Source organism: Electrona antarctica, assembly GCF_951216825.1.
Source record: "Electrona antarctica genome assembly, chromosome: 8".
In the NCBI taxonomy this organism is placed as follows: domain Eukaryota; kingdom Metazoa; phylum Chordata; class Actinopteri; order Myctophiformes; family Myctophidae; genus Electrona; species Electrona antarctica.
Genome location: NC_136789.1, coordinates 21,338,261 through 21,410,349, shown reverse-complemented (window position 1 = coordinate 21,410,349; position 72,089 = coordinate 21,338,261). Strand labels below are relative to the sequence as shown.

The 72,089-nt window shown below is 43.1% G+C and overlaps 2 protein-coding genes across 5 annotated transcripts in view; one reads left to right on the top strand and one right to left on the bottom strand.

The window, feature by feature from the left end:
* Positions 1-151, top strand: part of LOC306927522 (actin filament-associated protein 1-like 1) — a 34,403-nt gene extending 34,252 nt beyond the window's left edge. For all 4 annotated transcript variants that reach the window (XM_079507286.1, XM_079507284.1, XM_079507283.1 and 1 more), the window contains one exon: positions 1-151. This exon is cut by the window's left edge and continues 983 nt beyond it. The gene's annotated coding sequence lies outside the window, so the exon portion shown is untranslated.
* Positions 152-21,745: 21,594 nt separating this feature from the next.
* On the bottom strand, positions 21,746-41,658 carry LOC306927886 (fibroblast growth factor 13-like; the record flags this gene model as incomplete). The annotated part of the gene is made up of 5 exons (XM_079507768.1): positions 21,746-21,885; positions 29,473-29,671; positions 34,470-34,573; positions 39,913-40,023; positions 41,451-41,658. The coding sequence occupies 5 exons, from the start codon at positions 41,656-41,658 to the stop codon at positions 21,746-21,748; spliced, it is 762 nt and encodes a 253-aa protein (XP_079363894.1).
* Positions 41,659-72,089: the final 30,431 nt, after the last annotated feature.

Sequence of the window (72,089 nt, the reverse complement as noted above, 5' to 3'; positions counted from 1 at the left end):
AATGTAATGAAGAAACTGTTTATTATTTCAATGTGAAAGTATTTTTGATTTAACCAAACGTGTTTGTGTTGATGCCAACCACTGTTTCTAACTATGAGTACTGCACTTTATTACATTGTTCTGTTTTCATATAAATGTATTTTAAATTAGATTCACTCTGTGCCTCTTTTGTCTTATTTGAGGACACATGCATACATCTCAGATCTGTGACTCAAGTTCTTCTTTGTATCCGTGCACACACGCACGTGCCCACACACACTTGGGCAGGGGCCAACACTGATATTTTCACAAATTGGTACCACCTAAGGTGACCGTAAAAAAATGTATTTTTGTATTTCTACTGTACATGTCTCTAGCTTACATTTTGGTATATATGATCTTCCAAGTTAGTAGCTTAAATGACAGTTATCGGCAGTTATATGTGACCGTACCATGCTTTAAGTAGCATGTGACGTGTCATACTAGGGGGTTTTCATGATTCTGAATCCATTCCAAGAGACATGTAGGAATACAAAAATACAAATCACCTTAGGGGGTACCAAAATCTGGCTCGGCCCCTGGACTATTATTGTACATGTGCGCTCAAACCCAAACACAATGAAATGCTCCATATACTAGAACAGGGGTACTCAAATAAAATCCCTAAAGAAGGTTTTCAATAACAACGGTACCGTGACAAAATGGGGTTGGCACACATTTAAAATTATTTTAAAATCTTATTTTGAAAGCATGCATGAAGTTTGTTACATTGAAAATTATAGACTGCCTGAAAATGGCAAATGCTGTAACCACATAACAGAAATATTGATTATTATATTTTGAAATATAAAATTAAATTAAGTTTTATTAGCATTATATCTACATGATTTTTGGGGGGCATTTTTTTGTTACAGTATATTGCACAGGCTGAGAAAGCTTGTTTTCAAATCTTTGACAAATTATTAATTTAGTTTTTTAAATAAACAATTGAATAGACTGCAATTGAGGATTTACTGTATTTGACAATGATCGGTGTAGTGGTTTCATATTTTAGCCACGCACACACGCACGCACGCACACACACACACACACACACACACACACAGTGTGACTGACATGACATATGACGAGTATACCTGTCCTTAGGATCCAATGTGTTAAAAGGGGTGACCTGGTTTGAGGCCTCATGTTTGGCCAGAAGCCTGATTTGAGTGTTTGTTTGTTGGGAACATGGAGGCATGAGTTGTACAGCCTAGTACTTGGTAAGAAACAAACACATTTGATTGTTCATTTGATTATATATTATATATACATTTTAATTAATAGCATTTTATATTCCATTAGCAGAATTCGGCAGGTGGGATGTTTTGTGGGGAGAAGCTGGGACGCTGCCAGTCAGTAAAGGGTAGGAGAATGGGTTTTAAGAAGGTTTTAGTCATGAGGACAATGTTAATCAACTGGCTGGCTGGCATGGGTGTATGTGGGGCTGGTGTGTGTGGGACTGGTTTGTGTGGGAAGGGGCGGCCTTAAGGATCAGGAGGCCCCGTTCATGACGTCATCATTTTAATAATTCATAATTGGTGGCTGGCGTGCAGGGGGCTGGCTGGCTGGCTGGCGTGCAGGGTGTGTGGGGCTAACTGGCTGGCTGGCGTGCAGGGTGTGTGGGGCTGGCTGGCTGGCTGGCTGGCTGGCGTGCAGGGTGTGTGGGGCTAACTGGCTGGCTGGCGTGCAGGGTGTGTGGGGCTGGCTGGCTGGCTGGCGTGCAGGGTGTGTGAGGCTGGCTGGCTGGCTGGCGTGCAGGGTGTGTGGGGCTGGCTGGCTGGCTGGCTGGCTGGCGTGCAGGGTGTGTGGGGCTGGCTGGCTGGCTGGCGTGCAGGGTGTGTGGGGCTGGCTGGCTGGCTGGCGTGCAGGGTGTGTGGGGCTGGCTGGCTGGCTGGCGTGCAGGGTGTGTGGGGCTGGCTGGCTGGCTGGCTGGCGTGCAGGGTGTGTGGGGCTGGCTGGCTGGCTGGCTGGCTGGCGTGCAGGGTGTGTGGGGCTGGCTGGCTGGCTGGCTGGCGTGCAGGGTGTGTGGGGCTGGCTGGCTGGCTGGCTGGCGTGCAGGGTGTGTGGGGCTGGCTGGCTGGCGTGGGTGTGTGGGGCTGGCTGGCTGGCTGGCTGGCTGGCTGGCTGGCTGGCTGGCTGGCTGGCGTGTGTGGGGCTGGCTGGCGTGGGTGTGTGGGGCTGGCTGGCTGGCTGGCTGGCTGGCTGGCTGGCTGGCGTGCAGGGTGTGTGGGGCTGGCTGGTGTGGGTGTGTGGGGCTGGCTGGCTGGCTGGCTGGCGTGCAGGGTGTGTGGGGCTGGCTGGCTGGCTGGCGTGGGTGTGTGGGGCTGGCTGGCTGGCTGGCGTGCAGGGTGTGTGGGGCTGGCTGGCTGGCTGGCTGGCTGGCGTGGGTGTGTGGGGCTGGCTGGCTGGCTGGCGTGCAGGGTGTGTGGGGCTGGCTGGCTGGCTGGCGTGGGGCTGGTTGTGGCTGCAGGTGTGCTTGGCTGAATGAGTGATCAAATGATTTTGCAGATTGTTGCAAACGATGAAGCCGTCAGTCCTACTGGTCAAAGCTGGAACTGCAGGCGAGCCTGTGCATTTAGCAAATGTTTGGTTGGCAAATGTGGAATTAAAGCGTTCTTCCAGGTGCTTCAAAACGCCACAACTCAACTTCCATTGAAATGAATAGCAGGGGACGGGGCTGTCGCTCCCCGTCCGCCCTCTATCTAATTGTCTCCACCAGGCCGAAGGCATGGGGAGAGAGTATGTTTTGCACTCCGTCCGTCCGTGTGTCCGTGTGTGTGTCCGTCCTTCCGTCTGTGAACAGCTAATCTCCGGCACCGTTAACCCGGTCGAAATTTTGCACACACACTCCCCGGATGCCAACGATGAACCTCTGCCCCAAAATTTCCAGAACGGCCTGTTATAGCGCCACCAGGAGGCCGCTTTGTGCAAAACAAGTTTTTGGACAGTACACCTACAGATTTTGTCCAAACATCACGCAAATTGGTACACAGTCTCTCTAGAGCCATTCAACGAAACTGGTCTTTCAGATTTCTCAGACTCCATCCTGATTGGCTAAGATTGGCTTCCAAAGTTCGCAGGAGTGCTCAGTTTCAAACAAAATGCTGCAAATCATGAACACATCGTGTGATTTCCGTGAAATTGTGCACGCACATCCCCACTAGGCCGAGGAAGAAATGCCACATGAACATTTTCAACTCAGCCTCATAGTGGCGCTATAACTGGCTGAAAAGTGTTTTTACCTCTAACGGCACGGATCTGTGGATAACTTTGTATGCCAACTCCCTAGAGGCCAAGGAAAAACCTTTGCCTGGAATTTTTGCTCTTTTTTTTGCTCTTTATAGCGCCACCAGGAGGCCGACATATGTAAAACACATTTTCTAATATTACTCCTTCAGATTTTATCCAACTTTCACGCAAATCGGTACACATGCTCTCCATAGTCCTGTGACCAAGACGGGTTTGTTTGATTTTTCTCATAATCCACCCTCATCTATTATACAATTGAAAAGGTGTGCCCAAAAAGCTGTTCGCAACCCAGGAACAAAAGGCACCAGCTACTACGTCACTGACACGCTGGGTGCCGAAGCCGAAGCAGGAGCAACACACACTGCAACAACACACTAAGACGTCACAGACTTACCCTCCGCGTCGTCCGGCCGCTATCTCCTCATGTCGCGCCGCACGCCCACACTCAACACCATCCGCCTACACATTGTCATTGCACTGCCACTAAAGCCGCCTCCCGTCCAGACTCGCAAACAATATCAATATCAATAATAAACACAAACACGCCACAAGCACCGACACCCCCGCCTAATTTGTTGCCACGTCTATGAAAACAAGCACGGAAAAAATGCCATTCAACACGCTACTTACACACACTACCACTCGCTTACAATACGCGGACCTGGCAACACTACATTCCCTCTCCCATTTGCTCAAAGCCCCCCACGTGACCCACACACACACATACCAAAACCAAGTAGAAGAAGAAGAACTACACAGCGCACACTCTGATTCTAACTTGGACAGTTACCATCATGCTAACACCACCGCGTCGACACATGGCGTGGTACAAGCGGGACAAACCCAGCCGCATATATGGATACCAACAGCAACACTACACGCACACGCGCGCGCTGCAACAACAAACAGCTACGTACAGTGTGTGTGTGCGTGCGTGCGTGCGTGCGCGGGGGGGGATTTCGGATCGCCTCGCGATGCCGCGACAATGGCACTACACTACACAGGGCTCGACAGCGCGACTACGTACTCGCATTTGACACTTACAATATCACCGTGCGAGTTGTAACATTCACTTTGTAGCACCGCTGCGACTACACAATCCGAACTTCTTTACAGCTACAAGTTGCGCCGTTTACATCCACAAGAATGTGTCACTCTCTCGGTTCTGCACCGCTGCTGGAGAAGTATAGCACTGTCGAAGGCAGCGCAACTAATCCCCCCCCACACACACACACCCCAGAGAGGGAGGAGAGAGAAGAGAGCGAGAGAGAGACAGAGCACACACGTCTTCACGTAGGAAGAGAGATAGACAAAGACAGAGCTTTCCAGTCCTTACCTTTTCTCTCACATTGTTTTCTTAGCTTTGTGACTGACCAATGACAAGCAGATTGTATTGTCTGCAAAGCAACTATGTGTCTGTCACAAATAAAAGTTCTGTCCTGCAAGCCCATGTCATGTCAACACAGACAAGGCAGCTGTGCGCGCGGTGACTCCTGCAAATTATACTGACCCAATATTATTTTGTACAACCTAGCAAAGCATAACATATGATGGTTTGGAGAATAGCCTGGTCTCTCTTTTTACATGACATAAGCCATTGCATACAGGTTCTCAACCTTTTTAATTTCAAGGACCCCCATAACTCTGACAGTAAAACCAAATGGACCCATAACAGTCCCATTTGATTCCATTTGTACAGTATCAGAGTTAAAAGTTATAAAACAGTCCATTTGGTTCCATTTGTACACTCTCACAGTTACAGACCTGTAGGGTCCACTTGGTTCCATTTGTACACTCTCAGAGTTACATACCTATAATGGGTCCATTTGGAACCCCCTCAAGGAACCATGAGGGTCCCTGGATCACACCTTTGAGAGCCACTGCTTTCAATACATACATAACTAATATAGAGCATATTTGATCAATTTAATGTTAGGCTATAGATTATTTTGACAACTGAATTTAACAGAACCGCCCACGCACGACACATGCACATGCACGCCGTGCACGCGCATGTCCACATCCACATGCACGCGCGCATGTGTCCTCTTTTTGCTCATTCAGAATATGGTATGCCTACACACTTAAAATAATGCAAACACGCAAATTGCGTGGAACAAACGGGACGAACCGAGGCGCATATATGGATAAGAACAACAACACTACACGCGCGCGCACGCACGCGCTGCAACACAAAACAGCTGCATAAAACGCGTGTCACTGTGGACTTCTGTATCTGTGGACTTCTGTATCGCAACGCGGGGCAACGCAACTCTGGGATGAGCGGGCCGAAGGCCCGCGAAATTCTAGTTGGCTACAATTGGCTTCTAAACTTTTCAGGAGTAGCCCGCTTTGTACCTATTTTGTACAAATCGCCACAACTACTCAACGCAGCGTCCGATTGTGGTGAAACTGTGCATGCATATTCCCACTAGGCTTTGGAAGAAATGCCACTTGACAGTTTTCAAATCAGCCTCATGGTGGCGCTACAACAGGCCAAGCCGCGTCTCACACACACACACACACACACACACACACACACACACACACACACACACACACACACACACACACACACACACTAAACATTTTGCCAAACATCACACACACACTCCTATCCTCCTGGTGGAGACCTGTGCCCAGAAGGGCACTTTTTCTAGTTGGTTTTCTTTTAAAGCCTGTGTTTAGTAAGGGTGGGTAGTCTTTATGTTTAGGTGTTATAGGTTTAGGTTAGTGATGATTTCTCTTTTGGTTTTTGGTTTTGTTCGAATTCGATAGACCACCAAAAAACTGGTCAGGCTCCTACTTGGCCTCACCCCCCGAACCCACCTCACCCCTGCCCACTTTGACAGGCTGGAATGGCTTAGGGTCGACGACAGAGTAGGCCTACAGCATCTTACAATGGGTCTGGTCCACAAGATTCAATACACCACCAAGATTCGGCACAAACAAGGGACTAAATTCTTAGTAACGCCCTACCAACAGTCATTAAGACATGCGAATCCCTGACTCCTTCAAAACCGCTCTCAAAGGGCACCTACGGACGGCTGCAATTCGAAACTGGCCCTCGTAAATTCGGAATCCCCCCCCCCCACACACCCCTTTTCCCCCTCACTGTATATGTTTCTTGTCCCTTTTTACCTCCTTTATGATGAATTCCTGTTCTGTTCTTTGGCTATATAGAAGTGTCTATTTGTACGTCTCAAATGTTTTGATGAATTGAACAAGGTGGAACCTCTTGTAAACATGTGTAATGCTTTATTGCGTCGTCCACTCACAGTTAACAGTCTTTGTATTGAGTTGTGCTGGAAATGTACTGTAATTCTGCAAACTGTTAATAAATATTTCGATCAATCAATCAAACCCTTAAGGTTTTAAGAAACATCTGTGAAAACTGAAAAGGTGATTGCAGGTGGTTATTTGGAGTTATTTAGCATGTTACGCACCACAGTTTCCCTTATCACTACAGAAGAAGGTAGAGTAGAACAAGGAACCTCCTGGGGTCTCCTGGGATCCATCAGTGCAAAGAGAAGGTAGAGTAGAACAAGGAACCTCCTGGGGTCTCCTGGGATCCATCAGTGCAAAGAGTCAGACTGATTTCAAGATTCAATTATTTATTATTACTTGTTATTTGGTGTGTGCTTGCTTGGCACAGACAAAACAATACAACACACAACATAAACATTATATGAAAAATATAAATAAAACGTAGAGCAATATACAGTAAAGCTGCAATTCGGAACTCATCTTATAATCAAAACATTATGTTCTGTGTTCTATCTAGAAGAATATATTAAAACGTGGGAAAGCATTTTCGGTTTTTGCATTGCCTGCCTATTCAAAAATAGCACACATACAAGCTCACAGCGCAACACTTCGTGCCGCACTGCAAGCTTGTACAATACATCTGCTAATTCTTTTAAAATCTTGGAAGTTTAAGAGACGATTTAGAAGGCTTTTGTAGGATCGGCTTCAGTTCAGGGTCGATTCGATACAATATAAGTAGTAATGGTTGGAGGCCTATAGTCTTCTATTGATACATGTATACATATCTAATTGGTGTCAGGTGGGACACCTACTTGAGTATTTTTGAGGTATTTGTACTTTACTTGAGTATTTCCAATTTCCAATACTTTTACTTCTACTCCACTACATTTCAGGTCCAAAATTTGTACTTTTACTCCACTACATTTATTTGACAACTTTAGTTACTAGTAACTTTGTAGATTTGTATTATTATTATTACAAAACATACATAAACCACTTCAGCCCTTTATAGATTTCCGCCATTAGCCGATATGTATAGATCAGCTATTTTCTAAAGATTTTGTACACATTTTGAACTTGTGAAACGGGGCATTCTGCAATATGACTACTTTTACTTTTAGTACTTTAAGTACATATTGATGCCGATACTTTTGTACATTAACTTGAGTACATTTTGAATATGCGACTTCTACTTGTAAACAGAGTACATCTACAATGCAGTATTGATACTTCTTACTTTTTACTTAAGTACAACATTTGAGTACTTTTTCCACCTACTGGTTGACAAGTAGCCTTCTGCCTGAAGCTCATAACTACAACATCTGCCCTGTACTGGACAAGCAGGCACATAAAGCTTTACAAAGAAAAGGCCACTAGGGGACAAAGTTATTTGTTCTTTTGATATAGACTAAGAACTGGTTCCCAAGCAGTGTGCTGTGAAACAACTCAAGGTGTGCCTTGGGGGGTTTTGCAACAACCACACATTATTATTGCAATAGATATACAACTGTACAAAAGTTTTCATTTACTATAGGCCTAAATGCAAAAACGGGAATATATAACGTATATAATGCAAAAATAGTTTTAATGTGTTCAAACTGATATTTTAAATTATTTTGTTTAGACAAATTAACATATTGTTGGCTCAAAACTAGCGCCAAAGTCCTGACGTCACTCGCTCATCCCCTGGTTCTGCCTGGTTCACGGCTGGCTTTCTTTTCGCAGATAAGTAAGCCTGGGACCGAGGCTAGGTTCACGGAAGTAATTTCTCTATGGAGAATAACATGGGGTCATCCTAAAATTGTTTCGTATAAGCATTGTGGTCCAAAAATAAACAAGCTGTCCCTGCGTTATTGTCAAGGAGGTGTCTCTGTATCGTTTGCGACAGTCAGTCACTTATTATGATACAGTCTGTTTATAGCGAAAATGTAACTAATTCAGTAGCAGTAACAATAGCGTTTTCTCTCAGTCAGTGTAACGGCCGGGATGACATGTTTATTTTTCAAACACAGTTCTTATATGAGGTGATCTAAAATCCCCCTATGGGGATTACAATGCAAATAAAAAGTACATGAACCCGTGGATTTGCGCCCTCTACCGATATTGACGTCAGACTTCGGTGCTCTATTTTTTTGCATTGCATTATTGCCTCCTTGGGAACCCTAGGACTCCACTTTGTTGTGGCATACTATAGAGGGTATGCGCATGCGTTTGGGAGTGGCAAAATGAGTTTAACGTTATTTAATGTCGTTTAATGTATGGGCTATCAAGGCCAGAAAGGTTTTTTTTGCCACTCGGTAAGCATTCCTGCATAACTTCTGGGTATGATGTTATCACGCGCATATACCCACTATATATATCAGCACTTTGTGCACATTCATTTCATACAGGTGTAAATTCTATACCCTAAAATAATAGATTTCAATCTGGGGTCCCTATGTTGGGCATTTCAAGATAAAATATATTTGTTTTCCCTTGTTTCAAAAATAGAATCTACAAGCTTGCTCTGTGTGCAGGTACCTTTACAGTAGTTTAAGTGTATCATATATCTTTGTTTCAGTGTGTTATTTGATATGAATGTATGCTTGTGCTTTTTATTTTGGCAGTTATTTATGCCACATGTGCTTGCACTCTATAGCATGTACACACCGAATTCTAAATATTATACTAATGGCTTTGGGGTTCAACAACAACATTAAATGACATTATAATTTAAGCATAACCACATTTGTATTTTGTATAGACAAATGTTATGCATTAGCATAAGAAGCAACAACTGGCAGAAACCTTAAAGGGATATTTCACTTTAAAAAACAAACTTTTGGTCATTTTATCATCTACTCAGGCTTATATGTGAACACCCCAGACAGTTTTTAAGTTGCTAAATTCAGTATTTAGATATTTGATATTCATTTTAGCTGCCACACTCCCTTCCTATACAAACCCATTGTAACTTCAAACTCCATTTTAACCATGATAGATTCACAGATTATTTTTTCTGGTGACTGATACTGCCCTCCTAATACGTGAGGTGTTTTTCTTATTACTTTTTCATTTCTTTTTAATAATTCAGGGAAAGAATAAGGCCCAATAAAAAAAATACAAATAAATGAAAAAAGCAATAAAAAAAAACACGGCACCTCTCATATTAGGAGGGCAGTATGAGTCACCAGAAAAAAGAACGGGTGTTTTCGATTAATCTAACATGGTTAAAATGGAGTTTGAAGTTACAATGGGATTTAATAGGAAGGGGGAGGAGCAGGTAAAATGAATCTAAATAGCTGAATCAAGCAACTTAAAAACTGTCTGGGGTGTTCACATAAGTAAAGCCTGAGTAGACGATGAAATGAACAAAAGCTTTTTTGAAAGTGAAATATCCCTTTTGTCACAGCTTAATAATATAGTCCCAATTTTGCATAACTGTAAATGTTTGAACGAACAAAAACAATGATTATATAGGCCTACACACTACACAGTACTTTGCAAAGATTTTAGGCACTTTAAAAAATAATGCCAGGAAGTGGTTGTTTATCGATAAACAACAAAGTGCAGTAAAAAGAGAAAATAAAAATGACAAAATATTAGCTGTGGTCAACCATTGCCTTTAAAACCACAATAATTGTCCTACTGTAGTTACAATCGCACACAATCTTTAAGGTACTCGGCAGGGAACTTGACACAGTTTTTCTGTCTCAAATGCTTGTGCTTCTGTTCATGTAATACCACAATGATGTTGAGATCAGGACTCTATGGGGGCCTTGTTCTTCTTTTTGCTGAATAATAGTGAATAGTCTTTCATTACTCTGGCTGTGTGTTTGGCATTGTTCTCATGCTGCAGAATGATTTTTTTTTTTAAATATTGCAAGATGGGCTTTGGCTTTACTCTACCTGACTACCTCTATCTTCTCTCTTCTCACAAAAACTACAAATGATGGAGCGTGCAAAAGCGGAAAAAGAATGTCACCCACTTCTTTAAACCTGTGATGGTGTAACGTGAGTGGCAAATCGAGTGGCAAATGTGAGTTTAACGTAATCAGATGGGACTTTTCTGTTTGGATGTGGTCAAGGCCAGAAAGTAGATTTTTGCCACTCAGTAGGCGTTCCCGCATAACTTCCGGTTATGATGATGATGTCGTACGCATATACCCTCTATGAAGCTGATTCTGATTCTGCCTGTACAGTATTTCTCAACAATGAGAAGACCACTAAATTGTGACCAAATCTCCAAGCAACCTAGCTCCGCCATGCTTGCAGCACTCTCCAGCTCTTCAATAAACTGCCTTCTTTTAGAGCCAAATATTTCACGACATTGACAGTTCGGAGCACCTGCTGATGTTTTCCTCTGCATCCCAGTTGTTGTGTTTTCATGCATGATAGGGTGGTGCTTGTTTCCTCATCAATCATCACTGTCTGCCCAGACCTCTCTGGGCTGTAGATGGGTGTAGCCTACCAGGTTGCCAATTAATGGGCTCTATGCACACACGTCATTTTGGAAAGAACTTGGGCCTTCACAGGTGTTACCAATGATACTAATGAAGACTCTGTTCCAACCCAAGGGGCCAGTGAGGCTTTCCAACGAAGCACTGGGCCCTAGTGGTAAGAGGAGGGACTGCAGGCGGACCCGTGGAAGTATGATTGGGAAACCCTGTGCAGCTGGGCTTTAACGTTGAGCGTTGCACTTCCGCATTTTGGGCACCAAATTGAAAAAAAGGCGGACGTAGAAGGCTCTTCCGGGTGCTTCAAAACGCCACTGAGCAACTTCCACTGACATGAATAGCGGAGGGGGCGGAGCTTCGCGCCAGATCAGTCTCTATCCTTCTTTATACTCTATGGTTCCAACCTTCGAACAGAGTCAGGGTGTTGATACAGTATTGTGCATGTTGGCTCACTGGAAACATTCTGCTATAGTGGGTCTTAAAGTGTCCTTGAGGTGTGTAACTCTGAGAGTGTAAAAATGGAACCAAATGGACCCTTACGTGTCCATCTGGTTCCATTTGCACGCTCTCAGAGTTATGGGGGTCCTTGAAAATGAAAGGTTTGAGAACCACACACTAAATGGAACAGAGCCTTATAACACTTGTGAAGGAACTTAACCCATTCTGGACGGGAACCCCTTTTGGTGTTTTAAAAAATAGCAGATCTTGTAGGTCTGCTATTTTTGAAACATCGTGAAAATGTGGCGCAAATCTTTGAATATTATATTCTTTCAGAGCGTATACGAACGTTTTTAACTAAAATCTTTGCTTCTGGGGGCATATTCTCAGATGGTGGTCGGCCGCCAATTACATATCATTTTTGGGGGTCCTTGACATGAAATAGTTTGACTGAGACTGAGAAACATGGGGTTTTTCAGAAAACTTGTCAGGATTTAGAAGATATTTGTAGAATGTTCTCAGGTCGGGAAGGACATTCTGTGTGCATATAGCCCATTCTGAGCTGGACATCTTCCGCCTGTGAAGGGAAGTGGACGTGATGTGTCTTTGGTCTGCTGCACTCGGATTCAGGGGCCGACTGGTTTCCTTCTGCGTTTCCCTTTTCTGCCCCTCACCCCTGCCTGCTTCTTTGTGTTTCGGCAGAAGAACTTGGACACGAAATCTGGAAACGAGATTGAAGATGCAAGATTTCAAGATGCAAGAATGTGTTGTACATAAGTACATAAGCACGTAGCCTACATACATATACTTCTTTGGTTCCTCAACATTGTAGCAACAATAATAAAACTGCAAGTAATGAGGTAAAAAACTAGCTATTTGCAATATGTACTTTTGTCATATATAGCACCATTTGAGGGACTTTTAAGGTACAATGTGGTTCCTTCCTATACTTCTACATCTAAATATTATGCAAATGCAGTACATATGTACACAGTATACGTATATAAGCAATAAATAAATACATATGCACAAAATTCAGTATACTGTGTGTGTGTGTGTGTGTGTGTGTGTGTGTGTGTGTGTGTGTGTGTGTGTGTGTGTGTGTGTGTGTGTGTGTGTGTGTGTGTGTGTGTGTGTGTGTGTGTGTGTGTGTGTGTGTGTGTGTGTGTGTGTGTAGGCCTATACACAGGCAGGAGCCCACGCACCTGCCTGTGTGTGGGATGTGTTTAAATAATTGAAGGTGGGTGTGTGTGCGTGCGCTTGCCTGCGTGTGTGTGTCTGCGTGTGTGTAGTGGGCAGGGAGGCAACATGCCGATAGTGTCAATCATTCATAAAACTGCCTGGGGGGAGAATTTGTTTCAGAGCCTACTGCCCTTGGTCTTGTGGATATGGAACTGCTTGCCAAGTCCAGGCTCTTTTGGTAAATCCATGGGCTTTACCAGCATAACATCAATCGCATATATCCTGGAGCGAAACTCGGCTCCACTGATGTACTGGGCTGTCCACAGAACCCTCTGAAGTGCTTTGCAGTTGAGGGCCATGCAGCAACAGTTCCTATATACGAGTTAACTGGTCAGGATGCTTTCTCTACAAGGCCTAAAGGATCTTGGCCCTATGCCAAACTTCTTCAGCCTTATTAGGTGAAAGAGGCATTGCTGTGCATTCTTCATTGCATGGCCAGGGTGCTCATCCCATGAGAGGGCCTCAGTGATGATGTGAACAGAGATGTGGCACCATAGTGTGAGTTATTGACCATCTCTTCGCCATTGTTTGCGACGTTCTCTTTGGCACATATACTGGTATCTTCAGCAATACTGCTCTCGGCTAGGGATGTCCCAATCACGTTTCTTGCTCCCCATCCGATTCCGATCAATTGATTTTGAGTATCTACCGATTTTACCCGATCCGATATTTATATTTATATAGAACACGTATGCCATATCACAATTGTACAATATCCAAAATCACAGACAATATCCAGTCTAGTCTCTCATATAATATTGATATTAGGGATGTCCCGATCATTTGAAAATTACGTGATCGGCCCGATTTCCGATCACATGATGGGATCGGGAAAACCCTAGTCCTGGCTCCTAACCGAAGCATCGAGCATGACATCACCTTCCGTGCACAAACAGTCTTGTCAGTGGAGACAGCTGTGGTGGGGGGTGAAAGGTGTTCAGCTCATCTGGGAGGTTTGACAGCTGAGTAACTGGGTTTCACTCTGAAGACAGATACTGTGTGTGTAATCCTTGCCACAAGCTACTGTATGTGGGTTGTTCCTCACTAGTTGAGTTGTGACTCTAGCCTGAGTTTGCGCTGTTCTGAGTTCGTAAATTGTCTTTCGGCTGTTCCCTACGTTGAGATTGAGAATCCAATGTCTGGTTCGCACAGAACTGTTTATTCATGGCTTCTGGTTTCGCTAAATCCTGGCAGTTTCAGTGGGGAGTATGTCAGTTATGCACTTCTTGATTATAACCAGAACCGTATCTGTGTATACGCTCTCGCCCTCTGCTGCCTCATGGGCAAGAAAAAACATTCTCAGAGAGGCTTTGTTGAAATCCCCATCCACTGCAATAGCCCTGTGTTAGCCTATGGCGGAACGTTAATTTACTTGTCCCTGTCCACCAAAATAGGGTAAATCCCACTGATTTGGCATGATCTGGGATGTTGTTCGACAGCCAGGTCTCTGTGTGGCAGATAATGCTGCAGTCCTTAGATTCACGCTCTCAGTTCATCTAGCGTGTTGTTGAGTTCACAATGGATACTAACAGTGGGCGGTTCAGCTGTCCTTCCCCTCCTACGACAAGGTTGTCTTGGTTGTATAGGATACTAACAGTGGGCGGTTCAGCTGTCCTTCCCCTCCTACGACAAGGTTGTCTTGGTTGTATAGGCTTGCTGTTGTGTTAAGATCCTCTGCGTGCACATGTGTGAGCAGAGGATTTGCACGAGTGTCGTGATCCTCAAATCTCTTGTCATGCCTCATAGGCAGTGACAAGAGAAACGCAAACCGAGGCACCATTTCTTGATATTCTTGTTGCCACATTTCTTCTGCTTTGTTGTACACCAAATCTCTTGTCATGCCTCATAGGCAGCTTCTGTAGAGGTGGAAAACGTACAAATCTACAATATCACTGAGAAACGCAAAACGAGGCACAATTTCTTGATATTCTATCTTGTTGCCACATTTCTTCTGCTTTGTGAGAGACATTGCTGATGTATATTAACCACTTCTTTGTGCCTTGATGTTATGCTCACTCTTGCCATGGTATGAGATTTGTATTTATTTATTCATGCTTTATTTTACTGGACACTAGCACCAGCTGTACCTTTTGATCACATTAGACAAACTAGAAATAATGATGTTCTTTATTATACAGTAAACAAACAACCACAGTTATAGCCTTAATTAGACAAGAGACGTAGTGCATGCACATTGCTACAGTATCCAGGTTCAGGAGACGTAGTGCATGCACATTGCTACAGTATCCAGGTTCAGGACACACTAAGACAAGAGACGTAGTGCATGCACATTGCTACAGTATCCAGGTTCAGGACACATTGCTACAGTATCCAGGTTCAGGACACATTGCTACAGTATCCAGGTTCAGGACACATTGCTACAGTATCCAGGTTCAGGACACATTGATACAGTATCCAGGTTCAGGACACATTGCTACAGTATCCAGGTTCAGGAGACGTAGTGCATGCACATTGCTACAGTATCCTGCAGGTTCAGGACACATTGCTACAGTATCCAGGTTCAGACGTAGTGCATGCACATTGCTACAGTATCCAGGTTCAGGACACATTGCTACAGTATCCAGGTTCAGACGTAGTGCATGCACATTGCTACAGTATCCAGGTTCAGGACACATTGCTACAGTATCCAGGTTCAGGACACACTAATGCACATTGCTACAGTATCCAGGTTCAGACGTAGTGCATGCACATTGCTACAGTATCCAGGTTCAGGACACACTAATGCACATTGCTACAGTATCCAGGTTCAGGACACACTAATGCACATTGCTACAGTATCCAGGTTCAGGACACACTAATGCACATTGCTACAGTATCCAGGTTCAGATGTAGTGCATGCACATTGCTACAGTATCCAGGTTCAGGACACACTAATGCACATTGCTACAGTATCCAGGTTCAGGACACACTAATGCACATTGCTACAGTATCCAGGTTCAGGACACACTAATGCACATTGCTACAGTATCCAGGTTCAGGACACACTAATGCACATTGCTACAGTATCCAGGTTCAGGACACACTAATGCACATTGCTACAGTATCCAGGTTCAGGACACACTAATGCACATTGCTACAGTATCCAGGTTCAGGACACACTAATGCACATTGCTACAGTATCCAGGTTCAGGACACACTAATGCACATTGCTACAGTATCCAGGTTCAGGACACACTAATGCACATTGCTACAGTATCCAGGTTCAGGACACACTAATGCACATTGCTACAGTATCCAGGTTCAGGACACACTAATGCACATTGCTACAGTATCCAGGTTCAGGACACACTAATACTATTTTATTGCAATTCAACGTTTCGATCATGCTGGATCTTCATCAAGAAGACATTATTATACCCAAAAATATATAATATAAAGGTCCTTGCAATTTTCCGCTGTTTTTCAGTCTCCAAGGACCGATATAATTTGGTACTTTTATACCAAATGATATATTCTCTATATTTAGAAACCAAGATTTTTGCAAGGTCTAATTAGAAATCAAATACAATTCCATATCAGATGGAAAATATGGTACTGTTGGACCTATTATACCAAATGATGCTCTAGACACCGATGTATTTAATATTACCAACATGAGCATATGATAGTTTAATTAGACAACTGTAACTAGAAAGGGGCACTCTGTGATGTACAAATCTCTGCCAGGAGATACTGTAATAATAATTTCACTGTTTAACGTACAGTAGTAACATCAAACTCAAATCTCAAACACTGTGTCTCTGTGTCCAGTGTGCACACACACACACACACACACACACACACACACACACACACACACACACACACACACACACACACACACACACACACACACACACACACACACACAAACACACACACACACACACACACGCATGCACTCACAGGTTCTTGGGTTATGTTGTCATGTGACAGCGCCGGCCGGGCATCCCAGTGCCCCACTTTAAATAACATTGCTTCCAGCGCCCCCCAAACTTGTCTGTAGTCACCTTGGGGGGGCTTGCAAGATTGTAGCTGCGCAAACTAAGACACACATACTGTGTGTACTGTACACTACACTACAGTACACACAGGGCGAATGCATGATCTCCGATCGGAGATAATGAGGTTGCTTGTGTGTATGTATGTACAGTATATGTACAGTATACTGTATGTCCGTACATGCATACATATACCTGACATACATACATACATTACATACATACATACATACATACATACATACATGCCATGCATGCATGCATGCATGCATGCATATATATATATGTGCAGTATGTATGTATGTCAGTCTGTCCACAAAGACTCAATCCACTCTATCATCGTCAAATCATCATTACTGACACTTGACTTTTGACCAGAAAATGGCACCATGTCACATATTGAGATAGAGATCTAATATAATTATGAAGTTTCATGGTACATACATAGTGACATACAGATACACGCTGACATCCTCATTACAGTAGGTTCACCATTGAGGGGGCATGTGTTTGGTCCGACATACCAACAGTCCGACAGGCATTAGTCCGACACCCAACCCAAAACCCAAACACCGCCCCTATTTTTGAGCGGTGCACGCCGCTCCTTTAAATGGCTATGTGTATCCCTGTGTCAACCTGTCTGTCTGTTTAGAGTATGACCTTTGACCCTTGCAGCATACTGATTGGGGTCATGATGAAGTGTCATTACAACCCTCGTGCTTAAGTCAACAACTGTGGTTGACTCCAAGGCACACCCCACACACACACACACACACACACACACACACACACACACACACACACACACACACACACACACACACACACACACACACACACAGTAACAATAACATTGTAGTTGCACAGCTCGGTTTGCACATTTTTTTCTTTTACATTTTGTAAAAATCTTGAAACTACTGATATAGTAGGCATTTGTAGAATCGGCCTCAGGTCTAAACGGGTTAATATCTGATCGTAGGAGTACAATTTGGTGGTCAAAGGTCAAGATCAAGACGATCAATAATTATGAACACATTGTTGTACTTCTAGCCGAATGACTTCTGAACTATTCATTGTGATCATGGCAATGAGCCAGGAGACTCATGTGGAACCTTGCAGTGCAACTGCTTATTATTGCCTTTGAGTGTGTGAGGGAAAGTTACAGAGACTGAAGTTTGTCCCCGCGTGTCCTCCTGTGTCCTCGTTCTTCAGGAGCGGGTGTCCAAGAAGGTGACCTAGAGCAATAAAATGGACGGAAGGACGGATACCGGTACTAATAAAAGACAGTCATGGAGCTTTGTGACCTGAAACACAAATGAGTGGCAAGAAGGTAGGAATGCAAGAGAGAGCGAGGAAGAGGGGAGAGAGCGGATGACACATGACACACTCTGCTTTCCTCTCCACCTGGCAGGAAAATTACAAGCATGAGGAATCACTGCATTCATCATGTATAGATGAAGAATTCTGGCACAGTATACTTGTATGAAAAATCATAGAAGAATGCTCGAACATCTGTATAAAGGTTGGTGTTTTATACTGTAGTGTTAACCACTGTACGTTTCACACATTTCATCATTACCTACTGTGTGTGCGTGCATGCATGCACAAATATTTATGTGGTATTATCAGTGCATTTAGAGTGCATGCATACTGTATGTGTGAGTGTGTGTATGATTACATTAATTCATATTCCCTATCCGGTTGCCATTATATTCTGTATGATTTTCATTCATGCTGGTTAGGGTTATGCTCCTCTAAACAACACAGAGCCAACAGCGATTTAACTTTGACCCACAGGGGTGCCACAAATGTGAAAAACACGTGATTTATTTGGGAACAATATTCACCAAATTAGGTACAGTACAGATCTCAGGAGTCATGTGACAATGAGCGTGCGCACTGGACACAGAGAGGGAGAGAGAGACGCAGTTTAAAGTGACTGCATCAGACAGTGAAGGCGTGCCTCTGGTTACTTGATCGTGCTGTGAAGGAGAGTGTTATGTAACTTTGTTACAGTAGATGCATAATAATATAATACCACCCAGCGCTGCACAAACCGTTGCCTTTATTCCTCCACTGTGTAGCTCTTTGAGCTCATTACTCAATGCTACCGTCACAGGCCACCAGCTTTATGCTCCAAGTTCCAACATTACAACAGCTGATGATCTAAAAACACATTATCAACACAGCCTATGCCTAGTGCCTGCAATGTCATACTCTGTCATCTGGCCCGAGATAAATAGGCACTACGCGGTGCACCCCTTTCTCATTTTGTCATTGACTTGTTTGTCTTCAAATTGTTATTGTCTATTGTTAAAATAGACTTCCGCATACAGTCAAAAACATTTCGGGAGAGTACTCGGTTTCAGACAACAGACAGAAGGTGAAACCCTCACATTCAGCGACAAGAAGAGGACAGAGGAGACAATGTGAATGTCCTTAGAAAGAGTAGGTTTTATTTAGTGCATTTCTAGTTTTTTGTCCACGGCAGGAACCAAAATGTTAAGTGAATCTGTGTTGTTCCTCCAGCGGTTCTGGTCCACTAGCATTGGTCCACTGAAATGTTCCCGGTGTCAGTTCACTAGTGTTCTGGTAACGGACACTATTGGCTATCACTAGTGTTCAGTAGGTCAAGGAACACGATACGACCCCAATAAAAGACAGACCCTGTTGAGCATGCTTGCTACTGAGCAAGAGGGTCCTCAAGCGTCCATGCAACAACAAACAAACAAACAAACAAACAAACAAACAAACGACAACAATGACAACAGCAACAAAGGAAAGGCTAATAAGAAACAGCAGTGTCTATTCTCGTGTGGTGTGGTGTGGTGTGGTCTGTGGTGTGGTCTGTGGTGTGGTGTGGTGTGGTGTGTGTGTGTGTGTGTTTGTATGTGTGTGTGTGTGCGGCATGTGTGCAGCATGGAAGTAGCCTAAGTAAACATGGAAGGAAGAATATACAGTTATGCCTGCCAGAGCCCTCTGGTTTTAATCTGATATACAACAGATCTTAAAAAGATCAAATATACATCCACCCACCCTCCCAGTGTAGTGTACACATTCACAACCCCATATCTAACCCATATCACCTTGCACACACACACACACACACACACACACACACACACACACACACACACACACACCATACACACCTCATCTACTGTATATACAGTACATGCATTCGACCACACGCACACAGCCGCACTTCCAGCCGCAAGTACAAGGTCATCGTTTCCGAAAAATATGACTTAACCCTCTATGTAAACACAGCATTCCATAGAATAGATAAAAGTTCTCTCTCTTCCTTAATTTTCTTTTTCTTTCTTTCTTTCTTGATTCACTTGTTTCAGACTTTACTGATGACTGTTTCATCTTTACTTTCATCTCTTTGGTTCTCTGACTGTAACAGTCTGTCTGTCTGTCTGTCTGTCTGTCTGTCTGTCTGTCTGTCCATGTTGTCCGTCTGTCTGTCTGTCTGTCTGTCTGTCTGTCTGTCCATGTTGTCCCTCTGACTGTCTGTCTGGTGGTCTGTCTGTCTGTCTGTCTGTCCATGTTGTCCCTCTGACTGTCTGTCTGTCTGTCTGTCTGTCTGTCTGTCTGTCTGTCTGTCTGTCCGTCCATGTTGTCCCTCTGACTGTCTGTCTGGTGGTCTGTCTGTCTGTCTCGCGGTCTGGCCCTTTCGGTCTCTTTCTTTCTTTCTTGATTCACTTGTTTCAGACTTTACTGATGACTGTTTCATCTTTACTTTCATCTCTTTGGTTCTCTGACTGTAACAGTCTGTCTGTCTGTCTGTCTGTCTGTCTGTCCATGTTGTCCCTCTGACTGTCTGTCCATGTTGTCCCTCTGACTGTCTGTCTGGTGGTCTGTCTGTCTGTCTGTCTCGCGGTCTGGCCCATCATGTGTAAATGGTCTGCATTTCTATAGCGCCGTTCTCCACAGCGCTTTAAAATTCACCCACTCACGCACACATTCACACCGATGGCAGAGGAAACCATCCAAGGCACCAAGCTGCTCATCGGGAGCAGTCAGGGGTTCAGTGTCTTGCTCAAGGACTCTTCGACACAGCCAGGAGGGGGCAGAGATCCAAACCAGGAACCTTTCTGGTTCCCAGATGGCCACTAGTACCATAGACATAGAAAGCTAGGCGCCTCATTCACCGCTGCAATTCATTGGAGTGACCTGTATCCTGGTGCACCGGACATGAGCCATAGAGTTATATAGACATGAGCGTCATGGAGGCACGTCCCTTCCTTTCATTACGTTCCTTGGCACCAACACGGAAGCTTGTCCTCACTTTTGCACAAATGCCCCAGAGCCGAAGGAGGCGTCTACCTTTCTGTATGTCTATGGCTAGTACCTCCTAAGCCACTGCCACCCTATGTAAATGTCTATGTAAATATGTAAATGCCTAATGCCTATGTGCTTGACTAATTCTCTCTCAGTGACTCTGTATCTCTCGGACTTTCCCTAGCTACAGGTATTTGTCTCTGATTCTCTCTCTATACTCTCTCTCTCTGCCATCATTTCTTCACGGTCTTTGTCATCAGTCTTTGTCCCTCAGAGGTTAGGCTATGATACAGTGTCTGGAACAACAGTCAAGGTTAAGGGGAGAGCAGTGGATCTCCAATCCATGGCTCCTGATCCTTCTGCAGGCCAGAGTAGCGGATTCCAGATGGATTGATAGTCCTTATTTTGTTGTTTTTCTGTTTATTTACATCACAGTCCATCACAGTGGGGTCCGTAAGGGATCTCCTTCCTCATCCTCTTCCTCTTTCCTCCTGCTCCTCAGTAGCCTGATGTGTGGGGCATGTCTGCCTGAGATCTGTGTGTGTAGTGTGTAATGTAGGTGCGTGCGTGCGCACATGCGCGTGTGGTAGGGCAAGTGTACACACGTGTATGTTTGTGCTAGTGTATGTGCGTAATGTGTCTGTACATGTTTGTTCAAGTGTACTCGTGTGTGTATGCGTGTATACTGTAAGTGTGTATACCGCACATGTGCATGTTTGCATGTGTGTGATCATGCACATGTACAGTATGATCGTGTGTACTGTGTGTGTGTGTGTGTGTTTGTGTGTTGGGGGGTGGGGGTTGCTAGGAGGAGTCATTGTTACTAGGGGTCTTCCCTGCTCCGTTGTTCAGAGCCGACTGGCTGCGGCTCTTGGTGGGGGTCCCACTGCCCGACCGGGAGAACTCTGTCAACTCATGGAGGGACGGCTCTCTGTACATAGCCACTACACACACACACACACACACACACACACACACACACACACACACACACACACACACACAAGACAAGAATAACAGACTGTTAAAATAATGTAAAGGAATGTAGAAACTGCAACACAGCCTCACTCCCTACACGTCGCATACTATGGACGCTTGGTCAGGTCTCATTGGCATGAATAGGGTCACTGGAGACCCCTTTTACAGAGCATGAAAGGAGACAATAATTACGCTAATGTATTCCAAGTGGTGGTTGGCCATACATGCGTGAAGAAATGTATTTCCTGTCCTAGTATGAGAATTGAAATAAAATTAAACATAACATACTGGGTGATAACAACAAATATTAGATGCATACAGTATATCATACTTATTGTGTAACGTAATGTTTTGGTTATTTACTATAACAATACACACACAGCAGTGATTCATCACACACACACATGCACACACGCACGTGCGCACACTCACTCACTCTCACACACACACGCGCGCACACACACGCTCACACACACACACACACACACACACACACACGCACTCACACAGCAAAACAAGTAGGCAGAAACCTCAGTCATATAATGTTTATTGATAAAAAACTTAGCTACTAAACATAAATTAATAAAAACCATACAATATAAATGAACCGCAATTATTCCCTATACCTGATTCGTAGTCCACCAGGGTTCTATACTAGCCCCCTCATTTTTACATGAGGGATATTTTCGCTGAAAATAGCTGACCCACAGTGCTCACAACTTGTGGATTGGTTGTGAGCTATATGTGTTGCAATGTGAGACATGTTGTGAGCTTGTAGATCTGCTATTTTCACAGATGTTTCCTGAATGTTGTTCACCTGTAATGAAATGCCCTGAATCAAGGATACGTGAAGAAGGCGAGGACAGACGTTCTATACCATAGGATGTGTCACAGACGCACTGAGAGGCGAGCTGGAGCTGGAAGTTTAATGGAATGCAACCCTCAATACAAAACAAAATGAGAGTAGCAGTAGCACCTGATATTTTATAAAAACATTAGACAACCGACCAGCTGCCTATACCGTAGCTACAAAAATGCGCCAACCATAACAACTAGCGCCCCCCAACAAAATACCCTCAAAAAAGGGGACAGCTTAAAAAATACATCTCCCTGACGCAGTGTGTTTTGGTGAACAGGCCGGTGATGGCTGGAACGAGGGTCCGTTTCTTTCCTCCTCCGGTGCTTCTGGCACGAAGCAGAACCCTCCGTACTCCTTTCTGATGGAGGTGGTCTAATGACCCGAGCAGCCTTTCCGTCTTTGTCACTGTCCTCCCCATCAGAACGTAGATGTGCAGTTGTTGTGGTTGGCTGCAAAGAGCTTTTGTCTGTCCTCACAGCTTCAACCTTGGTCTCCGGCAACTGTCAAATATAGAACCCACAGAAATCATCCACTGAAATAGGATCACAAAAGATGGAAGGAAAAATAATCTCTTTTTAACAATTACATAACTTACCCGTGTCGTCCTCTGTTGACACTGCATAGTAGCTGTGATCTCTGTGATGTTTTCGCTCTCCCTTTCCAGTTGCGCCAACTCCGCCAAGATACGATTACTACACGTTGACTGAAAAAACGTCTTGCAGGTTTCTAAAATACAAGAAAAACATAGTATGATTTTATTTTTTGTATTACAATGAATAGGAAATTCAATCTATGTTTATCTATGTATAGTTGGTTCTCTGTGTGTGCGTGCGTGTGTGTGTGCATGCGTGCATGTTTGTGTGAATTTTTTGTTTATATCTTTGGCAGCCTAGGGCACAAGTTGGTTGTTGTGAGGGGCTTTCAAATGGCCGGCCTCTCCAAAAGGAGGGCCAAACAGTTAGCTCAATCTTGTTAAAAAGAGAAACCGTTTTAAGAATCCTATAGTCATAGTTTTGTTTTTGTTATGTCAAACAGAACAATGTGTGATTTGATTTGTTCAGTGGTAGAAGAAATACTCAGATTTTATGTAAAGATGAGATGTAGTAGAGTAGGAGTATAAGTATCGAAAAATAAGTAAGTAAAGTAATACCTTAAAATCTTACTTAAATACAGTACTTGAGTAATCTCTCTACTCACTGTAGGTACATTCCACAATTGGAGCTATCCATATTTCTGAAATAAAACAGGAAATGTTTGCATTAACACAAAGATAAAAAAAGAGGAAGTGTAAACTCAATACATACTGAGCAATTGTTTTCTTCTTAAAAAAAACATTTGACAACTCTGGAGACATGTAACTGATTAATGCAAATTCTGTCATCAGTTCATTTGCAAAAACAAACGTTACAGTTGTTCCTTAATTAAGGAGCTCCAGGTAAACTAATACATTAATTAGCTTAATCCATAGAATTATAATCTTATATTCTTGTAATACTAATACAATACAATGTAGCCTACAAACAATTTAGAAATACATAATGTATGCTAGCAGCTTACCTTAAACTTTTGAAAGTTGTTGATCCAGTCAAGTCATTTGAGTCAAATGATTTTCATCTGGCTTCCGGTTAAAGGGGTAATTCACTTTAACACTTCTAGGGTCATTTGAACGCCCATTTGGGTTTTTGTAAGCACCCAAGACAGTTTTTTAAGTTGCTTGATTCAATATTTAGATAATAAATATTTTTTTTTTAATCAGATCCACCCTCCTTTTATAAGCCCAGTGAACTTCAAACTCCATTTTGAAAACACACGTCCCTGGTTCTGGTGACTGATATTGTCCTCCTAATGTGTGAGGGGGCAGTGTTATTTATTTATTTTCAATTACTTTTAAAATTGTTTTAACTGAAAGAAATGTAAGCGAAAAACGAATGCGGCACTCTGGTGTCAGGAGGACAACCTGCAGTCAACATGACCAGTTGCAGATTGTGGACTGCAGGAGGCCAAAGCGAGAGCACGCGCCTATCTTCATCCAAGGTGTTGATATGGAAGTTTCTCTGCGTAGTGCGTACTACACATGATGAGGATCTCATTCTCAAGCGAGGCACGCACACCACGCACGTGGTGAAAAAGGCTCAGCAGCGGCTGTACTGGATCCGTTGTCTGAAGACGTTTGGAGTCTAGTTAGTACCCTGCGTCCTCAAGCTCTTCTACAATAGCTCCATCGAAAGTGTCCTGTTAGGCTGTGTCCCTACATGGTTTGGGAAACCGAACTACCCAGACGTATGTACATATGTCCCGTACTTGTTACACTGGTCTCATGAACTGCACACTACTTTTTGTTGATTGTTTGACCTGTTTCTATCCTGCATTTTCTTTTCACCTGCTCTTGCTCTATCTCTATCGTTCTCACGAAAAACTACAACATGATGGAGCGTGCACGGAAAAAAGAATTTCACCCACTTCAGATATGACAATATATTCAAATGAATCAGTGCTGGTGAAAGGAAACGGATGCTAGCACAGCTTTTGGGCTCTAGATGGCTCTCTATTCATTTTTCAAGGTGAGGTTTCTTGTTTTGGGCTTATTTTTGGAGGTGAGGTTTCTTATTTTTCTCGCGAGAGTTGGCAACACTGAAGTAAAGCTGTACGAACCACTGTTCTAAGAGACAGTCTTTGAATTCAGCATCTCAACTCCTATAATTTACAAAATACTTCTGTTACTTTTAATTATGAGATTATTGTGGCCTTTCTAAGCAAGCCACACGTTATCCTTCACTGTTTTTTATTATTTATTTTCCTGTATTCCGCCCTTTTTTTGACACCTATCTACCTTCATACTTTTAGCTAGAAACTCTGTTCCAACTGTAAAATGTTTATTATTTGTATTTGTGATGTATATTTTTAGATGTTTAACTTTTAGACACCAAAAAAATATAATATATAGTTTGAATGGCAAAATGCCATTTAGCCAACAGTGGAGCCAGATGAAATCATAAAAATGTTCACACATTTTTGTAAAGTCTATACACCATGAATCTTTACCGTCCATATATATTCTATATATCAAGATGTAACAACAAATCTGCTGAATGCTAAGATGTAATTATCTAAGCTGTGCAATTGATACTCTTATATAAATTTAGATCCTGTGTCTGGTTTGAGATGACCTTTGACACGATTCTGTTTCTGTTTTGACAAAAATTTAAATTTCTCCCCTGAGCAAGCAGGAAGGCTCCATTAGCTCAGTGGTAAATGAAAAACTGGGGACCCGGGTTCAAATCCGGGATAGAACAGTAAAGTTACATAGTGCAGCTTTAACACTATCAATATACTTTCAACACTCTTAAAATAACAATACTTAAAACTACCAACACTACTAATACGTAACACTAGCAACACTCTTAAAAATAACAATACTTAAAACTACCAACACTACTAATACGTAACACTAGCAACACTCTTAAAAATAACAATACTTAAAACTACCAACACTACTAATACGTAACACTATCAACACTCTTAAAAATAACAATACTTAAAACTACCAACACTACTAATACGTAACACTATCAACACTCTTAAAAATAACAATACTTAAAACTACTAGTACTTTACACTATCAATACTTAACACTATCAATACTTAACACTATCAACACTCTTAAATAACAATACTTAAAACTACCAACACTACTAGTACTTAACACTATCAATACTTAACACTATCAATACTTAACACTATCAACACTCTTAAAAATAACAATACTTAAAACTACCAACACTACTAATACTTAACACTATCAATACTTAACACTATCAATATATCAGATACTATCAATCTTAAGATGCGTTTCCACCAAAAGATAAAATATTTATTTGAGCGACGTGATTACATACAAACTCAATGCAAACAAACTTGCATCGAGCAACTGAGGCGATGCTCCCAACCTCCCCCCTCAATGATGACCGGAGTGGAGCGACTCAAGCGACTAGAACGATATTTTATCTTTTGGTGGGAAGTTGGGAACGCACTATCAATATAGTATAAATACTTAACACTATCAACACTCTTAAAAGTACTATTGATACTTATCAACACTTCACAACATTCTTAACACTAGCAACATTCTTACATTCTGGTTACCAACACAACGAGCCCTGCACACTGTTTCTTCAGGAAACGTTTTTTCTTATATTATATTATTAATAATATTATTATAAATGTTTTGTAAATAGCAGATCTACCAATGGCAGCTTGTAAATCGGCTATTTATGAATAAGCAAAGTATAAAATAGGGCTTAAATGCTCAACCCATACTTTATTACTGTATAAGTAAGAAGTAAGTAAGTAAGTAAGTAAGTAAGTAAGTCAGAGAGGCTTCCTGAACTCTTTCTCACTAGTGTTATTTATCTACTTGTGTGCCAGTGTCTCACACCAAACAGCTGATCTCACAACTCTTGTGAGCTTTCTCTCTTTCTCTCTCACCCTCACCCCATTCTCTCTGTCTGTCTTTCTCTCTCCCTCTTGCTGTCTCTCTCTCTCTCTCTCTCTCTCTCTCTGTTCTATGGTTTGGTTGCTGTAATAATATGAGCTGAATTGGAAAGATGTGGTTTTAATAAAGAGCTTTAAAATTCATAGGCATCCGTCCGTCAGATGGATCGCTGAATTGCGCCCGAGTGGTCAGGTTTTCTTGCAGCGGCGGCTGTGGCTGGACAGCCCCGCTCCGGAGTGGCAGTCTTTAGTGCAGTTGGCGCAGACAAAACGAGAGGGGACTGGCACAGGAGTGGGGGCTGCTTCACGCAGTTTCCTCTTCTGTCTCTTCGCCTGCAGCAAGGAGATGTGCCTTTCCTCGGCACGGCGAGTTCCTGCAGCGACAGTCTGCCTCCAAACGCCACAGTCTTTTGCAGCTTCCTCCCAGTTGTTGTGGTCAATGCCTGCCTGCTTCATATCACGTTTGCAAACGTCCTTGAAGCACAAGTGTGGGCGACCAAGAGGTCTGGAGCCTGTTGACAGTTCACCATACAGGATGGCTCTGGGGAGCCGGCTGGGGTCCATCCTGTGGACTGGCTCAGCATGGTGAACATGCTGGTGGAGTGAGCACGTTCCAGGACTTCTGTGTTGGGAACTTTATCGTGCCAAGAGATTCCCAGGATGCGGCGTAGACAACGCAGGTGGAAGCTGTTAAGCCGTTTCTCATGTCTGGTGTACGTGGTCCAGGCCTCGCTGCCATACATCAGGGTGCTGACGATGCAGGCTTGGTAGACCTGGAGTTTTGTGCGCACAGATAGATGGTTGTTTGACCATGCTCTTTGTGTCAGCCTGGCCATCACTGTGGCGGCTCTCGCAAGACTGGTGCTCAGTTCTGTGTCGAGTGAAAGGTCTGATTGTCAATGGAGATGGAGAGTGGATTTTCAACATCTTGTCCCATGACGTTGGTCGTCTTTATGCTGATGGTAAGACCAAACTCCTTGCAAGCAGATGTCTCTTATTCTCTCTCTGTCTGTCTGTCTGTCTTCTGTCTGTCTGTCTGTCTGTCTGTGTCTCTCTCTCTCTCTCTCTCTCTCTCTCTCTCTCTCTCTGTCTCTTTTTCCCTCAGTGAGGCTTTAATGGCATGGGAAACATAATTGTGAAATAAAACAAAACTAAGAAATGCATTGTTAAAATATAATAAAATAAATTAGTAATAGCAGATTTGTTCACATTGCAACTTTGCAATCAAATCAATGTATATTACGTAAATACATTTAGCAAAAACAACTAGCTTAAACAAAATCTCTATCTGTCTCTCCCATGTCCCCCTTTGTTTTTTCTCACTCGCTGACGCACGCACGCACGCACGCACGCACGCACGCACGCACGCACGCACGCACGCACGCACGCACGCGCACACGCACACACACACACACACAGACGTAGACACACAGACGCGTGCACACGCAGACACACACACAAACAGGCCAATTACATGTGAACGGTCAAGGCCCCAGGAGAAGCTTAGCAGAAGTATACAGTTGTATTTTAACTGTATACACAGTTTTCTATGTAGATGTCTTTGTAAAGTACATTTCCGCAGACATCCAATAACATCCAGTCAAGATGCTATACTGACTGGGAATATGCATGCTCCATAGTTTCACATTTATGCTTTGTATCATGCAGTGTTACATTATTTTCTAAAGATATATATCATTTCAAAAATATATCAAAAACATTGGAATTGAGGCACACACTGGAGTGATGCAGTGGTAAAGTAACTGCCCACCACCACGGAGGTTGTGGGTTCAAATCCACCATGGTGCATCTGGCTATGTCGAGTGCCTACACAAACATAATTGGCCCATGTTCAGGGGAGGGACGCCGGACGGGTGGGGTGATATTTGTCACTGCACAATCCTACGGGCTGGGATGGCACCTGTCAGCAAGGAGTGTTTGGTGGGAGGAGTAAGACGAAGGCTCTACGTCCTCCCGGTGGGGGCTCCTCACTGGCAGGTGAGTCAGTAGGATTCAACAGCAGTGTGACAACACAGAAATGTGTGTGGGAAGGAGACAATTGGCATAATGGCGAAAGAGGGGTAAAAAAGCAACAAAGTTGGAACAGTAAGGATTTTGTGTCTCTTGTCAAATTGTTTAGCTAACAGTTTTCGGTTTTGCCTTTTTCTACCTCTGGTATCATTCAAATCAAGATTATTTTCACCTTTGAGTGGTTTGGGAATGAAGTGTGCGGAAGCTTTGTTCTTCTTCACGTGATTTCCCTTCATGATTCCACCTTCCTTGTTGAGACCCAGGTACCAGGCGCGCCCCGAGGCCTGCTGTCGGTACAGCATGGAGGAGTAGGTCACGTAGTAGTTCTCAAACACAGACTCCTTGAACTTGCACTCTGGGGTGAAATGCTCCTGGAAGGAGAAGAGGGAGAAGTGGGGGTGGGAAGGGGGGGCAGGGTTTTGTTGGCGAGTGAAAGTAGGAGAGAGACAGACAGAGAAATGAGGGGAGTTAACCAGAGAAGAGAGTAGCCAAGAATGAGAATGAGAGAGAGAGAGAGGACGTGGCTGTTCTTACAATTACATGCATAATGAGAATGAGAGAGAGGACGTGGCTGTTCTTACAATTACATGCATACAAAATGTGCCTTCGTGCCTCCATCCTTCTCAGATCTGGAACTGAGACCGGCAAACTCGGTATACCATCTTTTAATTCTCTTCTCAAAACATACTTGAATGAGAGAGCCTTTTTTATGATCCTTTTACCATTTCTCCTACTTGTTTTATTAGTGTTTTATTAGTGTATCTCATGTCTAACCACGGTATTGTATTTCTTTTATGTTGGGAGGGAGGCTGGCATCGACTTTAGGATAAGGTGAGACGCTCAGTCATCCGTGACAGACTCGGTGTAGAGACTTGAACTGCTCTGTTGCATAGAAAGGTGCCAGCTGAGGTGGTCCTGGCATTTAGTAAGGATGCCTCCCTCTCGTCTCACAAAGGGAGGTCTTCCAGGCTCATCCAGCTAGAAGGAGACACACAGGGCAGACCGAAGAAGACTAGGTGGGGGGATTATATCGCCTGCCTGGGAACACTGCAGGATGCCCCAGTTAGAGCTGGCTAATGTGGTCGAGGAAAGTATGCTGTAACAGCTACCTATAGTGTACGACCCCACTTTGGATGCGTGGTAGATAAAGGATGGATGCATCGTCTTGCATTGTGTGCAAGTGTACGTTTTGCTGTGTATGTTGAACCTTTTATGACTGCGGTCAACCGCAGCTTAATGCAACATTAATGAAACATTTTACTGCAAACGACTTGGGGTTTATAAATGAATAACCTTCCATTACCCAGGACAACTGTTGCTATAAGCTTCATTGAAGCCTAAATGTATGTTACAAAGATTCAAGCATATTCTTGCAAAAAACTAATTCCGAAGCCTTACTATACTTTTATGTACATTGTACAGCGTATTTTAGGAATGCTTGTTTTTATGAATTTATCTTCGTTTTGCGCTGGTTTGGGGTTCTAGTTCCTTGCATTTATTATTATTATTGTTAAGAAGCTTTTTTTTAATATATATCATTTTTATCCCACGATTTTGTAACCCATTTTTCACCCCTGTGTCAATTATCTAATGTGATCCTGGGCTCTACACACCCTCCGCCAACCTAGTCCCCATATATGGGGGACATGGGGAGAGCAACGGACTTGAACTCATGCTTCCTTCATGCCTGAGTGTCCAAGTTGCTCCTTTACACCTGACAGGGGGGAGTTTCCCTGGTTGGACGTAACGCGTGGAAGGAACACGTTATTCCAACCAGTTCCTTTCCCCTCCATCAGGCGCCCCGGCTGGCCAGGGGGAGGCAGTTTAGAGACCAGGATTACTGCATGTTTTTTGTGAGGGTACCTACCCTAGGGGACACGGGGAGAACATGCAAACTCCACACAGAAAGGTCCTTTCGCCAACCCCGCCTCGGGTATGGGCACTGATGACGCGGAGGAGGAAACATGCCGCCAGCACCCACAGCGTCCCGAGCGGGAATCGATACCCAGGACATTCTAGCTGTGACTCGGCGACAGCACTACCAACTGTGCCACCGTGCCCCTGTTAAGAAGCTTTTTAATCAAGATTCACACACATTCTTAACTTAACGAAACCATTCCAACTAAAGCCTTTCCAAGAGATTCCAGCACCTGTATGCTCTGATAGATCCATGCAATCCTTTCTCCATTCATCTCTCTATCTGTCCCCTCACTCAATGACTCCCCAGACCAGGCTGTTCATCTATAACAGAATGAAGCTCACCAACTTCGGACCGCTGACATTTGCATTTCCTTATTCCTGCATCTCCATGGTAACAAGCTTCCTCCCCAGAATACCAACAAGCCCGCCGAGAGAAACCATTGCCCAGGTTGCCGAGGGAAAAAGAGAGAGTGGCACTGCTCTGTCTCTCTTTTTCGCTCTCTCTCTCGTTCAGTCATCCACTATGTCTGTACAAATTATATGTGAAGGATTTGTTGGTCATTGTGTGTGTGCGTGTGCGTGTGCGTGCGCGCGCGCGCGTGTGTGTGTGTGTGCGATCTTAAACGAGATTCGCCGTTGTGTGCCTGAAGGCAAAGAAATGGAGAGGGAGAGAGAGAGAATGTGCCTGCGTGCGTGCGTGTCAGATAACAACACTGAAGAACATCAATATCCTGACTGAAGCCAACAGCCCCTGCATCACAACAACAACTACTAATCACCTGCCAGAGGATTTATAGGGCTATACAATGCATGCACTTTGCCTTACGCCATCTTGTCTGGCCAGTTAACTGTGTGTGTGTGTGTGTGTGTGTGTGTGTGTGTGTGTGTGTGTGTGTGTGTGTGTGTGTGTGTGTGTGTGTGTGTGTGTGTGTGTGTGTGTGTGTGTGTGTGTGTGTGTGTGTGTGTGTGTGTGTGCGCGCACACACACGCGCGCGCGGTGATGATAAGAGCTTCCATCCCTTTGTATAAATGACAGTACTGAACATACCTTATGACAAACTACGTTTTTGGACGTTTGTTAAATTGTTTATAGACTTAAGACTTTCATGATTTTAAAACAATGTTTCCCAATTCACAGAGGAAGTATATTTTATTTTTGGAGATAGTGAATTTAAGGGTAGAGGAGAACTAACAGCAGTCATCCCCCATGAGTATCTTGAAGTCAGGCTTATGGGCTTATCGTTGCTGTTGAGCAGAAACCTTGTATGTCCTCCTCCACAAATGCATTACATTGTAGACAAAAGTGAAAGTGGTTAAGTCTGTCTGGGGGTTTTATAAATATTTAATCAATGAAAAGTATTAACAAGAGCTTATGACTAAATAATAACTACATTGGGTCCATTGGAACACAGGTTCCTTTTTTTCCCCATTTACTAAAAAAATAATGGTCTTGGACAACGAGGCTTATGCTGAAGCATGAAGCTAATCGATGGATCCCCACGAGGTGGTAATAGAAAGCATGTCCAACACAAACATCCCAAGGGGACCGGCGCCGTTTGAGCAATGGCCCAACTTACATGCCATGTCACCAGTGCAATCTCTATTTCTGAAAAACGCAATTTCTCACAAATAGTTTGTTAATGAACAACGATCAATATACAAGTAAGTCAATTAGCCCTTCGCTAAACCCCACCCCAAAAGCGATTGTCCAATGCTAATCCCAATAGTTTAGCAACCGTTGCTAAGGATGGCAAGCTTTCGTCACCTCTTAGCTGTCAGTGTTATTTTTGCATGGCTGTGTTGTTGAACACATACACAGCTTAACGTCGGGTAAGTTACACGACGCACCCAGGTGATGGCAATAATACTAATCACTGTAGTCTTACCGTGCAACATGAAAACTCCTGTTGGACATGTTTCTCCCTCTAATATTTCCTTGTATTTCTAGTTTATTGAAATAATGTCATGCACATTAGTCCAAGACATTTTTAAGCTCTTGCTACTTAAATGTTCGATTATTTAAATGGAGAAATCCCGTCATTTAATATGCATCTCAATGACAGCTTGCAATTGCAGAGTGGAGTGGGTGGGGCTTAGCGAAGGGCTAATTGGTCGGTGGCTTATTTTCATATTCTTTTCTTTTCAAAATCTTTCAATAACAGAAATCTCAGGGGCAGGTAAATAATGAAAAGACTATGTTGCTGAGCAACACATGCCCCTCCCAGACAAAAAAACATTTTCGCCCCTTCACGTCCCAATTTACAGCACCATCAGCGGGATGCACACGCAGATTAGACACACCAACGGACCGACATGCGGAAATGCGGTTGGACATGCGGTCGAACATGCACTGCTCCCGTGCTTGCGTTTAGGGTTTGAGGTAGGTTGTCGGTCTAATGACAGTCGGACCAATAGTATGTCTAAACTAAAGCCTGTACCCAGCTCCATGCAGTACTTACATTTTTGTTTCTAAATCAAAAGCTCTCCATGTTTAAAGGTGTAGGGAAACGGAAATGGTGGGCATTTTATTTTGAAGTATCGGACGGTTTCCGCTTGAAACACTGCTCTGAAGTTTCTGAACCAATCAGAGCGTCACATCCCTTCAGCGATGGGACGGTAGCTAGGGGCGGTAGCTATGCTATACGCAGGACGCATGGAGTGTGTTTGTTTACAAGTCAGATAGTCGGCTAGCTGTACCAGTTTACTGTTATGTGGCTTATTTCTACCCTATAATGTTTTCAGATACATATTTTAGCGTGATGATTAAGTTGAAACCGAGTAATACACTGTCTGGATGGTATCTTGAATGGGAATAAAAACGGAGGATTTCTGTAATCAGTAGCAGCTGTGTTGGACAGTGTTGGACGGACGCGCAGATATGAGGAATCAAACGGGCGAGCTTTTATTGGCTTTTATCGATGTGGGCCTCGACACGTCATCACGCAGTACGTTTACGTTTTCGTTTTCAGGAAGTAATTACAATTAGATTTTTATGGACTTTTGATATAAAAATACACAAATTAAAATGTACCCATTTTTTTGGCATCCATTGTTAGGTATGCTCATATGATGACCACGGATGTGGTCTAAAAGTGTGAACATATTTTTCATTTCACTACTCCTTTAAAGTGTAGATGATGATGATGGGTGTACACTATACAGTATAAGCCTGTACTACTAATATGTGCTGTGTGCGTGCATGTGCGTGCGTGTGTGCGTGCATGTGCGTGCGTGTGTGTGTGTACCTACAGAGGTGTAGACAAAACCCTCGTTGTTCATGGCCAGGTAAAGTTTGGTCTGGACGCCCTGGATGGCCACCACTCGCAGACCCACAGGGATCAGGTTGAACACAGCTACACACACACACACACACACACGCGCACACACGCACACACGCGCACACACGCGCACACACACACACACACACACACACACACACACACACACACACACACACACACACACACACACACACACACACACACACACGAACATGGAGCATGGAAAGAACATGGACACACACAGCAAACACAACAAGTGCACTCATGCACAGCCACACATACAACATAACACACAAACATGTGTAGACACACACGCACACACGCAGACCAAACACACAGGGAGGCAAAGAGAAAATGCATCATCAATATCAATGTAGCATAAGTGGTGACAGTTCCAACACAGAAAAGGTCTTCTTCCAAAGCTGTTCAGACCTGCAGTGAAGTCAAGGTTTAGTGGTACATCACATGTAAGTCAGAATGATATGATGTAAGTTCAGACATTAGGATTAGGCCCACTGTATCTTTTTAATAGCAATTTAGCAGAGTAAAGCAACAATAATGGAAATCAAAACAAAAATATCTTCTTTACAGAAAACACAGCCATGCACAAATGGTTCCTGCCTATATGGGCGTATCGGGTTTGTCTGAGTCAGAGTGACATGGCCGATGGTCCTATGGTAGTACAGTATCTTGTTTGTTTATCCTATGTCTGAGTCAGAGTGACATGGCCAAGGCCCGTCCGTCCGCCTACCCGTCCGTCTGCCTGCCCTCCCATTAGGCAATTTTAACAAATGAGTGCCGCCTGCTGGACGAAAGCAGTATGGAGCTTGGGTGCCGGTGATTTCAGGCTATTCCACTATGACGCGCGTCCGCTTTTGGCTTCCATCTTGGATGCTAAAGCATAGCATCAATGCTAGCGAGCTAAAATGAGGTCCATCCTTGCTCTACAAAATGCCAATGTTCCCATCGCGCCCTGGATAATCAGAAAAGACCCCCGAACATCGCTGATTAGTTCAAAACCACGGACAGCGCATTAGTTTCAGAGACAGAAGCTAATGTGGTTGGTCATACAGAAAGGGTGTGGGCGGGGCCCTAGCAACAGTGCACAGCAACCGGAGCGGTTAAAAAAATGGAAACTAGTATTATAGCGATATCAAACGCCTCAAGACGAGCCTACTCGTCAAAAGCGCCCCGCACACAAATTAATTTAATTAATTAATCAGGACCAGTATACCTGTCAACGGGATCAAATGTGTTAATACAGGATATTTACTAAATACTGTATAAGGGCAGCAAACCGTTTGTGCTACACCTCCTTATTAATTCGGATTTGGAATTTATCCAGTGCCAGTGAGGATAAAAAATATATTCACTGAATTCACCATTCAAATTAGATAAAAACTATGGTCTGTTTTAAACTCCATTTCATTGCATAAAGGTGTAGGACACAATTTATTGCGACAGAAGGTCGCAGTTAACTATGGAATCGCGCTTTTCCCGTCAGTGTGTCTTACTGGTAGCTGTAACCCATAATGAAAACAAAATAAAGGGAAACTCTGCTTCCCTTTATTTTTTCTTCATTATACTCCACTTAAGTTATACCTCACTTAAGTTTTTTCAGCAGATGAGCTGTGTTATTAGCTGTAACCCATTAAATCCAATCAATGTATAGAAGCCTATCAGTTGCATATATTAATAGCTGGGTCTGAATTCGTCCAAAATCAACAAGATCGTGCACTTGGTGACAAGTTTTTGATTTTTGGTATGATGGTAGGTATGGTTATAAGGTTTTCAAAAACCATCGCAAACGAGTTGGGAGCGCCCCCTAGTGGCCTGTTTGCAATGAATCTAATATTAAATGGGTCAGTATATGGCTAAAAATCTAAATAATTGATAAAAGAGATTTTCCAATGGATTCTATTAGTATTGGGTGTGCTAAATAACATACTAAAAAATTAGGAAAAAATAACTTCTGGAAAGGCATCATTTTCAAGATGGCGTCCACGATGGCTGCCAGGAGCTTAAAATGCCTATAAACTGGGATTTAATACATAACAAATCATAACAATTATACTCTTGGTGACAAGTTTTTGATTTTTGGCATGATGTTAGGTATGGGTATAAGGTTTTCAAAAACCATCGCAAACGAGTTGGGAGCGCCCCCTAGTGGTCTGTTTGCAATGAATCTAATATCAAATGGGCCAGTATATGGTTAAAAACCATAATAATTGATAAAAGAGACTTTTCAATGGATTCTATTAGTATTGGGTGTGCTAAATAACATACTAAAGAATTAGGAAAAAATTACGTCTGGAAAGGCATCATTTTCAAGATTGCGTCCACAATAGCTGCAAAATGCCTATAAAGCTGGGATTTAATATGTAAAAGAAAAACCAAAAGAATTGATAAAATATATTTTCCAATGGATTCTATTAGTATTGGGTATGCTAAATAACATTCAAATTTTGGGTGAAAATAACTTCTGGAAAGGCATAATTTTCAAGATGGCGTCCACGGTGGCATCAGTAAGCTTAAAATGCCTATAAACTGGGATTTAATACATACAAAATCATAACAATTATGCACGTGGTGACAAGTTTTAGATATTTGGCATGATGTTAGGTATGGGCATAATGTTTTCAAAAACCATCGCAAACAAGTTGGTTTCGCCCCCTAGTGGTCTGTTTGCAATGAATCCAATGCTGGCCTATTTAACATTGGATTCATTGCAAACATACCAGGCAGGCACTGTGCAGTGAATTAAGGTTGAATGCTCTCAAAGTGGGGTCCAGGGACTGTCCGGGTTCCTTGAAGGGGTTCTAAATGGCCCGTTACAAGTCTGTAACTCTGACAGTATACAAATAGTCACCAAATGGTCTCTAACGGCCGGGTCCATTTGGTTCCATTTGTATACTTATCTTTGAAAATGAGAAACGTTTGAGAACCCCTGGTTTAATCATGAATTGCATGTAGTCTCTGTAACGATTCTGGTGGAGAAGGCAGATGTGTTCTGTTACACTCAATTAGTCCACCATGTACTCTGTCATGACTGGCTAGATGGAGAATGAATTGGATTATCCTTTCAAATCCACTCAAGGCAGTATGAATATATCATGGTGGAGTAACATGATAAGATGTTCGATAAGATGTTCATTGTGTGGGTGATTGCATAACATGTCACTTTCAGGCTCTGGCGTATTCTGTTTTTTCCACAGACTCGCTTGTTATGCTCATCACCTGCTTCGAATGCAAGACCATGCAATGGAGCAAGTAGGCTCTACTGGAGCCTACTGGCTGCGATTAAGAAATCGCGGAAGTGAAATTACTGCCGCCGAAGCGAAAACATTGTGAAACTGACTTACATGGACGGTTAAAACCGAGGTTAGGGTTAGGGGAGTTACATTGCCGGTTAAGACTGATGAGGTTAGGGTTAGAGTTAGGTTTGGCTGACAACAACAACAAGGTCTCCACTCCAGTAGAGACTACTGGCTCCATTAAATGGGCTTGATAAGTAACCTACTGATTGCATTAGTAGTCATGATGCCACCTGTGCATTGGAGGCTGAACAGTCACTACGTGATTTCTTATCACAAAATATGCATGCGTATATTGTGAACGTGTACAGGTGTACAGGTGTGTGTGTGTGTGTGTGTGTGTGTGTGTGTGTGTGTGTGTGTGTGTGTGTGTGTGTGTGTGTGTGTGTGTGTGTGTGTGTGTGTGTGTGTGTGTGTGTGTGTGTGTGTGTGTGTGTGTGTCATTCAACCAAACTTCAACATTCACACCCCTGCATGCATGCAAAGGTGCTCACAGTGGACAGACACACAGACACACACACACACACACACACACACACTGGCATGCAGGCATTACGCACTCATACACTTGTGGAATGATTTCTATGTATTCATTATTCTGTTGTTTAATTTCAATTGCATGCAAATGTGCACTGTTTTGATATTCTGCAAAGCAAACACTCTTGGCAGCTGGGCTAAAGCGGTCCAAAGGTTAACCAAATTACTATTAATTATCATATTTGTTCTTGATGAATGTGTTGTGCCATTTGGAGCGATGCTTAATCACTCCCCCGGGTTGCATGACATTTCCGTTGTCTACACAAAATGGTACATGAATATGAAAGTAATCCCCATCAGTGATGGAGTAGCCATTCAATAAAATAACAGCTAGACCAGCAGTAATTACATGTCCTGCCGAAGTGCCTTGACCTCTTGACAAATGTAAAACAAATCCGAGGGAGGACATTCGGGTTAACGACCTACGCTGCTTATAAGAACCAGTCTGTTGTGTAGTTACTGACATGTATTTACAGCCCGGCCCCTCACTGTAAATTGCTCTAAATGTGTTAAATATGTTTTCAATATATAAGTTGTATCACATTTTTGTACCAGCTTTTTGTGTATGTTCACAAACTTTGTCCTACACAAACATTAAATTCCCTTTGACAATGAATGGATAATTTTACGTCATATAGTGTCTGAGCAAATAGGCATAGTGTCCATTTTACGTCATGATGATGTATACGATGATAAGAGCGTCCCTCACTTCACACGGGTGTGAGTTTTACAATAGGAAGACACCTTATCAAATCACTTCTATTCCTTCTCAAAAGCTGTCCTACATGGGTCACAGCTCATAGCTTGTAATTGAAGCATGGTGAAATACTTCCCTCCGGCAGTGGCTGTGTTCAGGGTGCTTTATTGGATTGAAGACATTTCATTTTACTCAGGGATTTATTGTCTGGAGGTCTGATGCAAGGACTGGCAGTATTTGCAACAGCTAAAATGGAGCAGATAATTAATGATTAATAATAATAATAATAATAATAATTGTGTCTGCTTTAGTTGTTCTTGGGGTGTTGGCCAAGTACATTTGCACATACCGAGAATTTGTCCTCATTGCATTTAACCAATCTTAACTAAACAGAGAAACTATTGAACTGTCTTGCACCCGGACACTTCAATGAGGATGAGCCGGGGATCGAACCGGTTCGCAAATGTACGCTCTACCTCCTGGCTCAGCTCACTGCCGTCCGTAGCTCAAATCTAGTGCTGCAAAGGGTTTGTCTACATACATTCAAAATTCTTAGAAACATTAACATAGCTAAAATGGCTACTTCTAGAAATGCAAGTGCAAGCAAAGAAGATAACACCACATTTAAAAACATAAGAAAAACTGTGTCAATCCTTCATGTGGACTGGAGGTATATGAGATTGTGGAGGATTCTGAGCCTTGTTCAAAGAGACTTAAGCAGGGCAGTATGTTGAGCCTGGGTGCCTGGGGCGCCGTACAACCCAACCAAAGTCATGTGGATATCCTAAAAATGTTAAGGGCTAACTGAAATTCTGCACAGTAAAGTATGGGCGGTATGTTTAAGGTACCAGGGTTTGACATACCACTGGTACTGTCTTCATCCTTGGTTCCGCTGACGGCTCCGTCAGGCTGCATCTGCAGCTGGAATCCCTGACGGCTGGATAGCCTGGTCACAATGCCCTTTAACTGGGGCTCTGAGAGGAGAGGAGAGAGAAGTCAGTTAAAAGCAGGACATTAGAGAGGCAGTCAGAAGAGACGGAAAATCAAGATGAGTTATACATACGTAGACAGGAGAGGATTCAAGGTTAAATAATTTAGTACCATTTGGATGAAACATTAATTTGTACTCAAGGTAGACAAAACAATACAATACAAATACACATCAGCCTAAACATAAAAAAAATCTCTAACAAGAGAAATAAAACACAAGTGCATGGTGCATTAAAAAACCCACTAGGGAACATGCGGTTAAATTAAGTTCATTGTGTGAACTGATGAGGAGGAGGAGTTGAGGGCCCTCACTGCCTCGGGATATGTGTTGTTAGGGAAACAAGTGCTGGAGCTCTGGTCTTGATGCTTCCGTAACCTTTTCCCGAAGAAAGGAGGACAAAGGGTTCATTGTCTGGATGAGAGAGGGGTCCCTGGTTATTTTCAGACCCATCCTTTAGAACGCAAGGTGTTGTAAATATCACAGATGCTTGGAAAATGAGACCAATGATGTTTGAAGCTGAGAGGAGAGGAGAAGAGAGGAGAGGAGCAGTATGTGTGTCCTTTCACTGCATGTCATGTGGTGTTATGGATCAAATCCAGCACTCTGCAGGAGAGCAGGAAGTGGCTGAGGAGAGCAGCTGTTTATGTTTCTGACATTTGGAAGCCTGCTGGCTGCTATACACCCATAACTCACTCCCACCCGTCACATGATACAGAGCAATGAAGGATAAATTGACAGCTAAATTGCCAGCTGACTGACAATGCTAGCCGCTTCATCTCCTCTGATATTGGTTTAGTTAAGAGTTATCACTTACACCTGCCAGTATCTGTCACATCTCCACGCAGCCACAGGTCATACGGTCAGAGCACTGAAATACGTGTTGCTGCGACAGTAATACAGATGATTCAGAGGTGATGTCTGCTATAGTGTTGCGTGTGGAACAGCACAGCCATGCAGTCGTCAAATTCCTTGCATGTGAACATAACCTGGTCAATATTTCTGATTCATGATTCTTGTCATTGTCTTTCACACTAATCTACATTCGTTGAAAGTGGGATGAAGCTGTGACGAATTCTAACAATTTGTGTGTACATGGCAATGGTGATGGCGAAGGAGATGATGGTACGGAAGTGGCTGAAGGTGATGTTGACTCTCTCGACTTTTCTTCTCCCCCCCCCCCCCCCTCTCTCTCAGACCTGGTGTTCATTGCGATGATGATAGGCCTAATGTTGGTATACTGTAAGTACATGGTGATGATAATGATGTTGATGTGCACAGACCTGGTGGTGGTGGTTATGGTGGTGATGATGATGATGATGGTGATGGATGTTGGTGGTGGCACTGGTGGTGGTGATGGTGAGTGATGGAGAGCCCCTTCCCCTCCCCCCCCATCCCCCCCTTCCACCAGACCTGGCGGTCGCTTTCTTTTCCGCTTCTTCCTCGGGCCGAAGAGCTTGACGCGCGAGAACAGGCTCAGTTTGCTGGGCTTCTCGGTGGTGCCTTTGGTGTTGTTCGGGCTGTTGTTGTTCGTGCCTCGGCAGGCGTTCCCCTTCTCCCGCTCTCTCGCCTGCCGCTTCTGCCGTATGATGGAGCTGGCGATAGCCGCTGCCCGAGACATGATGTCTCCTCCGGACGGTTCTGCTGGGTGATGTGGGTGCGAGGCTGGGTGAGGGTGTCTAAACCCACGTACGGCTCAGTGGGCATCACTCACTGGCCGCTGCTGCTGCAGTCTCGCGGTCGCAGATGTCCACGATAATTGTCCAGAAGACCGACGAGATGAATAATAATCCTCCATGGTTCGCTGTCCGGGGTCGGACGCCTCGTGAAAGTGGTTGAACAAAATCCGTGAATTCCTGCTGCTGCCTCGAGACGTTCCTTATTGCCTCGCTGGCTTTGGCACACACGTACACAAAAAAAACTCACATAGCCAGCGCCCGCGGGAGCGAACCAATTTTCTGTCCCAGCTCTGGTCCCGGGAGAGCGGGAGGTGTAGCTTATGTGTGGTGATGACCGACTGGATCAACAGATTCGTTAAAGTGGAGGTTGATCTCTGCAGCTGCTAGTGCTTGCGCGTCAGGCTGCACAGATCCACGCACCGCGCCGTCCGTGACAGAAATGCAGCTGTTTGTCAATGGAAACGGCGTCAAGCTGCGATCATGATGCAGCTGTGTGTCGTTCATAAGCTGCTGCAGCCCTCCCTGACTGTCCGCCACCCGAATAGTGGGCGGTGATGAGGGGGGGGGTCTCGTTTACACAGGGCAACCTGTAGTCCTCCTCGCTCCCGAAACACGTGGCATGATATTTACATGTTCGCCTGACTGTATACTGATTAACTGATACAGATGTTTATGATGATGTGGTGAGCACTGCATGCTGACTAGTGGGGGGGGGGGGGGGGGGGGAGGGGAGAGAGAGAGAGAGAGAGAGAGAGAGAGAATATTCGGTAATGAGTGAGGGTAAGAGATGGGAGAGAGATTGAGGGAGGAAGAGAAAGTGAGATTAAACAGGAGGGGTTGTAGGATGGGAAACTAATACAATTAAAGAGTAATTAAAAGGCGAGGGTGACGGAACACGAGAAATCCTGGAACAGAGTGAGTGAGAGGGAGAGGAGGGGCTTTCACATGTTGTTTTGGTGCAGAGGTTCAGAGGTTGTTGTAGCTGCAGAATGGAGCTATATGAGCTATACAGTAATAGAGGAGGTGGTATTTCATATTTGTAGCTGTAGCTACAAATGATGTGGACAGATGTCCTATAGCCTAACTACTACAGTATTATGATCACCTAACCCAGTGCGCTGCAACAGGACATGCAGGACGGACACCAATAGAACTGAACCATTCTCCCATATCGGTATCAACGTACAGAGCTCGGAGGGCAGTTGGACTAGATAACTGGCGTGGAGCCTGGAGGAGTCTTCTGAAACTTGGTTTCCCGATCTAAAATCGGCCAGTGAGAAGGACTGGAAGTAATTGCCTGCTCCTTCCCAGCCCAGACATAGACAGAGGGTTGAGAGGTCGTGACCTGTAGGCCTACGTGTCCTGTGTCTCTGTTCTGACCCACTACAGGAAGCTGTAGTGGGTCAGAAGTTGTGAGCTGACTTTAAATGAGTCAGTCTCACCCTCTGTTCAGGTGTACTTTTCCAAGTCATTGAGCTTCAGCTACTTGATTAAGAGTTCCTATAGTCTCCGATTCAATGTTTCTTATTGCTATATCTGGATCCAAAAGAAGACCATTGTGATCTTCTAATATTATGGCAACACATGTGTTATAGTGACATGGATCCACATTTCATGCTCAGAACATTTTTCTATCCATTCATCTATAGACACATTTTGTCCAATTGAATGGATAGAAAGCTTAGAATGTTAGAATTATGAAATGTGCTTATTTCAGAGGGAAACTGAACAAACATTAGAAATGTTTGGAAATGATTCTTGCTTGTGCCTTCCTTGGCAGGTTTTACTGTCAAAACAAGGTTTTCCACTTTTATCTTGACTTCTTGCATTGACTTTGATGCAGCACTGATAAATATGCATCTGGTTGTGCTGTCCTTGGAGCTGGGTAGCTCCTCCAGCATGGCTTTCCTTGAAGCCCACATGGTGGAAGGGAAAAGGTGAAAAGGGGGATCACGAAGTGAGATGGTGCATGGTCCACTTGATAGTCTCCCCACACAATGTGCTGCACAATGGTGGACACTAGACTAAGTACATTCACTTGATGAGTACTATACTTGAGTATTTGCATTTTTGGATACTTTCACTCCACTACATTTCAATAACAAATATTGTAGTTTTTATTCCATTACATAACTATTAACTACCCCTTCATTTTATTTTTAATGTAACCTTTATTTAACCAGTAAAGAAACACATTTTAGACATTTGGCCGGTTCACACAAGTGTGAACCGGCCATAGAATTACATGTCTTTGCCAAACCTAAAATATCTCAATAACTGATACAGTTAACGTAAGAAGCTTAGCATCCCACATGAATAAAATTCACAAAATGTACAAAAAATGTAAACTACAAACAGGCTATAAACATCCAAGCAGGAGCAAGTGTTGGTGCAGTACATTCAACGTGATCCTTTTAAAAAGGAAATTAGCGATGCCAGTTTCAGTCTGGTCTGCAGATTGTTCCACGACCAGGGACCAAACTAAAAAATATGTTCATCTATACTTTGATTGATTGATTGATTGATTGACTTGAGTATACTTTGTCCACCACTGGCATATCTATTACAACAGCAGATAATTCCTTCTTGGATGAGGGAGTACTTCAAATTCTCTAATTAGCTCAAGGACAGGAACCAGTTCACTGCAGCTTCTAAACAAATTAAAACACCAAAACATGTTTTTTTGTTTTGTTTTGTTTTTCTCTCCCCACATTTCCTCTTTAAAGCAAACATGCATGCAGAGTTCAACATTGAACTTGAGAACAAACTGCCCTCTGTATTTCAGGATTGTATCTCTTGCTTCTATACACATATACAGTATAAAGTAGCGGCAAATAAAGTGTGATCAGAACAGGCCTGCCTTTAGGAGTTGTTTCTTTTAACCTGAGAATGCACATGGACTCAAAAGTACAGTGGAACGTCAAAATAAAGTGAGGTGCCTTATGACAGCAATATTTTATCATGTTCACTTCATGTGAAGATCATACCACAATCAAAGCCAATATTCTCTTCTCTTGTGACTCAGATTCAGCTTTAACTGTGAAATCAATATCAAGGTTGAAATGGAGACTATTTTAAGCTCAGTGCCGTGTGGCAGGCAGCATTAATCTCAACGTCGCTATAAGTTTAATAGTTTCCCCTAAAAGGCTTACGGTCGCACAAAGGCCTACCTTTACTCTTACATCTAACTACAGATGGCGCACGCAGCAGGTCAACAACACCATGGTGTGTTGTCTCATGAAACTATATTTTTTCATGACTCGGTAGATTTTGCCATGCATGCCTTGCTGTTGCAGCAGTGTTGCTGAGACAGGGCGCGGCGTGCCCTCTGCCCGTTTCAGCACCATGGACAGCGCGCAGGAGCCATCAACTTTAACAAGTTTAAAACTGCATTCTCTAAACTCGATTTATGGACAATATAGGCTAGAAAATTAACCTTACGACAAGTGAATTCCTGAAATCAAAACAATCGATTTTTAGGCCTACACTTTAACTTTAACTTAGAATGTATAAAACAAGTTAAAACATGCTGTTTGCTCAGCCAATAAGTGCGCTGACCTTAATAAAGCTCAATTTAAATACTCCACCGTAGCCTGCCAAAAAGACCTGCTGACATCGCGTCGCGATGACGCGCTGTTAGGTTGTAGATCAGTTCTTTTTGGCAAACGACACCATCGTACTATAAGGAGCATAAATTGGGCTTTATTTCAAAGTTCTTACTTACCCGAGGCTGATCTGCGGAGCGGAAAGATGATGGACGAGGAGCTCTGGAGAAGGTTGCTCATGTTGGTGTGTTTTTTGCGACGCTTCCCGTCGTTGACTCGCTGTGCTTTGGTGAAAACTAAAAGAACTCAATTGCCGAAGAAGTTCAAGCCCGGGAAAAATCTCCACGGCATTGGATCCATTAAGGCGTGTGCAGTGTGTACGTGCATGGCGCTGACAGCAGATCATTACAGAAACATTATCGGCCATTAAAGCCGTTAGCACGGGTCATTAATGATTCATCTGGTCTGGAGGCCCCGCGCTGATGATCATGGCACTATATCCTCAGTCACTGGGGAGGATCGGAAGGAGCGGGGATCCATCCATGGATCTAATACGAATCTGGGATTCTGGACTATATAGCCTACTCCAATACTCCATAGTATTTTGGCTGTTCCATTGATTAAAATAAGGGAGGTTCCATTAGTTAGTTCCCCAAGCATCAGTAGCCTGCATGCCTAAGATAATGTAAATCCTACTGTACAGAAGAACACACGCACGCACAAACACAAACAGCCCCCCCCCACACACACACACAACCACAGTTCACAGTAGCCTATACACAGCCTTTGCCGCATTCCACTTTGGGCTCTTTGGACCATTCTTACTGCACATCAACATCATAGCCCATTATACTGTGATGGAACTGAGACACACACACACACACACACACACACACACACACACACACACACACACACACACACACACACACACACACACACACACACACACACACACACACACACACACACACACACACACACACACACACACACACACACACACACACACACACACACACACACACACACACACACACACACACACACACACACAGAGAGACAGAGAGAGAGATACTGTAGACGACGCGTAATGCCATACAAGTATCAAGCCATTACATTGTTATATGTGCTCGGTTACTTCCTGGCCAGGAAATAGCTTGTTTATGTCCTCTCCGTCTGCCAGGATGTTTTACTGAATGTATTTATTTCCCATAAGGGTAAAGCAGCCCATGCTCTAGTGAGACAACATTGGAAATCCATGTAGGTACACACAGTACAGCCCGCTCCAGGCCACAATGTAAGCAACATATGTTTGTCTGCTCAGCAAGCTTTCCCTAATACTATACTAAAAGTATTCTGCTCAAAGTAATTTAAAAAATCACACCTGTGTGAAGTGAGAGGCGCTAATATATTAAAGTCTAACTCATGTTGCTGATTAGGTGATGTAAAACAAACAAATGGCATTTAATGTTTGTGTTAGGGACAAGATGACATTTTCCCTTCATTGTCAATGGCGTTTTTAAAACAAACATTGAACTAAAAACAATCATTAAACCTGTATATAGGAGGGGCTAGCACCCCTGCAAAAGAAAATCACACCCGTGTGAAGTGAGGGGCGCTCTTATCGCTGACTTCTTACTGACTGTATCAATGTTTGTGCTACGCAATGTTTGTGTTTACACTATGACGTGAAATTGTCCATTCATTGTCAACGGGAATTTAATGTTTGTGTAGGACAAAGTTGGACATATGAACCATGTGGTGTGATTTACATTCCTGATAACAAGTCTATGGGTTTATATGAGATAGATATGCATGTAATTAGGCCCACGTATAATTGATACGTGGGCCTAATTGCATCATTGTGTTCCTGTGATCAGGAACTAATTTGTTTAGAGCAATTAGAGCAATGTCTGTATAGTGGATCCCCCCCCCCCCCCCCCATCTTGCTTTTTATTTATTATTTACAAGGTTATTGTTCACAAGGCCACAAGGCTTTTAATGGCCTCTGATCAGCTCAATGTCTGTAAACCAATCGGACCTCTCGGATCATCATGGCACAGGTATCCTAACTGTGACCTGAGGTCTGGAAGGTCTTGAACCTTCCCATTTATCTCTGTGTGTGTGTGTGTGTGTGTGTGTGTGTGTGTGTGTGTGTGTGTGTGTGTGTGTGTGTGTGTGTGTGTGTGTGTGTGTGTGTGTGTGTGTGTGTGTGTGTGTGTGTGTGTGTGTGTGTGTGTGTGTGTGTGTGTGTGTGTGTGTGTGTGTGTGTGTGTGTCTAGTGTGTGTGTGTGAGGGTGTATGAGTTGCTGTGTGATGGGGAAGGCCAGGCCATCATGAATGCTATATCAGGTGAATGCGTGGATGTATCATGGAGTTCATATTAGAAATGCTTGTTTTGTTTGTTTGCGTGTGGGGGAGTTACTGTATTTATCTAGTTTTATTCTCTTTTAATGCACATTGACTTTACTTATTATGCAATATGCTACTGACTTTAGTTGACATTGTAAGATCGTACACAATGCTTTGTTTGTATTCCTATTGTGCTGAATAAATAGCTGCAATCTTTAGGCTTCTGGTCCACTTTCACTTATCCGGTCAAAGTTTTGTGCTTACTGGGTACAAAATGCAGCTGTGTGCCCAGATCTGTGCTCAGGTGTCCTGACGATAACGTCCTCTATACAAGCACATGCTGTCCAACACTGGTTCTCATCATGGGGTCCGGGGACCCCCTCTAGCCCCTTCCAGGCAGTCCCGCAGCTAAATGATGCATAGGGGTGGACCCTTGCAGTTCCATTTGGTTCCATTTGTACACTTTCAGCGTATATTAACGCTGAGGATTTTACTGTGTAGATTGAGTTCCCAGAGATTGTATCAAATGGGGGTTAGTGGCCTAATGCATATCAAACTTGGGGTCCTTGAAATTAAAAAAAGTTGAGAATCACTGCTGCATGCTGCGGCTGGCTGTACAGTAAATCCATAAGCATCTCTCTTGCAACAGTGTGTTCAAACAGTTTTATATCTATACTCTAGCAGTTCAATCCGTCACGCAAAAAGGCGAACCCTCGGCGATAGAGCCTTCTATGTGGCAGCCCCTGCCCTCTGGAACTCTCTCCCCTTGGAGATTCGCCAGACTCCTACATTGGACTCTTTCAAGTCTGCACTGAAGAGACATTTGTTCACTCTGGCTTTTGGCAACTAGTTTGTTGTTTTGTTTTGTTTTTGTTTTGTAAAGCGTCCTTGGGTTTCTTCAAAGGCGCTATATAAATCCAAGTTATTATTATTATTATTATTATTAGCAGTACATTTAATTTGCATAATCTATCTTTGCTATTTGGATGTCTGACAAAGCTTCCTCAGTGTTAACGTTTTTAAACTGTACACGTGAAGAAGTTTAGCTTGCATTCTCTGACCATTCTGAAACAAACCTGTCCCTATAACACTGACCAAACCTCACCTCACCCTAACTTTTTCATGTCAAGGACCCACAAATTCACACTTATTATCCGGCGGACCCCCATTTGAAAAGATATGCCATAGGGACCCCATAAGAGAAGATCTTTTACAGCTTTAGCAGTGATTCTCAACCTGTTTAATTTCAAGGATCCCCAGTTTGACACGCATTAGGCTACGGACCCCCATTTAATGGCATTTCTATCTCTGGGACCCCCAATTTATATTGTAAAATTGATGTTAATTTAACTCTGAGAGTGTACAAATGGAACCAAATGGACCCGTTACAGACCCATAAGGGTCCATTTGGTTCCAAACTATCATTTAGCTGGGGACCCCCTGGTACTCCCACATAGACCCCTGGGGGTCCCCGGACACCACTTTGGGAACCACTGTCCTAATCCATTTAGGAGGGATGACACTTGAAAAACAAGTTATTTTCATGCCTTGTCAAGTGAGAACTGAAGAGAGAAACCCTCTGAGTTCAAAGGTCAAATGACGCTCCTTGGTGTCACTGTGTCACATTCAGTCTCAGAGGTCACTCACTCTCACTACTTTGGTTGGCTTCATGAAAAATCCACCCTTGTGGTCCAATTTTAAGGTCTGAGTTTTTTCCACATTCGTGTGTGATTAACAGTATAGTGGAGATTCCTGTTCTTACCCCTGGCTTGTCTCATTAGATTAGATTTAGAGTATACAAATACTTTGAAATGACGACTCCATGACTTTACCACTAGATGGCACAATAACACAAGATAATTGTATGTAAGAAATGATTGGGGTGTGTGTGTGTGTGTGTGTGTGTGTGTGTGTGTGTGTGTGTGTGTGTGTGTGTGTGTGTGTGTGTGTGTGTGTGTGTGTGTGTGTGTGTGTGTGTGTGTGTGTGTGTGTGTGTGTGTGTGTGTGTGTGTGTGTGTGTGTGTGTGTGTGTGTGCGCGTGTGCGTGCGCAGCAAAACAACTGGGGTGAATTTTGGGGAGCGTCCAAGGGCCCTTGCCAATTTAATGGCCCTTGGAATAGAATTATATTGCTTATTGTTTACCTTTTCATAATTCCAAGTTGCTCGTGTGTGTGTGTGTGTGTGTGTGTGTGACTGTCTGTGTGTGCATGTGTGCGAGCATGCATGTGAATGGATGAATGTTCAGGATATTAGCCCTATAGGAGGACCATCTGGTATGGATGTGGTGGAGGGTCCTTGTCAGTGTGCATTAGGCCCTTCACATTTCTTTCCCATCACTCCCTGAAGAAGACCTTACAGGTCGAAACGTTGGTTTCTGTTAATACACTTCCAGCATCGTGGTGTGTGCAGCCTTTTTCTTCTTTTTCATTGGTCATCGCCTTAGGCCTTTAGCACCTCATTAATATTGGTGTGCGCCCTTTTCCTGCCTATTTCCCATCAACAGTGACATCATCGGAACATGAAGATGAACAGCCTGGATGACCTCTTGCTTCTCTCCTATTCAGCCAGGCTGTCAACCTCTCAACCTTGACCACAGCAAATGCCTTTTGATCCCGCAACCATTTGACAGCCCAGCTATGGTGGTCACTTTAGCATTGACAGGCACTTTGAGATCATCACTTAAAAAACCACAAACCCTCCTCTCACCAGCACCACTTGACCACAAGAGTACAATACTGTTGTAGGAGCCGATCTACCATAGGCCATCACATCATGTACTGTATGTGCCATCATGCCATGTCTAACATTCCTGTTAGTGTGCTTTGTCACCCCCTACAGACATGGCAGAACTAGAGGACATAAATACCTGGCCATCAGAGGGCCAGGTGTAGTTGATTGGAGGTTCACAGCTTTTAAGTCTGGTTTTTGTTGCTCTACACCTCCTTCTATTCTGAGTTACAGTTTATATGCTAAAAGTATTTTTATTTTGTTTTCAACTTGGATGGAATAAACCTTTTGAGTTCAACCTTAACTTTTCGTCTGGACATTCCTCATTTTCCTTTTTTGGTCAAGTTTGCTGCACAAAGCCAGTCAGTGAGAAAAAGGTACTCTCAATCAACCACCGCAAGAACAAAAGGTCTCTACAACTGTTCTTGTATCCAATTTACTCTGTCTGTCTGTCTGTCTGTCTGTCTGTCTGTCTGTCTGTCTGTCTGTCTGTCTGTCTGTCTGTCTGTCTGTCTGTCTGTCTGTCTGTCTGTCTGTCTGTCTGTCTGTCTGTCCGTCCGTCCACTAATGTCCAACGGGGCATCGACAGACTCCAGGATATACGACAAGGTCTATGAAAGTGTTGCGGTGAGGAAACACTGTCTCGTGACTATCTTTTCTACTCAAGTTAATTCGAACACAAATCAGCATGATACTATATGGTACGGTAATTCTTCAGCAGTGCATTCTCAGGCAATTATGATTTCAATACTCTGGGGACCTACTTCGAAATTGGGGTACCATGAAAATATTATATATCATGTCGAAAACCCAATATTTATTGTATAATAAAATCTATAATCCAGGCCCCTTGTCGGTCCGGAATGCTATAGGAATAATCTATTGATATATCTGTGAAAGGCCAGTATTGGCTGAGAGATTTATCAGCCGGAGCCTGATTATGGTGCAGTCCACCTGCCACTGCTGTCCCTAGCCTATCTCTATGCCAAAATCACTGTTGATTACTTTTCTGTCAGTCACTTAGGTACATTTCTTGAATCATCCTTAACATTTGCAAAGCAATAAGTGATTTCTCAAAAAACAATTCACACAAACAGCAGCACACAATGGATTATCTATAGCTCAGAATCCTATCTCGAAAGTAAATATTTCTGTCAATGAACATGTCTGTGGTATCGGCAATTAGGCCCCTGTTTTCATAATCAAGATAGCTTAGCCATGCATGTTGTCAATATAACAGTGTACTGATTTGTGGCTAAGATTTTGATGACAATAATTGAAAATGCACAAGGCTGCACATTTCAACAGTGGGAGATTGTTTGCAATATTGGACAGGATTCACATACTTTTACTCTTTGTACTGTATTTTGTTGACAGATCATGTCAATGCAAACCAGGAAAGAAAAAGACAAGACTGTTTTACAGCACTGAATGACCCAAAGAAAACAATACAGCAGTGGTTCCCAAAGTGGGGTCAAGCTCCGTAGACAAATTCATGTCAAACTGGGGGTCCTTGAAATTAAACAGGTTGAGAATCACTGCTAGAGCCGTACAAATCTTCTCTCATAGGGGTCCCTGGCATATCTCTTCAAATGGGGGTCTGTGGGCTAATTAGTGTCAATCTGGGGGTCCTTTTTTGGGGGGAAAGGTTTGGAAACCACTGCAATACAGTATACAAAATTAGAAATGTAAACATTGGAAGAAACACGCCTTAGGCAGAACTGTGCAGTCGCAGCGCTGTATGGGAAATTACAGTATCGCTTTTCTCCACTCCCTGACATTCCTCTGTCAGGCTACAGATTCTCATCCACATCACAATGGATAGGCTATCTTCCCTGCAATCGCAAACCTTTGATTACTGTAGATTCACCTCTGGGCTATTTTAGAAAACTCATTGGTTGAGGCTTCAACAATAATCTTTCTATATAGATTATTATTCTGGCTATTTACTTTTTATATCAACAAATCAACACAAAAACGTACAAACTGTCTGATTCATCACCTATTTTATATTTTGTCATGTGTCAGGGCAAAAATACTGAAAATAGTCCATCTATAAGCTCACAGTGCATCGAGATATTGTTGGCTTGTAGATTGCCTAGTTTCTGTATTTTTGAAAATGGATAGTTTTATTCAAACAGATTATTATTATTATTTTTTACAATCCATTATATTATAATCCATGGACTAGTTCGATTGCAACACTATTCTCCTTCATTATAGTTAAACTCAAGATTGACCTGATTCATACATTCGGGACAAATTGACCATTTTGCATACATTTGAATCAACATGACAAGCAGAAGATTTAAGAAACAGCGGGCATGTTGTACACGATCATTCATGTGCATGAATGAGCCAAAGCATTTGCAATTTGTTCAAAAGAATGGCACATTGCTTTAATGATGTGTACAAGACGATCTGGGTGTTGATTAAAGGACCACTTCACCACTTTTCAACCTATCTTTATATAATAGGTCCTCACTAATGATCATGAAAAAACGTTTTTCTACCCGGCCTGTGTCTCATAGGAGGGCTGTGGGCAGTTCAGAAACCGTCCTCCAGTGACATCATCGATGGGGAATACAAGCTAATAGAAACTGCAGGCTTTCTAGCCCTGAAAAGTTGCAATGCGAAAATGGAAGCCATCGTTCTCACGATAATTAAAAAACAATCTGCCTAATGATGATGACACTGGAGGACGGTTTCTAAACTGCCCACAGCCATCCTATGAGACACATAGACTGAGTAGAAAGAAATCGTGCCATTTTATCATGATTATTAGTGAGATCCTATTATATGAAGATAGGTTGAAAATTGGTGAAGTGGTCCTTTAAGTAGTTTTGACCATTTCAATGGCATTTTATGCCTTTATTAATAGCGAACAGTAGATAGACAGGAAATGGGGAAAGAGATGGGGAGTGGCACGCGGCAAAGGCTGTCGGGCTCGGGAGTCGAACCCGCGGCACGCCGTCCAGCTGGCTTGGCAGCCTAGATGCCCAGAGGGTTGAGCTAACCGTCCGGGCCTGACCATTTCAATTTTGATATGAATGTAGCCTATACAACAGTGTATAGGCTATCAAACAGTATATCAAAGTGACAGGAAAAACAGCAGTCTGTGACAAAGTCTGTCTGTCAGCCTTTATTACCAAGCATGCACACACACACACACACACACACACACACACACACACACACACACACACACACACACACACACACACACACACACACACACACTCTCACATACACACACACACATGGTGCGTGCACTTACACAATCACTGTAAGCCCCAGCCTGTCTGACATTTCCTGCACCCATCATCACAGGAAGACTTTAATGTCGTCCTGTGCAACTCTAACTTAATCCTTTACAATATTACGAATATGTATGTATAAAGTCACAATGTGATCATTTGAACCCCCAGATCTGTCCATCACATTTCAAGTTTCTTAAAGCCAAATATGCTGTTCAAGCTGTTGCCTGTCAGTGCTGTAATTCAGTGGTCCTCAACCTGTGGGGACTCACAGGGAGGTCCTCACATGAATTTGGGAAGGTCCCCAGATTACAATAAAGTGACAGTTTAAGGACTTTTAATACCTGATAGATACCTAAAAAATCACACCCGTGTGAACTGAGTGGTGTAAGGTCTTATATAGACTGATCAGCTGTGGTCTGGCGTAATGTCTGACGTAATGAAATCACACCCGTGTGAACTGGGTGACCATAGCAACCATGCTCATTTTTGAGTGGTGTAAACCACTCCTACAACTGGCTTTGTTAGTCTGTGCGCAAAAAATGAGCATGGTTGCTACGGTCACCCAGTTCACCCGGGTGTGATTTCATTACGTCAGAGCTGATTTCATTACGTCAGAGCTGATCAGGCTATATAATACCTTACACCACTCAGTTCACACGGGTGTGATTTTTTTTGGTACGGACAGACACGTAAACTAACAAAGCCAGTTGTAGGAGTGGTTTACACCACTCAAAAGGGATTTAAAAAAAAAGAAAACAGGGCAATTACGGCAGCAACAAACTATTATTTATATAGCATACTATTAAAAGAAAGTTCAAACATTAGCCAAACATTATAAGAAAGAGCGTAAGAGGCAAAACAAATTAAGTGACCACAATATTTATCTGTGGAGTCTAACTAAAGCCTCAATGCTTACCAGAGGGTGGGGGGGTCCCCCGTTCAAATGTGATTATTTTGGGGGGTGTCCTCACTCCTCTCACTATCACTTTTAGAGCATATAGATGGTTCAATCAGTTAGTTGGCCACAAGTATCACACTCTACTGTGTTCCTATAATTGTATATACTGTACACACCATCAACTAATTACTGTACTCTCACTAATGGAATCATGCATGGCAGCATGGGGATCGACAGTCCCCCCCAGGTTTTGTGCTCTCAGCTGGTGAGGTGGTGAGGGAAACTCAAAGCACCTAGTGATTTAACTGTGAGGCAGGATGAAGCCCAATAGCCCATGCAAGGAATTGGAAATAACACTCAATTCTGTACTTGCTTGTTCTTCCCTTCCAGTGGCCCAGACGATTAAGAGCGTCTGCTAAATGCTAAATGCCTATATATGCATTGATATTGGACAAGTACTTAACAGCAAATAATTTAAACAGCAAATCTCAGTGTGTCACAGCAAGCTATTCCCCCCATTTCTCTGACAGCCACAGCATATATATTACAGTATTATGAATGAGTTTTAGCAGCCTGGCAGTGGCAGGCCAACTCCCTTTTTTTTGGTCTCCATGGCAATGTAGTATCCCAGTTTCCATTGGGGCGAGTCGCGCGTCGATTTTATTGCTGTCAGGGGGGTGCGATGGAGATGTATGAATCCTGAGACCAAATTAGATCGCAACAAGTGGGACATATTAGACCAAGATTTGTTGGTCTATACAAATCTGTACAATCATATATCGGGTATCATTAAAACGTAACAAAAGCCTGTCTCTTCTTTTTTGCGCACGGAATTGCTTTTTTCCCCGTCTTGTTGACACAGGGGGTCGCCACTGGGAACGCCAGTGGACCACCCGTGCTGATGTCAGCACTATATGGACACTGGACAGCTCCCTCTTGCCTCATGCTTATCCACATACAGAAACAACCTGAGATATCAACTAAAACGTTCTCTATTAATATCACACACTCTCACCCAAATTATATTAACATCACTCACACTCTCACCAAATAGCTATATAGCTACTCACCTTGTTTGATGGCATGGTGGTGGTGGTGCTCTTTCTCCTCTTTAGTTTTTTTCCCGCTCATGGAACAAGCTGCTGTTGGTTGCCGGATGGATCAAAACTTAAAAAAGAGAGAGATCAGACGATCCGCGTAGAGGCCGGGTTCTACTTTCTCATTGTATCCCCACTGTCCGTTTGATTTATTTACGCGGAAAGCGCTCCCTTTCTCGTCTGTCTGTCTGTCTGTCTGTCTGTCTGTCTGTCTGTCTGTCTGTCTGTCTGTGCCGACAAGCCAAGATCAGGCCACCGGTGACTGTAGCGCGTGTAGTGCAAAACTATCTGTTGGAGCGCTCCTCCGAAACATGTAGGGTGGGGAGCTTTGAGGGAGAGAGAGAGACACACACAGAGAGAGAGAGAGAGAGAGAGAGTGTGTACCCGCTCGTCCAGCACGAGCGGGTACACACACACGCACACACACACACACACACACACTTACAAAACAAAGTGAACGGATAGATATTTTTCATGAATATGTTACTAAATATATGAAAAGGGTATACCGGTAAACTAAAATGATTGTCTCATTCTCTCTATGGCTGCCTGCTGACTTAATTAACTGGTTACTTGATTCACGTGTTGAAACTGATAGTTGCGCAAGCACATCTAGGCTACTGCTGCACACTCAGCAAACCTAATGCAAATTGGTCGGAGTATTGATCAATCAATCCATTTAATTTTAAGCAAAGCATGTCCACATGTCTCAGAAATGGCAGTAGCACACTGAAAAACTTGTTTTACAATTGTAGGCCTAGGCTACTATAAAACGCAAAGTCAATATGCAATAGCCATTGCTCCAAATTTCAGAAATACAGATTCATGTTATTAGCCCGACTGTAGCCTATGTCACCCTTTAATAATAAAAAAAAACGAACCATGTTTTATTGCTTGTTTTCTTGCCAGCTTGTTTTCTTGCCAGCTTGTTTTCTTGCCACAAGCCTATTTTATGTGTCTTTAATTGGATGCTATTTAGAATTTGTGTCTTAAGTCAGGGGTTCTCAACGTTTTTGGCTGGGGACCCCCGGAAATGCTTTGGCAATGTCTCGGGACCCCTGCCCCGCCCCCTCCCGACCCCCAATATAAATTGACTGCTACAATAACCTTAATAATAGAGGCAATACACCATAAATAAATACTGAAACCAGATATAATCATTAGGGAAGGTGTATGCATGTACTATGTGTACTATATGTAAACTCTTCATTTCCACTTTCCAGCCATTCAGTTGCAAAAAAAAAAGTTATTTATTTATTTATTTTTTAAATAATTTGGGGACCCCCCCAAAATAATTTGGCGACCCCCCCCCCCCGAGGGGTCGCGACCCACTGGTTGAGAACCCCTGTCTTAAGTGACATGAAGATTGAAGGGACAAAGCTGGCTATAATTTAGGACAACAATTTAATTTTATAAGAAGACCTTGTTTTGTGTGACAACACCCTCTCTTGTCTGCTTTGGGCCCCTTATTTAATATAGTATTCTTCTTACAAACGTTCCACTTTGCTTTGCACTGATCTGATTTGTTCTGTCTCACTCTCATTAGCCAGTCTTTTCTGCTGCTTTTGGCCATGTCTCTCTGTACTCGGATTACCGAGGCATTTTTCATGCTTTATTCAATAGAAAGAGAGGGGATGACATGCAACAAATATCTATTGAACAAAGGATATGTGGTGATAGGCCTGACTGTCGGTCTGTGTCTGAGTACCTCTGTTGTAAACATACTGACTGTTGGGTTCAGGGACCTCAAGTACTTACATTAACTAAGATTTAATTAATTTCTAACTTGGCACAATGAGAGAAAGCCTGATTGGGGTTCAGAGTGTAATTTCCTCACAGTCTACGTCTAGACAGTTCTTGTCTAATGTAATGTCAAAGAAAATCCAGTTAAATTAATTTAAACCACTCTTTACACAGTTTTTCCCCCAATGTCTGTCTTTTTAAAATGTTGCTCCCAATTCAGTCATTATGCCAATCATAAATTCCCCCTCCATATATAGCCTAGTCCCTGTCACTGCTGACCTCTATAAGTGGCCTTTAGGGAAGGTTGTCGCCCATGTCTTCACAACCTTCAGGGAAGGTTGTGTATACGCCCATGTCTTCTCTGATACACACGATGATGATGCAGCACTTTTCTCCTGACAGTGAGTAAGTTTCACTGCAAGGATGTAATTAATGTTGAGGAACACGCTGTCCTCACCGGCACCACTTCCTGCTGAACTGACCAACCTGTATGAGTTGCTAGTGCGACGACAGAGATCGCTTTCGCCAATGGCTTGCCTCTTGCAAATATGGCCAATTGTGATGGAGGGCCTGGCGGAGTCGGAGCAACAACTTTACCCCTTGATTGTTTTTTGTACCATTGAATGGCATGTATGTGTGATTTGAAACACTCATGAATCTATCTTGGCAGGTATTCAAGTCATGCTCGTCTCTGTCACGCTCCTCTGCCCTTTTGTTCATTCGTTTTTGGACTTTTCCTTGTATTCTTGTTCCATTTCAGTGTTGTATTCTGGTAGTTTGTTGTTTTCCCAGTACATGTTATTTTGTAGTAATGTTCTGTGCTTTCATGTTTGTCTGCCTTGTTTGCTGTTTCCTGTCTTGTATCACCTCCCTGTATTATTGTAACCCTATAGTCACCAGTGTTCTGTTTGCCTGTTAACCTATCCCAGTGTTGATTGTCTGTTTCAGTTCACCTACATGTGTCTAGTTAGTCTTTGCCTATATTTACGCCCCAGTGTGTTCAATACCTTGCTAGACCCTTGCTAAACCCTTGCTAGTTTGTCACTCATCATATGTGATGTGTTCAGTTCTAGTTTGTGTCTTCAATACTATATTTTAAGTTCCTGTGCATGTATGGAGAATAAAACCTCTTGAACATTCACTTCTATGCCTATGCCTGTGAATGTGAGTCCTTGATGTCCACACCGTGACAGTCTCAAAGTAAAATTCTCCATTTGGGTCCATTCTTAGGCGTATAGTCTCAGAATCGAATTAACACTGAGGATTGTACATGTGCTCAGACGTGTATAATGCATTTCTGACATCAGCTGTTGCAAAGGGTACAGTAAATGTACCAGCATTTTTCTTGCCCAGCTCGTCATCTGTCAGGGTCTTCCTTGGGGCATTACTGTTCTGAGACCAGCTGCTTTACTAGACTAGAGAACAAAAAGTACCACTTATAACTAGTGCTGTCCCCTGTGAGAACAGTTGATAGAAAATGTTCTCAGAACGATAGCATTCCATTTTGGATTTGTAAGTCACTTTGTAATGTATTGAAAACATCTGTTTCTGCATAAAATGAAATTCATGTCACCCACAGAGGGGGCATTAGGAGGCTTTTTTCAGTCAGGAGCAATCACTGTGTGTTATTCTGTGTGTGTGAGCCAGAGCTGACCACTAGCCGAAGGCTGATCTGCAGTCCATCAACAGAGGCTGAAAAGGATAATGACCACACAATCACACATCTGTGCACATAATAAAATGTTTTGTTAATTTGAATTGCGTTGTACTAATGTAACCAAATTGGTCTATAGAAATTGATAAATGAACAGTGAGGATTTTACTGTGCACCTGCATTCTTTTTTGTAGGCATAGCCCTCCCATGATGTTCTCATTATCTTAGCAACAGGGAGGCTTTTTTTTGGGTAATTGTCTCCACCAGGCCGAAGGTATGGGGAGAGAGTATGTTTTGCACTCCGTCCGTGTGTGTGTCTGTCCGTCCGTCCGTCCGTCCTTCCTTCCTTCCTTCCTTCCGTCCGTCTGTTACCAGCTAATCTCCGGCACCGTTGGCCCGATCCATGCCAAACTTTGCACACACACTCCCTGGATGCCAACGACGAACCTCTGCCCCAAATATTCCTCAACGACCTGTTATAGTGCCACCATGAGGCCGATTTAGGCAAAACACATTTCTGTAGATTACTCGTACACATTTTATCCATACATCACACAATTCGATATACACTATCTCCATAGTCATGTGATCAACACAGATCTGCACCATTTCCCATCTTCCATCCTGATTGGCTAAGATTGGCTTCCAAAGCTCACATGATTGGTCCGTTTCTAACAAAATGGCACAAATCACAAACGCAGTGAGCAATTTCTGTGAAATTATGCACGCACATTTCCACTAGGCCGAGGACGACATGCCACCATTTTTTTCCCAAATCAGCCTCACTGTGGCGCTATACCAGGGCAATTCCTGTTTTTACCTATGACTATATCTGTATACAACTTATGTATGCGCACTCCCTAGAGGCCATGGAAAAACATTTTCCCTGCATCCCTCCACATCTGCCGGTTATAGCACCACCATGAGGCCGATTTCTGGAAAACACATTGTTTATGTTAGTCGCACAGATTTCATCCAAATCTCACGCAAATCGGTACACATGATCTCTGTAGTCATGTGATCAAGACGAGTCTGTTGGATTTCTCAGATTCTACACTGATTGGCTAAGATTGACTTCCAAAGTTTTCAGGAGTGGCCCGTTTTGTACAAAATGCTGCACATGTCCTGCTCATCCAGAATTCTGTCCTCAGAGATGCTATTAGTGATCTGGCTCTGCATTTCCTCAACAAAATGGATACAATTGTTGCAAAAAACAAACAAACAAAAAAAACATGTTTATATTACTCCTAAACATTTTGCCAAACATCACACACACTCCTATCCTCCTGGTGGAGGATAGGAGTATCAGTTTACCAGTTGGTACAGTAGACACGTTCTTATAAGAAAGCTAGGGTTGCACATTACATTACACATTTGCACTCGAAATGAATATCACCAAATTCCCTACATGGATCTAACTTTATAGACTATTCCTCCACAGGAATGTACTGTACATAATGTATACTGTATACTGTATATGTGGCTACTGAGAAGTGCATTATCAGCATACCTCTCCATCTCTGAGCATGCAGCTGCAGTTTGTACCAAGTAAGCATAAAACTTTGACCATGTAAGTAAAAGTGGACCAGGCGACTAAAGATAGCAGTTTGTTCCTGACGTCTCATCCCACAATGCAACACACATCTGATGTTCCTCAAAGAGAATATTTAAGGTTAAGGACGGAGTTAGCCGTGTTGTAAAAGGGGAGGATGCTCGACTGCTCACCTGAAGTGGTTTTGGTAATTATTGTTATGATACAGTAGCACAGTGAAGAAGATGGAGGTGTTTTTGAACTCTCAAAATGTTTGGTTGTTGTCAGTATAAGACCAGCCAAAAGCCACACACTGTGATGCAACAAAATAGGCAAACGTGAATGCGATCTGCGGTCGCAATAAATTACATAAACTGCACACAAGGACAAAACGATAATAATAATCATCTTTGAATAATAAAAAAAAACAGGTGCTGTGCGTAAAAGTGATTGCCCTCTACTAATTAATACAGGTTGTGTATGCAAAAGTGATTTCCCTCTACTAATTAATATAGTTGCTGTGCAAGCGAAAAGCAAATGTCGAGAGGCGCACAGAATGCATGGATGCAAGTACTCGTCATTAAACTAAGCCAGAAATCTGTCAAAAAAATTCTATTTTCTTTTGGTGTAATCGTGATTTTATTGTCTCTATCAAACGATATAAAGCGAAAAAACAAACGTCAGTGCGAGGCAGATAACATTGGACATACACAACGTTTGCTTCCTTACCCTGCAGTCTTTGATTGCCTATGATAGAAATAAGTATCATTCTACAACATGTTAACGATTATTGAGAATATCATATTATTGTAATCCATTGTATTATGGACTGAGGGGCACCCCTTCTCCCCTATGCTATTTCATTCTTTCCATTGTAATGTATAGGCCTAGTAGGAAAAATGAAGAAGCCACTTGAGTAGCCCATTTCAGCACCATGGCCAGCGGCCATAAGGATCTGGGGTAATATGTAGGCCTATCAAGCGGGGAGCATAGGAGCGAAATGAGTTGCCACCTGTATGGTTTAGATGAGTCCCGATTTAATCATCGGATTCATGTCCTGTTGTGACATTATATTTAGATTGTATTATATTAGACTGAAGGCCCATACCAATCAAAGCCTAATAATCAACTTTTATCCGTTCTATTTTATAGACTAGCCTATATTTAATGGAGTATGGCACCTGAATTTCCCAACGGGAATCAATAAAGGTTACAGACAGTAGCCTAGGTTACGTAGGCTACAGACAGACAGACAGACAGACAGACAGACAGACAGACAGACAGACAGTTTACAAAAATAATATAAAGTTATCGCCTGTGAGCTTGTCTGTTTTCAGTGCACATTCTGAACACCTACACAGTGCGTATAGCCTATTTCCTTGCTAAATCCGATTGCAATATATATAGGCTATCATTTGATTAGGTCAGACATTGCAAAATATTAAGTGGGCGGTTTTTAGTATCAGTACGGCTATGTGGGCTGCTTTAAATACACTCTGAAAAAGCTGCTTTGACAGTGGTCAGAATAACAGGAGGTTGAACCAGCGGAACGTCCCTTTAGTGCGAACTGCTCGACAGGTCGAACTAACGGGAGGTCGGGCTATTGGTGGTACTGGTAGGAGCTCTAGTCCGATCCGTCGGACTAACTTGAGATCGGACCAGCGGGCAGTCCCGCTCCCAAATTCTTCAAATATGGTGATTCAGGTCGGAAAATAACAATAATTTGCCTCCTGAATTCCTTGGATCATGACGCAATATACTGTAGTAGCCTCCACCCAATTCAGCTTGACAAGATTTCATTTCTGCCATTTAGCGCTTTCTTCAAAACACACATTTTTGTACTACTCTTACTAGAGATGCTCCCATAATCGGCCAGCAATCGGTGATCGGCCATATCGGCCGATATTCACTCTGATCGGTAATCGGCATTTACCCTATCTGTGATCGGCAATTTACCCTATCTGGAGAAACTGATCTTTTACACCATTTAAGTGGTATAAATGTCAATCAGATATATAGTATAACATCATTTTGCATTTTTGTGACAGTCCTAAACATTCTCCCCTTCCTCCACACACACGAACGGTTTTGATGTGGGTTTTGACATGTAATCATTTTGGAAATATTAAAATTTGCAACATTTCACAAGATCAGTATCGGTATCGGACCTATCGATATCAGCCGATCATGAGCAAAACAATCAGTGATCGGTATAGGTCCCAAAAAACCTGATCGGAGCATCCCAGTCTCTTAAGTTAAGTTACATGTAATTGGCCATACATACAAAAAAGGTGAATTCTTTTAAGACATTAGAGGGCAGTATTATGCGTGTCTTAAGTACCAGGTCTTATTACTTAACTTAAGACCTGGAGGCGTGATCAATGCCATTTGGCTATTCTGAGTGGCCAAACAGCATTGACCACGCCTCCAGGTCTTAAGTTAAGTAATAAGACCTGGTACTTAAGACACACATAATACTGTATCATAACTTGTAATGATGTATTTTGACAGTACACACTAGTTGTTTTCTTGTTTTACTGTGCATGCACTAGTAGTCTTGCGTGTCCAGACCATAGATCCAGACAACTATTCCACAATCTCCGAATGCTATATACAGTAGAGTCTCAAAATCCGAATAAGGAATCTGCCATTTCCATTCACGAAAACATATTTTAAAATATCTTTAGCCCTTATTTTTTTTCCTTTTTGGCTAATCAACAAGCTATATGCTTAGATGATTTCTATTTATATTAGGATAAATGTGCCTAACTGTTAGGAACCTTGATTATTTTGAGCTTTATTATTTTCTTGACAGTACCTCACAGGGAAGTTTTGAGTTCCATGCAGGGAATGCTTTGCGGATCTCTTGGGGGTCCACGACCACCTGCCTAATAATATATTACTATTAATTTTGTGCCCATCCGAACTTCGCAAGCTCATCCTTAACAACTCCCTCCCCCAGCCCCAGATTGAGTAGACCTCAAAATACATACATCCACAACATGATCTATTATATCGCATTAACCACACTGTACATAATTTGGTGTTCATATATTCAAACAGGTAAGGACTAGTTTGTTAAATGTTATATTTAATGTATTTTATTTGGGGTTTGCAGAAGGGCCTCTCTGTGTGGAGTTTGCATGTTTCTCCCTGTGTCCCCTATAGGGTAGCCTCACAAAAACGCAGTAATCCTGGTCTCTATACTGCCTCCCCCTGGTCAGCTGGGGTGCCTGAGGGAGGGGAAAGGAACTGGTTGGAATAACGTGTTACTTCCATGCGCTGTCCTACCAGGGGAAACTTCCCCCTGTCAGGTGATAAGAAGCGGCACTACTCATGCATTGAAGGAAGCTTGAGTTCAGTTCAGGGCCCTCCCGAAATTGTGAAAATAGTGGATCTAACAAGCTCACAACCGTGATTTTATGTTTTATTTTTGTGACACAACATGATTTATTTTTCTTTCAGTAATCTGTTGTTAGTTGTCTTTACAGACGCTTCCAGGCCTTGGTTGTGCCACACGAGCCGCCGTAGTCTGCTAAACAGATGTTATGTTGTTGTGTGTTTTGCCAAGTCCCAGAAAAGATGCGCTGTGATTGGTCAGTACAAAAAAAAAAAAAAGTCATCAAATGGCAGGTGTGGGGGATTTGCTAGTGTTGGAATGGCAATCAATTGGTTCATTTGTGGCACGGCCAGAGACTCTTTCTGGTGGTTCTGCACAACCACCTATCCGAGCAACTTGACACCAGGCACTGCGCTCCCTCAGGTCATCTGTGTGCCTTCCTCTCCATCCATATGCCCAAATATGGATGATTGACATTATAGTACTGACATAATTGATTTGTTTGTGTTTTGTGTGGCATCATTATCTATCCTACATTATGACGTAATCATGCAATGACATCACAACTGTGTAACTGTTCTTTAAAAACAAATGTCTGATACACTAAACATCAGTTAGTGTCTTGTACCAAGGAAGCTGGCCTTCCTTCATCCTAACAAGGTCTTCCCTAAATTAGTAGTTGTGCAGCTGTGTGAAATGTTTCACTGGACAATACATCTTCTGGAGGACAAACATGGGCGAAACAAGGCTGCTGTGGTGGTTGGACACAAGATCTACTGCTTTAGAGGAGAGAGGTACCCGAGGGAAAGATATGACATTGAAGTACACGTGTTCAACACAGAGTCTTTATGCTGGAGGGTGTTGCCCCCAGTCACACCTGGAACAGGAACTCAGCTTCTCTCCATGGATACGAGCTTCACAGCTGTGCTGATAGAATATACCGCCTACCTCTGGGGACAGTTTCCTGACAATGTGCTTCATGCATTTGATGTCGACACCCACAAATGGTTCAAACTACAGGTTTCTGGGACTGTTCCAGAGGGGATGTACTCCCATTCAGCCTGTGTCTTGGGGAAGTTCATGTATATTCATGGAGGATGGAACAAGTCTGATTCATTGACTAATGACATCTACAAGTTGGACACCACCACAATGGTCTGGGCTTTAATTAACATCAGAGGCACTAGACCACCTGCTACAGAATATCCCTCTACCACCATCATCGGGACAAAGATGTTTGTATTTGGGGGCTTGTGGTGTAGAAAGTACTACAATGCCATCAGAGTGTTTGACACCGAGACTAACCTCTGGCTGAACACACCTTCTGCACAGCTTCGTCCAGAAAAACGCTATGATCATTCAGCCTTTACCTACAATGGAGAGCTGTACATATTTGGTGGCGAAAATAAGCAGCACTTCAATGATCTGTGGAAATTCAGTCCAGAGACCTTCTCCTGGAAGAAGGTTGAGACCAAGGGGGACTGCCTGTTTCCGATGTATATGCAGTGCTGTTGCATGGTGGGAGATCGTATCATCCTTTTAGGATTCGGAAGCGACACAGATCACCTGTATGTCTTAGACCTCAGTCCTAGCCTCAAGACATTATGCAAACTAGCAGTTATTCAGTACGGTCTGGAGCAGTCAGAACTCCCACGCGACATCAGATGGGAACTGGCAGCCATGACTACCGACAGCAACTGAAAACATAACATAGTCCATTAAGCCCACTAAAACAAATAAAACAGTGAATAAATAACAATGTCATAGAGAATGAGCTCTTCATGGGCCCCAATATTCAGAAAATACCCGACAGGATCTGTGTTTTATCATAATCACTTGCCGGGTCAGAATCTGCTGTATTCCCGTGATACTCGGATCTGTCTATTATGTGTAATACCCGAGTGGATCCGAGAAGACCGTATACTACTTTGTGAATGGCGCCTGCGACACGCTGCTCTGGTGAAAGAGAAACGCAATTTGAATGTAAAACACTGGCGTACATGGATTACCCGTCAGGTTTAATATTAACAAGTAAGACGCGCGAACGCGGGAAGCAAACGCAGCTCGTAAATTGCAACAATTATAATAAATTACGTTCTAATTCTTTTTAAAGTTTTCTTTATAGGTTTTTTTTTCTCTCTTAAAAAAAAGTGTGTGTCTGTGTGTGTGTCTGTGTGTGTGTGTGTGTGTGTGCGTGTGGTTTTTTTTGTGATACAGCTGCGCCCTCTGGTGGCGGGCGGGTGGTGTCACAGCGTGACAGACAGACAGACAGACAGACAGACAGACAGACTGGCAGGCAGGCAGGCAGGCAGGCAGGCAGGCAGGCAGGCAGGCAGGCAGGCAGGCAGGCAGGCAGGCAGACAGTTCTGCCTAAAAATGGCCATAGCCGTCATGCCAAATGTGATGAGATCAGCACAAATGTGATGAGCACATTTTGGGCACATTTGAGCAAGTGGCTATGGCTGTTTATAGCCCAAGGAGTGTTTTTTTGTGCAAAAAAAACACTCCTCGCGTGGAATGGATTCAGAATCATGAATCATGAATCACTTAGTTTGACATGTCACAGCAAGAAAGTTTGACATTTTTGACATTTTTGCCTTAGGACCCAGGGTTCCCCAATTAATATTTTGACTATAGGTCAACCAGTGGTCCGGGTCCGGACCACCAGTGGTCCGGGTCCGGACCACCAGTGGTCCTTGAGGGGGTTCCAGGTGGTCCCCGGCTAAATGATGGAGAGTTGGTAACCAAATGGACTCTTATAGATCTTTAACTCTTGAGTGTAAAATGAATTCATTTTCAGGGCAGACTCCATTTGAAAAGATATGGCAGGGCTCTAGCAGTGATTCTCATCATTTTAATTTGAAGGATGCCCAGTTTGACATGCCAATTTAATGCCATTAGGTTCAGGTTCAGGTTTATTTGTCATATGTATAGATAGATACAGAGTATAAATACAATGAAATTTGTAAGTGCAAAGAAAAAAACACACACAAAAAGTGCAAGTGAAGTGACAATACAGTGCAATACAGTTGAAGGTTACATCTGGGACCTCAATTTATTATAACTTTTGTTTATTTATTTTTATATTGTAAAGTCAATGTCAACTTAACTCTGAGAGTACAAATGGAACCAAAAGACCTGTTATGGTCCATTTGGTTGTACACTCCATTTGTACACTCTGAGTGCCAAAAGCCCTTGAATATGGATTACTGTCGTTATGGTAATCTCCCACTTCATATCGCACACTAGCCTGGTAAAACCACTCGGCCTGCTGGACAACATTTTGCAAATCTGGCGAGACGGGAGGGGTTTGTTTACCCAGCCTAATCGCACACACCATACCTGTAATTTCATTAGCCCTAGAAAAAAGGGGAAAAAAGTTTTTAAAAAAAAAGAGAATTCTTCCAGGGGCCACAAGGGGGCGCCTCGCGGGCACCAAATGGCCCGCGGGCCGCCTATTGGGGAACCCTGAAGGATTAGGATGTTGGTAGGGTCACAATAAACCCCTATAAAAATTGCTCAATACCGACAGCAAGTGGATGTATATAGACAATATTTTAGGCCAATACAAAAAGACTATATACCAAATTTCCCACTTTAAACAAAAGAAGCCTGGACTAAAAGAAGCCAGCCTGAATTAAAATAGTTAATGGATGAATAAATATATATATAAATGTTGCTCTACAAGTCTGTTTAAAATGCAAAACAAGCGGCATACATGAAAAGGAAAAAACGTTGCAAAACAAACAAACCAGCTGGTGTCTAACATATTTCAGCAAAGGGTTACAATTACCTGCCTCTGTGATTGCCTACCTAAGTGGCCAATCAGTGAGCTTGTAATCGTTTATGTCCAGCCTACCAGTGATTCAACTTCCCGTCAGTATTTAAGCAGAGAATTTCCTTTTCCTTTGAAAAAAAATGCTGGTTCTTTATGTGCTGTTGTAAACAAACACAGAGGAACAATCTTTTGCAATCAGATTGGTAAGACTAAAAAAGAATCTTCCAATTCAAATCATCCATATTCTTGATGTTTTTCGATTTGTGTATTGTGTCATTTTGAACTTTGTAGAGCAGTGTGAGACCGAGTGTTGCAAATCACTGACCAGCCAGGTGATTTTGCAGTGTGAGCCCATTCATCAGTGGTGAGTGAGACAATGTATAACAATGGATGGTCATCTCATCTTAAATGGTGTTTAGCCACAAGCTGTCAAGGATTCATTTTGTGTACATGTTATATGCTGAAACACTTGTTACTGAAGGAATATTTCTGTATGGCTACATGAGTATCATGTGATTGAAGGTAAATTTTTAGTGCATCTCCTGTTGCTAGCCCGGGAGAGATACTAAGCACGTTTGAGCCATAAATACCTCCAAGTTACTTCACAAAACACCCTTTTTGGACATTGAATGTGCACTTGATGCAATTGACCGCATTTCATTGTGATGATTAATTAAGGGAGCATTTCATAGTATTTTTATTTGTGAAGAAAGAACAGTTCATTGAATATTTGGAACACTGTAAAAAGAAAAAAATTGAATGTTTTTCAATGTATTTGACGTACATGATTACAAGAAATGAGATGATTAATCTAATGCAATTAAAAAGTGTTAATTTATGCTAATTCATGGTATTTTTATTTGTGAAGAAAGAACAGTTCATTGAATATTTGGAACACTGTAAAAAGAAAAAAATTGAATGTTTTTCAATGTATTTGACGTACATGATTACAAGAAATGAGATGATTAATCTAATGCAATTAAAAAGTGTTAATTTATGCTAATTCATGGGGATTGGAGAGCCCAACTTCAGTCTCAGGGTGCCTGGGCTGAGACAGAAGAGAAACCAGAAGTCAGTCCTAACGCTGTTGAGGATCTCATGAAGCAGGTGGCAAGCCTGCAAAGTCAATTAACCAATGTCATGACTCTGAAAAAGAACAAATGTGCTAATAACAGGAATAATAATAAGCTGAAAAGAAGTCCCAGAGCCAAGTACCAGACAAGGGCATTAATAGCCTGGGAGTGGGAGCCCCCTTTTTTATTTGTATAAAGTAGCTAAAACGTTACTTTTCACAGTAACTCATTCCTTTGTGGTTTAAGTAATCAGTAAAGTAACTAAGTTACATTTGAAATTAAGTAATTAGTAACTGTAACTAGTTAATGGTTTTCAGTAACAAGCGCAACACTGAGAGGGGGTCCCTGCTTCATCTTTCTCTCAGATAAGGGGTATAAGATAAGGGGCTCCAGAGTTTACTGAGATTTTATGAAAGAATCACACCAACCTGGGCAGCGAATCCATCGCCGTAACGCATGAGCATTGCAAGATGCTCAGTTGAAATGCAGTCGACTGTAGGGCAATTTGTGTGTTAATAACCATTCAGTTCCTTGCTATTGTCTGTGCAGACATTGGTGCGTACTCATTGTCCATCCAGTTGTCCACTTTGTAGCCCCTGCCATTTCCATATGCTATCTGAGCCGACCTTCCCACCTAGAGAAAAAAAACAAGGGATTATAGACACACATCCAGAGTTGTTAACAAGCACAACACTGAGGGGGGTCCCTGCTTCATCTTCAGATAAGAGGTATAAGATAAGGGGCTCCAGAGTTTACTGAAATTTGATGAAAGGATCACACAAACCTGGGCAGCGACTCCGTCGCAAGAGCGTTACCAAGTGCTCGCAGTTAAAGTGTAACTTCGAGTAGGGCAATGTGTGCGTCTCTAAGAAGTTACAGTCGGCTGCAATTTTAGCGGCCGGCATTGGACGGTATTCTGCATCCATCCAATTGTCCTGTAGGCTCATTGCCATGTGGTTCTACTATATCCTGTAGCGAATCCATCGCCGTAACGCAAGAGCGTTACCAGGTGCTCGCAGTTAAAGTGTAACTTCGAGTAGGGCAATGTGTGCGTCTCTAAGAAGTTACAGTTGGCTGCAATTTTAGTGGCCGGCATTCTGCATCCATCCAATTGTCCACCTTGTAGCCTGTAGGCTCATTGCCATGTGGTCCTACTATATCCAGCGACCAGATGCTGCATGTGTAACGGTCCCAAGCCAGGCCGGGTACCACATTTACAGGATTGAATTATGGGTTCAATGCTTCACCGGTAGTGAAGCATTGGTCTCTGAAAAACAGAGTAAACATTCACAGGAATAAAGATCACTGAACCTTCTCTTTCGTCTCCAATACTCTGAGTTTATTCACAATAATACAATCACAATATCCATCCAGTTGTCCACTTTGTAGCCCCTGCCATTTCCATATGCTATCTGAGCTTACCTTCCCATCTAGAAAAAAACAAGGGGTTATAGACACACATCCAGAGTTGTTAACAAGCACAACACGGGGGGGGGGGGGTCCCTGCTTAATCAGTTCAGATAAGGGGTATAAGATAAGGGGCTCCAGTGTTTACTGAGATTTTATGAAAGAATCACACCAACCTGGGCAGCGAATCCATCGCCGTAACGCAAGAGCGTTACCAGGTGCTCGCAGTTGAAGTGCAAGCTCGAGTAGGGAAATGTGTGGGTTGCTAAGAATTCACAGTTGGCTATAATTCTAGCGGCCGTCATTGGACGGTATTAACTTTCCATCCAGTTGTCGACCACGTAGCCTGGCTGCCCCCCTGGTCCAAGCTGTCAAGCTTGCGCCAGTTTCCAGATGGCGCATGTCCTTATCCCACCATCTAAGTACAGAAAAAAACAAGGGGTTATAGACACACATCCAGAGTTGTTAACAAGCACAACACTGAGATGGGGGGGGGGGGGGGGGGTCCCTGCTTAATCTTCAGATAAGGGGTATAAGATAAGGGGCTCCAGAGTTTACTGAGATTTTATGAAAGAATCACACCAACCTGGGCAGCGAATCCATCGCCGTAACGCAAGAGCGTTACCAGGTGCTCGCAGTTGAAGTGCAAGCTCGAGTAGGGCAATGTGTGGGTTGCTAAGAATTCACAGCTGGCTATAATTCTAGCGGCCGTCATTGGGCGGTAGTCATCTTCCATCCAATTGTCGACCACGTAGGGTGGCAGCCGATCTGGTGTCCGCAGTCCAGCTTGCCCCAGTTTTGAGATGGCGCATGTCCTTATCTTACCATCTAAGTACAGAAAAAAACAAGGGGTTATAGACACACATCCAGAGTTGTTAACAAGCACAACACTGAGAGGAGGGGGGGGGGGGGGGGTCCCTGCTTAATCTTCAGATAAGGGGTATAAGATAAGGGGCTCCAGAGTTTACTGAGATTTTATGAAAGAATCACACCAACCTGGGCAGCGAATCCATCGCCGTAACGCAAGAGCGTTACAAGGTGCTTGCAATTAAAATGCAAGGCTGAGTACGGCAGTGTGTGATCTTCCAAGTAGTTACAGTTGGATATTATTCTTTCGGCCGTCATTGGGCGGTAGTCCTCATCCATCCAATTGTCGACCACGTAGGGTGGTACGTTCGGATCTTCATTCCGCAGTCCAGCTTGCACCAGTTTTGTGATGGCGCATGTCCTTATCTTACCATCTAAGTACAGAAAAAAACAAGGGGTTATAGACACACATCCAGAGTTGTTAACAAGCACAACACTGAGAGGGGGGGGGGGGGGTCCCTGCTTAATCTTCAGATAAGGGGTATAAGATAAGGGGCTCCAGAGGTTACTGAGATTTTATGAAAGAATCACACCAACCTGGGCAGCGAATCCATCGCCGTAACGCTAGAGCGTTACTAGGTGCTCGCAGTTAAAATGCAAGCTGGAGTACGGCAATGTGTGCCCGACAGTTGGCTATAATTCTAGCGGCCGTCGACTCCGTAACGCAAGAGTGTAACGAGGTGCTCGCAGTTAAAGTGTAGACTGGAGTAGGGCAATTTGTGATCGATTAAGAACCTAGTTGGCTTCGATTTGCTGGGGCGTCATTGGATGGTATTGGATGATATCTTGACAGTCAGATAAACTCCTCCTTGACATTAAGACTCTGAAGACAGTTGTTTCCATATCCACAGGTTTACTAACATCAAAGAAGTGTGGAACTGAAACATACAAATAAAGCATAATCAATATCCACAATATATCAAAAATAATCATGTACAATCATCAATGAACATCTAAGCATTAGTTACATACCCATGATGCTATCAAAAGGCGTATATGCAGGTAGATGTTGCTGGATTATCATAGACAAAACACACAGCTTCTCTGTGCTCAGCCATGTGCAAAACTGAATTTACTTCCTGGTTACAGGTGATCACA